This window comes from Lycium ferocissimum, chromosome 5, assembly GCF_029784015.1.
Source record: "Lycium ferocissimum isolate CSIRO_LF1 chromosome 5, AGI_CSIRO_Lferr_CH_V1, whole genome shotgun sequence".
Classification (NCBI taxonomy): Eukaryota; Viridiplantae; Streptophyta; class Magnoliopsida; order Solanales; family Solanaceae; genus Lycium; species Lycium ferocissimum.
Window position 1 is genome coordinate 57,875,156 of NC_081346.1, and position 72,089 is coordinate 57,947,244.

The 72,089-nt window shown below is 36.4% G+C and overlaps 3 protein-coding genes and 1 pseudogene across 5 annotated transcripts in view; all 4 read left to right on the forward strand.

Moving 5' to 3' along the window:
- LOC132057854 (uncharacterized) overlaps positions 1-1,421 on the forward strand; it is a 1,622-nt gene extending 201 nt beyond the window's left edge. The window contains exons 2-3 of the mRNA XM_059450443.1: positions 618-758; positions 856-1,421. Of these exons, the coding sequence (XP_059306426.1) occupies positions 618-758; positions 856-1,421 (707 nt within the window). The remainder of the gene's footprint in view (positions 1-617; positions 759-855) is intronic.
- Positions 1,422-7,556: 6,135 nt separating this feature from the next.
- LOC132056940 (uncharacterized) lies at positions 7,557-27,557 on the forward strand. 2 transcript variants are annotated; one of them, XM_059449352.1, is made up of 24 exons: positions 7,557-7,861; positions 7,944-8,053; positions 10,763-10,835; positions 11,034-11,095; positions 12,924-13,065; positions 15,131-15,349; positions 15,482-15,548; positions 17,041-17,440; positions 18,522-18,669; positions 18,751-18,911; positions 19,399-19,498; positions 20,856-20,930; positions 21,058-21,192; positions 21,947-22,036; positions 22,504-22,680; positions 22,761-22,865; positions 22,940-23,098; positions 23,537-23,581; positions 23,691-23,912; positions 25,647-25,753; positions 25,869-25,925; positions 26,031-26,091; positions 26,177-26,410; positions 26,983-27,557. In XM_059449352.1, the coding sequence occupies exons 1-23, from the start codon at positions 7,721-7,723 to the stop codon at positions 26,336-26,338; spliced, it is 3,018 nt and encodes a 1,005-aa protein (XP_059305335.1). In that variant the 5' UTR covers positions 7,557-7,720; the 3' UTR covers positions 26,339-26,410; positions 26,983-27,557. The 2 variants fall into 2 exon arrangements, with proteins under 2 accessions (XP_059305335.1, XP_059305334.1); XM_059449351.1 differs by having other exon boundaries at positions 7,558-7,861; positions 26,025-26,091.
- A 6,897-nt stretch (positions 27,558-34,454) lies between these two features.
- LOC132056941 (E3 ubiquitin-protein ligase UPL5-like) lies at positions 34,455-42,405 on the forward strand. 2 transcript variants are annotated; one of them, XM_059449353.1, is made up of 4 exons: positions 34,455-34,809; positions 37,903-39,282; positions 40,883-41,472; positions 41,922-42,405. In XM_059449353.1, exons 1-4 carry the CDS (start codon positions 34,599-34,601, stop codon positions 42,183-42,185), a joined length of 2,445 nt encoding a protein of 814 aa, XP_059305336.1. In that variant the 5' UTR covers positions 34,455-34,598; the 3' UTR covers positions 42,186-42,405. The 2 variants fall into 2 exon arrangements, with proteins under 2 accessions (XP_059305336.1, XP_059305337.1); XM_059449354.1 differs by having other exon boundaries at positions 40,883-41,478; positions 41,926-42,163.
- A 10,187-nt stretch (positions 42,406-52,592) lies between these two features.
- LOC132056942 (putative wall-associated receptor kinase-like 16) lies at positions 52,593-58,980 on the forward strand (annotated as a pseudogene).
- Positions 58,981-72,089: the final 13,109 nt, after the last annotated feature.

Consider the following 72,089-nt stretch of genomic DNA (forward strand, 5'->3'; position numbering starts at 1 on the left):
ATTATTAGCTCTAACAATCTGTCACCTAGAGGAACTAATGTCTGCTAAAGTGATAAACTTGGTTCCCATAAAGGAATCAGGATCACCCCTACTAAAGTATATTAATGATCAGGTTCGTGTCATGGAACACTAGGAGCATTAAAATTATGGGAGCTTGGGAAAACTTAGAAGTCTTAAGCTACAGTACCAGCTACAGTTTGTATGCATCCAAGAACCTAAAAGAAAAGGGAATCACATCATTAAGTACATGATGAAACTTGGTTTTCAACACTGTCATCATAATCTTAGCAACAAAATTTGGCTCTTCTGGGATTCTAGTATCAATGTTGATATCATTGACAATGCTTAACAACATATAACTTGTCGTATATTCTTCCCTCAGAGTAGTATCAATTTTCATATTACCAGTATTTATGTTGAGTGCACCATACCTCTTAGGAAGCACCTATGGGAAGAACTCCAAAGTTAGGCTGACAAACTAAAGGGCCCATAGGGGATGAGAGGAGATTTCAATGTAATCACCTGCCCTGAAGAGAAGCATGGTGGTGCACCATACAATATTCATAAGAGTCTAGATTTTCTTGAATGTATGACTGACTGCGGGTTAATTGATGCAGGATTTGTAGGATCTCAATTCACATGGTGTAACAACTGGGGTCACCCCAAAACAATATGGAAGAGGCTTGACAGGTTACTCTTCAATGAAGAATGGCTAGACGATTTCAATGATACAAAAGTCACTCACCTATCTAGAACAGGCTCTGACCATGCACCCTTACTTGCTTCTATTAAAAAAGAAAATATTATCCCAAAGAAGTATTTTAGATTTTTAAATGTTTTGGTGTGGTCACAAAGACTTTATTAAGATTATCAAAGAAGTTTGGTCCATGCCTACTGATGGAAGTGCTATGTGGCAATTACATTGTAAAATGAAAGCTCTGTATTCCAAGTTAAGTGAGTGGTCTAGAGTAGCATTTGGTGACATATTAAAAGATACTAAAGAAGCTGAAAATCAAATCAATATCCTTGAGAAGAAATTAGTTGATGATACCAGTGAGGAAAATAGAAGTGCTCTCCATAAGGCCAAAGCAGAATTCACTAAGCTTTTTAAAAATCAGGAAGCTATTAACAGACAAAGGGCCAAAGCTAAGTGGCTCCAAGATGGGGATAAAAATACTTCTTACTTCCACAAAGTGATTAAAGATAGAAGAAGAAAGTTGAATATCCACAACATTCTTGATAAAGAGGGGCACAAAGTGTCAGGACACAATCAGGTTGCAGAAGTAGCCATTAAGAACTTTAAAGAGCTGTTTAGATATCAAGAATGTGAAGGAAGTTATGATATTCTAGATCAGATTCCCAAATTAGTCACAGAGGAAATGAATACTAATCTACCATTCAAGAGGTTAGAAATGCTGTAAAGGATATGGACCCTGACAGTGCACCGGGTCCTGATGGATTTGATGCAAAGTTTTACCAAGTTTATATAGATATTATCTCATTTGATCTACATAGAGCTATAATTGAATTCTTTGAAGGAGCTATAATTTCAAGGTATGTTATTCATACTTGCTTAGTTATTGTCACGACCCAATTTAACTAAGTCGTGCGAACACCTACCTTTCCCACCTCTATAGGCGAACGCTCAACCTAACAATAGTAAAAACATGAATAAATAAGTAAATAAGCGGAAGAGACAAAATCACGTAAGTCTGACGATAATGATATAGAAATATGAAGAAGTAAGGAAAATACACCCCAGAGTCTGGTCTAACCATACAAGAGCAACTATCTAACATCTACGACTCTGAGATATCAAAAATACATCAAAAAGCTGAATATGTCTTGGAGTATCAAGTAAGACATAAAATAAGGGAAGAATCTCCAAGGAGGCGGACGTCCTCGTGCTCACCCTGTAGACTCTAAATAGTAACTCTCGGAACAACTATCAGCCACGAGAAACAGAGGTCAATCCTACCCGAAATTCTGCATTCATAAAAGAAAACAGCAAGTGCAGGTTAGTACAAACAATAGTACTGGTAGGTATCATAGGCCGACCGAGACTAGTTGACATATATAAAGAAAATAAGGTAAGAGAAAACAAGCAAACCATAAAGTACAAGTCATGCTTCCAAGAAATCGACTCACAATCAAGCCTTGATGTAACAACTAGCCCAAGTGAAACAAATATCCAAGTATACCGAAAACCAAGTCCCATCAAGACAATCAACAGGTAGCCCATATCAAATACAGTCCAAGAATATGACCGACACAGTACCTAAATCATAAGCAACCACAAAGCCTAATCAAGCAATGCAATATGAGATATAAATGCAATGCAATGCCTGTACTCTTGTACTCCGACAGCGGAATACCTCCACGCCTCAGCAGCACAACCCATGGGGGACTCGCGAAGTCCAAGCATCGTCTCTCCGCACACAGCTCAGAGGACCCAATTATCTACAAGTATCACATTATCGGTGTTCCATATCAGCCCCTCCGTACATAGCTCAGAGGTGACTTACCATGTTCCATAATCAGCCTCTCCGCACACAGCTCAGAAGTGACTTACCATGTTCCATAATCATCAATGTTCCTTCTCGTTTCCATCAATAGTGCCAGTCACACAACATAATAAGATGTTATGAAATGACTATGGAACGATGCAAGTACAAACGATGAATAATATCAAGTTCAAGTTGTGCCACACACAGCGCGATATCATCAACAAGTGATCCACACAACAATCATAATGAATTTTCAATTTCCATAGCAATAAGAGCCAACTATCCCAAAATGGCTATACCAATAACGAGGTGTACAATAAGTACTAATATCAAGTAATTTCGTCCTTCCGATTTACTCCCAATTCACAAACAATCCACCAATTTATACATAACGCACCAAACAGGGTCCTATGGAGTCTACATGCCACCAGCCCAATCAAACAAGTCACAAGCAATACCAAACCCTAAGGCAACATCCAACCCAACTTCATACCCAAAGGTTTACATGAAATCTCCGACAATATCTTCTAAATATACGCTTCGCTAGTCGAAGTCTCACCACATGGCTAAACCGTAACCTACCTGGCAGGCCGAGCAGCAATCTTAAGTCAAACTTGCGCCTTTCCTTTACATTGAGCCTCAAGATAATCAAAGTCTACCATATTCAAATGCGGAATTAGAAACAAGAAGAAGGCATTTAATAAACTTAACTCTTATTAAATCCCCAAATTCCAACCCATAAACTAGGGTTCATAACTAATAAAGTAAAAATAATGATCTAAGGCTCTCATCATGGAATTAATGTTCTAGATGTTCAATTCCTATCAATAATCAACTAATTTAGCTAGCAATTACTCAAAATTCGGATTATATAGAAAACTCCCAAATTTGGGTATAAACACTAGCCTTTAATTCACAAATTAAGCCTTAGAAATGGAAGATTCAAGTTACTATAGTCATTACCCATCAATTCCATGCTAACCCATGCTAAATTCATTAACAAAACAAAGTTTTATACTCACAAGTTTATTAGAGGAAGATAACCCAAAACCCACTTAGTTCTCATAACTTTAGGAAGATTCTAGCATGGATTTATGATAACTAAGTGAGATAATGAATCATTAGGTAGAGATGATAGATGAGTTTACCTCTAAGAGTTTGCCCCAAGAAACCTCTAGAAAAGCTCTCAAGATGAACCGCTTTCGAAATAATAAATGAATGAAAAGACTTGGGGTTTTATAGCATTAAATACCCCAGTCACTGCCCGTTCACTGCTTCGGCGGTCCCTCACAAAATGCCCAGACCGCTTCGGCGATCCACCTACTGCTTTGGCGGTACCGATTTAGCGGTGCTGGAGCCCACCTCAACAGGTACACCAGGAAATTCCCCAACTTTCATAGACTCCACCCGAAATCCCGACTAACACTCGAAAATATCTGCTCACATACCATATATGCTACCCCCCATAAATATGCGCTACAAAAGCGGCCGTGGTCTAGAAATTTCCATCGGGGGCCCCGTTGACCGAGTCAACCCCCAAAACCTCTAAACCAACTTTGCAACCTAAGTCCCAAAATGCACCCAAGTGCCTCGGGAACCAGACCAACCATGCACACAAGTTTTAAATGACCATCTGGAACTCTCGAAATTGACGGGTCTCCGAGCAAGGTCCGTTTACCCAAAATTCAACTTTGGGTCAAACCTTTTGTGCTTAAAGCCAATTTCTCAGAAAGTCACCCAAATCAACCCCGAACATCTCAAAAAGCGTGTCAATGATCCCTTCGGATAAAAAGTGAGCTAACAAGCTCGAGAAAAGATCAAAGAGAGCTGAAAAGACTATAATGACCAAACGGGTCTTTACAGTTATGCTCCCCAAATGCCCCCAGCCTCAAACTTTTTCTGATATCAGGCCCATTAGTCTCTGTAATATTTTGAGTAAGATAATTGCTAAGATTCTTAACAATAGAGTTAGTAAAGTTCTTCTTGTCATTATTTCCCCTAATCATAGTGGTTTTATCTAAAGTAGAGCAATTACTGATAACATTCTCTTAGCACAAGAATTAGTGCAAGATATTTCTAAACCAAACAAGCATGACAATGTGGTTCTCAAACTAGACATGACTAAAGCATATGATAGGGTGTCTTGGCTCTATCTATGCAGAATCATGAGAAATTTGGGTTCAATTAAACATGGATTGATATTATTTTCAGGCATATTTCTAATAATTGGTACTCAATTGTTCTTAATGGCACTAGAAATGGCCTTTTTAAATCTAGTAGGGGTCTGAGACAAGGTGATCCCTTGTTTCCTGCCCTGTTTATCATGTGTGCTAAATTACTATCTAGGTTGCTTAATAACTTGGCTAATGATGCTCAATACTCAGGTTATTATAGACCTTTAAGGGGCCCCAGTATCACACATTTTTCTTTTGCAGATGATGTAATACTTTTCACCTCTGGTAAACCTTCTGAAATTAGGAAAATCTTGAAGTTACTGATTGTTTATGAAGATGTTTCAGGTCAGCTAATTAACAAACATAAAAGTTGTGTTGCAGGTTAAGCAAAAGCCAATATTGAATTAAATTACAGAGTCACCCATTTGACATAAATGCAGAGAAAAGAGTGGCCCATCAAATATTTGGGTTGCTCTTTGTTGGTAGGTAAAATGAAAATAGTGTATTTCTATTAAATGGTTCATTCTATTACAAAAAAGATCCATACATGGCATGCCAAGTTTCTTCTAGCCGTGCCTGTCCACCTACTAGCAGCAATGAAACCACCAAAAGGGACTTTTGAACAACTGGAAAGAGCTATTGCTAGATTCCTTTGGAGTGGTAGTGAATCTCAGAGAAAATATCACTGGTGCAAATGGATAAAGATGTGTCTTCCATATAAAGAAGGGGGAGTAGGTTTCAGATTCCTAAGAGATGTGAGCAAAGCTTTATAGCAAAATAATGGTGGAACTTGAGAACAAAGGAGTCACTTTGGAAAGAGTACATGATTTCCGAGTACTGCTCAAGAGCTAATCCTGTTATCAGATCAGTTGTTGGTGCTCAATCTCAAATTTGAAGAGCAATATGCAACATTAGACAACATAAAGAAGATAGCATAATCTGGCAAATAGGACAAGGTAATGTGTTATTCTGGTATGACAACTGGAGTGGAGATGGTGCTTTGTACAAATTGCCTCCACAAGAATATGTTCCTACAAGATGTAAACTTAATGAGGTATATGTGAATGGTGTTTGGATGTGGAATAGAGCAGGTTATAGGGTGTCCTTGACTATAAGAGCTGTTGTACAATTATAAAAAAGGTTGATAAACTTGTTTGGACCTTAAATCCTGAAGGCAAGTTTACAATCTCATAAGATTGGAATCTTCTAAGGAAGAAATCAGATGGAGACTGGCATGACAAAAGAATTTGGCGTAAGAACTGCTCTTTAAATGTCAATTTTCACCTATGGAGATTTATAAAAAATAGACTCTCGTACAACAACATTGGAATGTTCAAGGCGCACGGGCCTTCTATTTGCTGCTGCTGCACGGTGCATAAAATTGAAATTATTGAAAATTTGTTTGGCCAAAGTGATCTAGCTAAAGAGTTATGGACTAGAATATATCAACCTTTGGGGATTAAAGTCCTAAATATTCCCTTTCGACAAATAACGGTTCACTGTTGGAGTCTAAAAACAAAGAACCCTGTAGCAATACTTGTTAAAGGAATACTACCTCAGGTGATTTGTTGGGAGATTTGGAAGGTAAGATGCAATATCAGGTTCAATTTCATCAAGTTCAACAGTGCTATCTCAGGTAAAAACATCTCATTTCATATACTTCAAATCATCAACAACCACTTTCCTCTTCTGAAACTAGAAACTGATTGGTATGTGTTCTTCAATAAGCTTAACCATGACTACTCCAAGCTATCTATCAAAACTGTTAAATGGTATCTTCCCCATTTGGTTTCATCAAACTTAATAGTGATGGAAGTTGAAAAAGAGGTGACTGTGGGGGAGGTAGTGCTATTCGAAATCATAAAGGCAAATTAATCCATGCTTGTAGCATAAACTTGGGTAAAGGAACTAGTAACTGGGATGAGGCTAACTGGGATGAGGCAAAGGCACTATAGCATGGTATTGAATAGTGCTTGAATATGAAGATGAAAAACTTCATCCTAGAAGCCGACTCTTTGTTGCTAGTCCAGTCTATTCAAGGTAAAATAAAACCACCATGGAATATTTCTCAAATAGGGACTTGGATGCAAGTAGCCGACAAACTCCTGCATCAATCACTCTCATAGTGACTTAGTTGCTTACAATGATTTCAATGAACTGCCCAGATCAGAATAAGAATTAAGAACAACAATCAATATCATTTTGATCTACCTTGACTTATTTTAGACTGTTAAGTGCATTAGAGTTTCATGTAATACCAAAGGCATCAAACATCAACTAAAGATAAGTGTTTGATGCCTTCTGGTCTTAGGAAACATGCATGATAGTAGAATCCCCTCCTTCTGTATTGGAAGATTTCTTCCACCCCTTAGTACATGCATCATATAGTGCATTTTAGGATTGTAAATGTCCATGCATCAAAACTGGGTGTGTCCAGTTTTCATTTTGCATAGGGATAAGGTTTAAGTCCTCCCATTCATTTAAATTTTTGCTTATCAATAAAATACCACCCAGGTTCTAATTGTGGAACTGGTTGGTTCCCCTAAAAAGAAAAAAAAAATTGTGTGCTATATGACTTGATGCCCAATTATTAGTACTAGTGTAAAACATGTTAGATTATAGTATTATAGTAATAGCAGTATAAAATTCTTTTGCAGACTTTGTAATTTTTTTCTTCATATTTAAACTATATCACTATTCACTGTTGACACTTCCAACAAAAATATTTAAATTGGATTCGAGCCCCAAAATAGGCCTTGTAATGCGCGATTCGAATATAGTCGGGTTTCAATGCGTATACAGGACATCGGGTGAGTAAAAATAAATAAATAAAAATAAAAAAGAAAAGAAAAAAGATAGAGAAGTTCAGGTGTGGAGGCCATGCCAAATTAAACAAAACACCAACCTCTTGCCATTTTCTTCTCCAAATATTTACTATATTCCTTCTCCTTCATTCACTCCATTTTCATTTCCCTATTAAATCACAAATCTATCCCCATTATTCCCATCCAAAAAATCTTCCATTCAACACATCGAATTATGGCTTTATCAGTGTCAGACCTACCAGCAATGTATTCATTACTCACAAATTCACTTAGCGCTGAACAAACCATTCGTAAACCGGCTGAAACTGCCCTAGCTCAATCTGAAAACCGCCCCGGTTTTTGTTCTTGTCTTATGGTAATTTCTTTTTTCCTTTTTTTATTTTATTTTTAATTTAGGGTTTTTGAAGTACATTTGATGTTTTTGTTGCTATTTGTAGGAAGTGATTACTGCTAAGGATTTAGTGACTCAAGTTGATGTGAGATTAATGGCATCGGTTTACTTTAAAAATAGCATTAATCGGTATTGGAGAAGCAGGCGTGATTCGTCGTGAGTATTATTCGCGTTGATTTTAGTTTGTTTGTTACTCATGGTTCATTGAACTTCAATTGTTGTATAGTTCTGTAAAACTATGACCATAATAGTGTCATCCCACTTGTATCTGGGTGTGACAAATTATGAGAGAAAAATATTATTGAATTGTGTGTCTACGTTATTACATTAAGTCCACACTACATTACAATCCTTTTCCACGTAGGATAATCCTATTCCTATTCTAACACTCCCCTCAAGCTGGTGCATACAAGCCTTATGTACTGAGCTTGTTACAGATGTAACTAATACGAGGACGTGAAAATATCTCAAGCTGAACACTCAACTTCACAAATTTTGTAACAACATCTCCGGAGAGTATCTATTCTCTGACAAAGTGACAGTCAATCTCAATGTTCTGTAAAACTATGACTAAGATAGTGTCAGACTGTCATCCTTATTGTATCTTGGAATTCACAGTTTAGTGGAGAAAGAGGAAGGAGTAATGTACTCCCCATATATACGTAACCACACACTCGCCTCACAAACACATTACATATGTGTTTTATGTGTATCTCTGTGTGTTGTGTGAGTATACAATAAGTTAGTGTACTCCGCATTACAGGAAAATGCTTTGAAATTGCTAACGGATATGACCTGTTTTCGAATTCTGGAAAGTGAAAGGATGGATATGGAAAGAATTGTAGGAATCCTAAGAATTACTATATCGTTCTATCCGAAAATGTTCCTGTCATTCGAAAATCTTGTTATGTATGTATGTATATTCTATTTGTGCATAAGATAGGTTAGAGTGTTTACTTCATCAAAAAAAAAAAAAAAAGAAAAAAAAAAAGATAACTTAGAGTGTTCCCCATATTTTACAGAAAAATCCCTTGAAATTGTTTTTTGGATATGACTAGTTCTCAGATTCTGGAAAGCTAAAGGATGCAGATGGAATGAATGGGAGGAACACTAGGAATTTATTACAATGTTAGCGCAAACTGATAATGTCCTTTGAAAATCTTTATCCTATTTACTGCAGAAATTGCCTGTTGTGTTCCTGACTATCTATTCTAAATGATGCCCTAACTTATGTTTGACTGAATGGTTATTCGTTCAAGTAAATGGACCACAATTTTGGGACATCTGAAAAGAGAATAGCAGATTTTAAATTTGGGATTGATGAGCTTCAGTTATTAGCATATGTTCCTTCTTCATTGTCTAAAGTGAAGTCATCAATCAAAGAAATGGTCAGGTTGCATTATTGAGATTTAACAGTGAAGGAATCATTCTGAATGCACTTTAACTTATACAATTTATTTCCAAGATATTTATCAAAATAAATAACCCATTTACGACTTACAAGGAAATGTTAGTTTGAAACTTGTCAAAAAGTGAAAAACATAGACAGTGTTATTTGGTTTATCAAACTATGTATCTTTCGTCACCATGTGTATATATACAACACAGACAGATGAAAATCCGTGATAAAATAAAATTATGGAAGTATAGTTACAAATGCTAAAGAAGTCAATGTGTGGTAAAAGTGGACGTCACTGTTAAGATGATAATGGACATTTTCAGCAATCGCCTGCAATAAGATAGGTTACTATCCAACTTTTAGTGGCTTGATGCAACATATGTATGTGGATTGAATTTTCAGATTGCTTGTTCTTCCCACGACTGAGTTTTGGGCTAAAATTATCACTGGAGTAGGTTCATTTTGGTCCCTGAAATATAACCCTGAGCATATTTAATCCCTTAACTTTGCTAAAGTGGAGCACTTTTGGTCCCCTAACAGAATAATGTTAAAAAATTGAAGGAGGCGTGGGTGCTGCACTGTTGAGAAAAATAGAGCTCATCTATGATTTTGTTCTTGCTCTTTCACCCTAGTAGTATGCCTTCCTAATGCAAAGGAATGCATGTCCTGTTCATGACGTTTCCTTTCTTCTGCAACTCAAATTTTGACAACATTGCAGAGGAACCAAACCCTTTTAAAACCAACATATATCTAGAAATTGCTCAAACAATTAATTTCTTCCGTGCCCTAGAATAACTTCCAGGTGCATGACTTGGGGCATCCCATGTTTACGTCCACTGCTGCTACATTTTTACACCTGAGAGGGAACAGATCATCAAATATTATGATCAGATGCAGTTAACTTCCGATCGAAATTAGGGATGGCAACGGTGCAGTGCAGGCGGGTTTTGCCTTATGCGGGGCGGGTCTGGCTCTGTGCAAACCCGCTCTGCGCCCACACCCGACCCGCGTTTTTTTTTTTTTAAAAAAAAAAAGTTCCCCTGCTCTTTGGACTGCTTCAAACATATGTGCTCTCTTTTTGCTATTTGCTCTGTTTTCTTAAAGTCTCCAAGCAAAAAGAGATAGCATTGTCAGCTGAAATTTTCTAAGAAAAATTGCCCCTACTGTTAGTTTTTAACATTATTGTGTTAGGGAGACCAAAAGTGCTACACTTTAGCAAAGTTAAGGGATTAAATATGCTCAGGGTTATATTTTCGGGACCAAAATGAACCTACTCCCATAAATAAGGGATAATTTTAGCTCATAACTCTCCCACGACTCTAGCACACTCCAAGCATCATCTTTTTTGTCTTTTGCATGATTGCCTTTTTGTGTTCCATATGTTGTGATTTCTCCTTCCTGCTTGTTTATATATTTGTATACCTGCTATAAATGACTATTTGCTTCTCTCTGGAACATTTTGGCAGGGGTATTAGCAATGAGGAGAAATCACACTTGAGACAAAAGCTGTTGTCACACTTGAGGGAAGAGAATTACCAGGTGATGCAGATTTACTTTTGGTTTTGTAATGAGTCCAGTTAGCTACAGCTCTCTTTGTTCTAAAAATTGTCATCCCTGTTATTGACATTTGTTGCTTCAACTGCTATCTCTACTTAGACATCTGAATAATATTGTCATTAGTGGACATATTAGCAAGTGCTTGCCTGATTTCTCAACTGTGCATATTGTCTGATGCAGATTGCCCTTACATTGTCTGTGATCATCTCAAAGATTGCTCGAATCGACTACCCTAAAGAATGGTATGGTGTTTTCCGTAACTATTCGAATTACAATAAATTATTGAAGAAGAACCATTCTATTTTGTATTTTATGATTATTATTTTGACTTCTTAGATTCTTTTGGAACACACAGAGATTAAAAAGAAACATGAAATCACAAGATGTTGGGGTGAACATTTTAGATGTCATAGAGTTAAACCCTAACTGACAGTTACAAGGCCCTTTTGTCTGGGACATTTTGAAGATTTGAATTATTCCAGTGAAATGATTTCTTTGCTTGCCCAATCTTAACACAAGATCAGCTTTTTAACCGGTAATTCACATATAATTCATCTGATGGACCTCATGGACTTATCACTTGGTCCATACCCTGACCCTCGACCAGAAATGAAATTCACTTGCTTACACTGTCAGGGCTGTCTCAAGTTTCACAGAATGGTGATTCTGTACCATGTATTTCAGCCAGAAATATCATGCTTTTGATTTCACTGGGATAGTTTGTGGTGTAAATGCAAATCCAAATATGAATATAGCTCTAGTTGATAGAGTTGAAAAGTGGCTGGAGTCACATCCAGTAGGCCGTAGAGAAGTTAATGGTTTCGGGCTCTCAACTATGAATGGCTGATTTCTTTTCCTGATCACCAAGATGAATGTTGTTGAGTTAAAAAGCAAAAATAAACCCCTGATATTTTTCTTTTGGAGTTGTTTCTTAATGGAACCAAGTTTCTACCAGCTTTTATATTAATGTGAAGAACATATGAAACAAAGGTCTATTCTGTTCAAGAAAAGAAACTTATAGATTTAATCCATCCTAATTACCAAAATTCTTGGTTTGATGCATTTGGCTGGATCAGAATTGAAGAGCGTGTCAAGGTGAAGAATAATCGTTTAACAGTATTATATGGTTATGGCAACACTTTTTTTTTTTTTTTTTTCCTTTTTCAAAAGTTATCCAACATAAATAGATTTTCTGCTGGGATGAGCTTTACTTATTTACATACATCCAAACATACAATACAGAGAGAGATAGATAGATATAGGGAGAGAGCTTTTAAAAGTATTTCATATTCACTTCTTTTTGAAGGATATAGATCTTTGCTGCCCATAGGGTTCTAATTACTTGTTGCCCCTTGATAACATGCTAAGGAAATGACTGATACTCTTCAACCAAAAAAAAAGGGCAAATGAAGGTATTATGGAGCTAAACTGGGGCGTTGAAGTTAATATCCATTTATATGATCCTTATAAACACTTACTAATTTAAGCTCAATTCATTTTTATTCTTAACAAGTTTGGTTCTTTAGAGGTCCTTATTTCTCTTTTTCCTTTTACTTCCAATTTCAGAACCGTACCTTATTTGGGTGGGGGAGAGATAAGTAGTGTCACCATCATATCTTAACGTTCTGTTATTTGATTTTATATACTATTGTACTGTTTTTGTTATAGCTTATTATCAACTATTAAATATTAACCAGCCAAGTAGTCAGTTGCATTTGAATCAAATCAGGTGGTTCAAAACCCCCCCATGAAAGTATATTAAATAGGATTATTGCATTTTAGAACTATAGTATTCCACCTTGAGCTCTATTTTATGCTTTATTCTCAAGTACTCTCTTGATTCAGTCTTGGTGGTCAAGCAGATTATGCTGTTGCTATAGGTGGTTATACTGTCAGTACTGTTGACCACCATAATACCTAAGATCTCCCCTGGTCCTTAATGGACTTGCTTCTCTATGCTTTAGTTGGTTGTGTTTCAATACTTATAATGAAAATTTATTGTCTAAATACCTTTCTGGTATTTTCCATCTTTATATGTACACTAATCTTTGATTTTGAATCCTCCTACAGGCCAGATCTTTTTTCTTTTTTAGCACAACAGCTTCAATCGGCAGATATTCTTACTTCACATAGAATATTCATGATTCTTTACAGAACCTTGAAGGAGTTGTCTACAAAGAGGCTTACATCAGACCAAAGGACCTTTGCTGAGGTGCTGTCATTTGTCTTCCTCTTCCTGCATACTTTTTATATCTTTGAGGACCGAATGATTTTCTGAAAAGTTTGAAGGTCTGGTACTGCATTTATATCTCCACAACGTTACATAAAGTAATAGACTTATAACTAAGGTATTTAGTCCTCATTTGTGAGGAGAACACTAAGAGATTATGTCCTAGACTTAGCTAGAGATAGGGCACAATGGAAGAAAAAGATCCATATAGGTGATTGCTACTAGATAGTTGAGCAGAGGTTTTAGACTTGTTAGAGAACTTCTAATATTAATATGATGATTATATATATATATATATATATATATATATATATATATATATATATATATATATATATATATATATAGGTTTTGCCAACCTACTACATGAAGGTTGTAGGTTAGCATTGTACCCACTTTCTAATTTCCATATATGCCCTTATCAGTAAATTAGCAACACATGAACTAAATGGGTTTTTTGTCTTTTACTCATCCAACTCTTATCCCCCCACCCCACTTAGCGGAGAAGAAATCCAATTGCTTCACTACAATTTCTTTACAATTTCAACCCGTTTTCTTACCCCCACATTTTCTTAACTTTAGTTTCCATTGTAAACTTATGGCTTTAAATTGGAATCTTCCAGCCATCAACGTTTTCTAATACAAAAAAAAAATCTAAGTTGTGAGTGATGAATTAGAAGATCATTTTGGTGGACAAGCAACATTTATGGCTTCTTTCGTTCATTTTCCCGCAGATTCAAGTTAGAGCATAGAGAAGAATATGAACGACAAAGTCGTTGGACAGTTAACATGAAACTGATTTAAAATTCAATTTTGAGTTCTAATCATTATGGGTCTGATTTGTTTTTCAGTTTCAATATATTTTATGGCTTCTTTCGTTCATTTTCCCGCAGATTGAAGTTAGAGCATAGAGAAGAATATGAACGACAAAGTCGTTGGACAGTTAACATGAAACTGATTTAAAATTCAATTTTGAGTTCTAATCATTATGGGTCTGATTTGTTTTTCAGTTTCAATATATTTTTTCTTTGAATTTGAGATTGTGAAAATTTTAATGGTTAAATTTTGTGAAGAAAAGCAACAATTAGAGATGAAAAAAGCTTTGATTAGATTGAATCTGAGAGTCAGAAAAAAAGAAAGGAGGAAGAGAATTGGATATAGTTTTTTAGTAAAATGACAAAAGAACCCCTTACATTATCACATTGTTTATTTGTTGTTAAGGATATTTAAGAGAATTAAAAAAATGGGTACAATGCTAACCTACTACCTTCATGTAGTAGGTTAGCAAAACCCATATATATATAACCTTATTTTTCACCTTTATTTTATTTAGTTTGATGATGATATGATATGAGCTTAAATGAAGAAGTGAGGATTCATATAGCAAACCCCAACTTGGTTGGGACTGAGGCATAGTAGTAGTTGTTGTTGAAGTCTTGTTTTGTCAAATTTAGGGTTCAACAGCTGAGTTGTAAGTAAGAGTTCAAATATTACACGGCACACTTGCTGCTATCACTTTTATAGAACCTTTCTACTTTGTCTACAAATATAATATAAAGTTAGCTGGAAGACTAATATCCACATGCTTATATAGCTGTAGGCGTTTGTACATTGCATCTCATCATCAGCTAGTGTTAGAATGCCTACTGTTTGTTCATGTGAAGCATAATCTGGCGTGTGATCAGTTCTTATTCTTTGGGACTGGTACGAGCAATTGCATGGGACTGTAACTCTTATTGTGCTGATATCTCTTCTTCTTCATCTTCATATGTCCCATCACTTGCTGTTTTACTTTGCAGACTGCTTATTCGAAATCTCTTATTTTACTTATTGGTTATTAGGTGACAGCATTTTTTTTTTTTTGGAGAATGGTAACAGTAGGTGACGGCAGTTTTGAATATCAAAATTAACTATCGTGTCCGCAGTTTCCCTAATAATTTTCAGTCATCACATTTTGTCTCTTTGAGTCTGCTCTGATCATAAACTTTGATATGAAGGATTGGATTTGCTGAGGCGTCTCACTTGGTATTTCATGATCTCTTTACAGATATGCACACAGTTCTTCGATTACAGTTGGCATCTTTGGCAGACTGATGTGCAGACAATACTCAAAGGTTTCTCAGCTCTTGCTCAAACCTTTGGAGGGAGTGCTGCTGAATTACATCATGATGATCTTTACCTAACATGCGAGAGATGGTTTCTATGTTCAAAGATAATAAGGCAGTTGATAATTTCTGGGTTTCCGAGTGATGCCAAAACCTTACAGGTATCGGTCAAATTTCATTCTTTACCACCCTCTGAAAGAGAAAAAAAAAACAATAAGGAAGAAAAAGGAGGGTTTCTAGCTAATTTCCGTTGGCCAGAGTAGTTTATTGACTTTTTCTTCCCTCATTTTAAGGAGGTGCGGCATGTCAAAGAGGTTGCTCCAGTGCTTTTGAATGCCATCCAATCGCTACTTCCTTACTGTGAGAATGGACTTTGGATCCTTAGCTAAGCTTCATATTTACTTTTGCGCCATGAATTATTTGTGTTTGAATATACTGGATTTTCTTAGTAGAACGTTAATGCTTCATATCAAAGTATTCAGGTCTGGCAGTGTTATCTGTCCGTCATGCCCTTTATTTTGGGTAGTTCTGGAGGTTCAAAATTTTCACATTTAATGGTAATCAATATAATGGATGCCAATGTCTTCTTGTAAGCCCCTTCGCTGACTATCAGAGTATCACATGACAAGTGAAACAGTTACTTGCTTTGTGTCTTGTTATTTTTCTCCAGCGGCACCTGGAGAAAATGCATTGAAATGCTATTTCAGAGTCATTTTAATCTGCTTGCTTATGCCATTGTACTCCTAGGAGTTTTTAACTAAAATGTTGATTGTTGACTTCTACTAGGAAGGAACACCATGAAGTACTCAAAGAGTATTATGGTTGACTCGGATTTTTTTATTGGTTATTTCGAGTGCTTCATTCTTGTCCAAGTATAACAAAAAGGCCCTTTCTCTATTTTCCCTCTATTCTCTTCACAAGTAACTAACTGCGTCATAAGCCATCCTCTTTCTAGTGACCCGATTTGGAAACTCGCAGTGCACAATGTTGTCAGCTTACTGCTACAGACCAGCGGATATGTTACTTGCTTCTTGAAGAAAATCAGATTTTAGAATTGAGATGCAGAGGAAGTTGGTGTTATAGCTGCTGGTGAACTTTCACGAGTTATTTTAAGTGTACATACTTTATACAGAGTAGTCTTTCTGTCATTGGTTTCATTCAAGGACATAAAAGGTATATTTCAATCCACTGCACTGGCTTCAGTCGTGGATTTAAAAAATATTAACCGGGCATGTAACATACGCCCACTCAGCTTTATGGCTAAAAAAGTTGTCTACTAACCTTTACAAAGGCCTGCATGCATCCGCTTAGTGAGTAACTCAATAAAAAGGGCTAGTATTTATTGTGTCTTGATATGCCAAAGTCTGCATCTGACAAGTGATTCATTGAAGCTCTAATGACTTAAGCTGCTTGGGACTCCTTAAAATACTAGTGCAATTTTGGTTAGATTATTCCTAAATTATTCTTATGAATGTTAATTAGCAAGATATTAAGCCTCAACTTTTCTTTCCTCAACAGTATATAGTGGAAACCCAAAATTCCTGTTTTATTGGATACTAGGAAAGGAGATTGACACAAAGAAAGTAGAAATGAAAAGGTAGAGGGAAATTGCACGTATTTTTTATCCTCCCTTTGTTTTGGTTGATAATAAAACAGAGAGGAAGTGAAAGGAAAATGAGATTTGAACTTCTTTTACTGGGGCGGTGGGGTGGGGTGGGGGAGCGGGTGGGTTTGTTCCCTTGTTTCCTATTTAATCTCTATTGTTTTGATGCTGCCTAACAAAAGTAGGGAAAATATTTTGTTATTTTGCTTCTGAACTAGGAGATATCCTGATCACTCCTTAAATTTGCAGATTCATCTTTCCGGGACCATCAGCCTAAATTTTGGGATTTATTAAAAAGGGCTTGTACAAAGTTAATGAAGATTTTAGTCGCCATCCAGCAGCGACATCCTTATTCGTTCGGGGATAAATGTGTCCTTCCACTTGTCATGGAATTCTGTTTAAGCAAGATTGTAGATCCTGAACCACATGTTATGTCCTTTGAGCAATTCATGATTCAATGTATGGTAATGGTGAAAACAGTTTTGGAAGGTAAAGAGTATAAGACAAGCTTGGCAGGACGCGTGGTTGATGAAAATAGGGTTACATTTGAGCAGATGAAGCAAAACATATCTAGTACGGTTGCTGGCCTTCTTACTTCCCTTTTGCCTACTGACCGGGTTGTACTCCTGTGTAATGTATTGATAAGGAGGTAAGGCATCCCAACTCTTTATGGGTCTTCTCTTCTTGTTACTTTTATGTGAAGAAATTGATTTGCTGAATTAATGTTCCCAAGCACCAGGTTAAAAATGTAAAAAGCTTAACAATTTTTAATGATCTTTTGGTCCTCGTCTCTATTCTCATTCGTTGTAGAACAGTCATAACATCCTTAATCAATCTAGTTAGTCCAACTTGAGTGGCTCTTTTTGGTGCCCTAATTCGGTTGTACTTGAGTGGCTCTTTTTGGTGCCCTAATTCGGTTGTAGTATGAAGCAATCTTCTCCTCATTACAGCTTTTGGACTTGTAGGGTTATTTTAGGTGCGAGTAGGGTGTGAAGGAGGTGGGAGGGTGCAATAAAGGGTAGTTGTACTTTTAGTAAATTCTGGTGCTGGAAGATCATTTTCCAACTTTAAATAATTTGGGGAGATCCGTTTAGATTAAAGAAAGTGAGTATTTTCCTTTGCACCCAAGGGTGTGGCCTAGTGATCGTCAAAGTGGGTTGAGAACCATGAGGTCTCATGTTCATAGCCCAATGGAGGCAAAAACACTAGGTGATTTCAGCCCATTTGCTAAGCCTTGGTGGATAGAGTTACCCGGTACCTGAGTAGGTACCTCATGGAATTAACTGAGGTGTGCGCAAGCTGGCCTGGACACCGTGGTTGTAAAAATAGTATTTTCCATACTTGTTTTTCAGTGTTGGGGTAGCGTAAATTAGGACAGTGCAAAATGATAAGTCTTGTTATGTGAGGGTCTATTCTAAGGCCATTAGAATATAGTATCCTCTTGATCACTTGATTTATCTTTCCAAAACTACATTTTGGTACATGACGAAAACCTTTAGTTTCTGTTGACTCCGAACGCTCTCCGTTCTTGTCCAACAAACTGAAAGGAGCATTTGGAAGGGAGTGAAGGTGGAGATTAACCAGGTTTCATCTGAATGTCCTTGAGCTACGAGGAAAAGGGGGTAGTTTGAATATGCATTGACATCTTTTGATGGGAAGTCTTAACCCCTTGTAATTATAATATGTTATTGTGAACTGTCTCCTTATTTTTGCAATTTCTCCAAATGTAGGTACTTTGTTCTGACTGCAAGTGATATGGAGGAATGGTACCAGAACCCAGAGACTTTCTATCACGAGCAGGATTCAGTGCTATGGTCAGAGAAACTAAGGCCATGTGCTGAAGCTCTATATATTGTCTTGTTTGAAAATCATAGTCAAGTATGTTTAACATATTCCCTGTGTTCAATAATATTAACACGTTGCATTAGTCCTGGCATGAACATGCTATTTGATTTTCAGCTGCTAGGACCTGTTGTTGTCTCTATTCTGCAAGAGGCTATGAGTGGTTGCCCTTCTGCAGTTAATGAGATAACTCCGGCATTGCTTCTTAAGGATGCTGCTTATGGTGCTGCCGCTTACATTTACTATGAGCTCTCAAACTATCTGAGTTTCAAGGATTGGTATGTGCTTTTCAAGCTGAAAATATTGCTGGTCAAATAGATCTGACCCCTCAGACATGTTCTAGAATTTTCTATCCTCATACTATCTTACCAACAGCACCTGAAACAGGGTGATAAAACTAGCTGAGTAACCACATTAGCAAAACAGAATAAAAGACATAGCAAATGATAGGTGGCTTTGCCAGTTCGCCTTGATGTGTTATTTACTTGAAGGGAATGGATAAAGTCAACTACACTTTTCTTAACATCATGATTCATTAAGAAATTTTTTCCTCTTAATCTTAAAACGTATTCAGGTGCCATATATTGAATGGTTTGTTCTCTTATTGCTCAAGACAGTGAAACTTATCCTTTAGAGACCGCTCTATTATACGAACTCATCATTATTAAAAACATTTAGTAATATTGTTTGGGTTTGAAAAATTTGAAAGTCAAATTCTATTGGGAATATACACATATGTCTTCATGATCTCTTAACATTATGCAGGTTTAATGGAGCATTGTCATTGGAGTTGAGAAATGATCATCCCAATATGCGGATAATACACAGAAAAGTAGCACTAATCCTTGGACAATGGGTTTCAGAGGTAATGAGACTGCAGTTATATATATATATAAAAAAAAAAAGAATTGCCTGGAAATCGCTTTCAAAGTGTTCGAATCAAGAAGGGGAGATGGAAAGTGAAAGGTTTCGGGCTCCATTTCTGTCAAATTTGGAATGGGTTAAAAAGACTGAGATGCGAGAGTTACTTACCATCCACTTTTACTTCCTAACCAAACAAGGGATATGGAACTTTTCTCTTCCCTTCTTTGGGGTTGAATAACTTTCCTTTCCGCAACTCCTCTTTTAACCCTACTATACAAGGCTATAAGTTTCCTTCTCCTTGTTTAAGAGTGAGAATAGATGAAATGCTTGAGCATCCACACTGCCATTGATATTAAGTTATTTAATCTTTGTGGTCTAAAGTTTCCTTTATGAACTTCTCATAACTCTTGGTTGTCCCCAGTTCCATGCTCTTGAATAGGTCAAACAAATGCTTTTGTTATTGTTTTTACCAATCTAAAACCACATCAACATTAAGAGACGAGAGCAACTAATTTCAATTCTCCTTTATGATCATAGAGATAAAGGAGAAAAGGACACATTTATTCAAGAATGTTTTTTAGTAAAACAAGTTCAGCGTTCCGTTAATGAGAGTTCGTCAGTCACAAGTTGGTCAAAAAGACCCTAACGAGTGTCTGCCCTAGGGGGAATATAATATACTTATAATTGAACAAGTTTATAGCATGTTTATATGCTGTTCCTCTCATTTCTACGAACTTCCACTTAACGTTAGGTTAATTTTCTCTTCAAATTTGCCAGACTAAATTTAATGATCATTTAGTGGAGTCGAGCGAAGTGTTTCTGTTACAATGCAGCTCCTACTTGTCTTAGAAGTTAAGCATAACATTTATGAAGTCAGTTTTGGATTTCCAATATATAAGGTGTATTCTATGGGAATTTAGAAAAAAGAGGAGTATTCTATGAAATGTTCAATTGTGCATGCAATCTTCTTTCTTCAATCAGCAGTTCTTGTAAGAAAATGTTTAATATGGTGAATCCTTGTCGGTTCATGGTAATCCAAAAAGGTACTATATCTGGATCTATAATGGAAATCTTTGACTTTCTGTTTTTCTAAGTTTCTTTGCTCTATTATTAGTTGAGAATAGGTTTTAGACTTGTTAGAGAACTTCTATTATTATCATATATATATATATTATTGTTCATATGCTATTTCCAGTAGCAATTGTAGGTTGTTATTATGCTATAGTTATGTGCCTTCAACCCATAGTTGTATGTAGTTAGCGATCGCGTATACTTTCGTCTAACTGTGTTTTCACACAGATTAAAGATGACACCAGAAGTGATCACATATACTTTTGTCTAACTGTGTTTTCTCACAGATTAAAGATGACACCAGAAGAGCAGTTTATTGTGCTCTAATCAGATTACTTCAGGACAATGACTTGTGTGTAAGGGTATGCCACATTTTATATAAAGCAACTAGCTTCTTAATTAAGCTGTACATCTATCAGTATTTTCTGAATTTTTAGTTCCCGTTATTCACTTTGTGTTATACTGAAGCTACTTTTTATCTTCTTTTAGCTGACAGCATGCCGGTCCTTGTATTTTCATATTGAGGATGCAACTTTTAATGAGAATGAGTTCTTAGATCTTCTTCCTGTTTGTTGGGATCTGTGTTTCAAATTGGTGGACGAAGTACAGGAATTTGACTCGAAGGTAGCTATCAGCTGTTGTTCTTCCTAACTTCGCACGGCCTATTCAATTCTCATTTATTAATTTCTTTTGGTAACCTAGAAATCCGAGGGCCACTAGTTCACGGTTGAACCTTGATGGATAATGGGCTCGTCCCTGTACTCTTAATGGGCTCGTACCTGTACTCTTCTCCACTATTTAATTCTCATTTATTTACTCTTCTATTTTCTTTTTTGTTGTATTTTTAATGTAGCTCTATCCTATTTCTGGTATCCTAGTTCCCTAGGTCTTTGCAATAACTTTCAGTTAAGGGGAAGCAGTGGTTACATGTGCGTGCATAAGTTAATTTTTCAACATATTTTGGGTTTTATTTGTGGTTGTTATTTGTTAATGCTTGAATGGACTGTAATATTGTTGAGGAGACTCGAGAATATTTGAGGGGGGAAGGTTAGAACAAGCGATCCATTTCCAAGTTATCTCTTCCCCGGCTCTTTTTCTTCGCTCCTTGAAAAGAAATGCTTGTGTCTTAGTTGTCAATGGGAAAAAGGAGTAGAAAAAAGAAACAGGATTTTTTTTTTTTTTTGAGTAAGGTCACATTAGAAACACGATTTGTCTCTTTCACTTTTTTTATTATCATGGAAATCTTTTTTTTATTTTTTTTTATTTTTTTTATGTTACTTGTTCAATCTGTCTTTAGTTTCCATTTTATTATGGAATCTTCTATATTTCTCAGTTGTTTTTGAATTCTCTGTTCACAATGTTTCCTTTTGATTTTCAGGTTCAAGTTTTGAATACTATCTCTGTTCTGATAGCACGTGTTACTGAAGTTACGCCATATGCAAACAAGTTGATGCTATTTTTCCAGAAGGTATCTTCATGGTTTTCTTCTTCCACTTCTCCTTGTTGATTTGTTAACTTAAATTTGATGACTTATGTGCAGTTGAAGTTTTATTTTATTACCATTACCGTTCCTGAGTACAATCTCTGTAAGATTCTGCCTTCCTGAAATTTCTTCTAGATGTTAGGAAAAGGCTCAGGACTTTAGTAAAGCCTTTTCACTGGATGGTAGATTCTACGCTGTCATTTCATGGTGTTTCTCACGCATCCTATTTGGAGACCAAACCTCATTACCTCAGTTCTCCTTACTTTCGTTTTCTGTAGTTTCTAAGGAAGGACATATAAATACATCTAGAGGAAAGTTTTTTTTTTTTTTGGATAGACTTGCATGTGGGAGCAGGATCCTTAATGAATTCCATGTGCTTTTGTTTCTCATTAAACCGTATCTGCGTGATTTACTGTTCTCTCTTTTGCTGATTAGAGCTGTTCCTTTATTAGGCATGGGAAGAATCTTCTGGTGAAAGCATCTTGCAGATTCAACTTCTTACTGCCCTGAAGAATTTTGTAGTTGCTCTCGGTTATCAGTCGCCTAAATCATATGGTATGTTATTGCCGATTTTGCAAAGTGGAATTAACGTAACCAGCCCTGATGAACTTCTAGAGGACTGCATGCAGGCATGTTCTATATGTGGCCCATTTAATTGATTAATTTCATATTAGAACGGTGCCCTAATTCCAGCCAGGTTATTATGCAGTTATGGGAAGCAACACTTATTAATGCGCCTTCTATGGTACCAGAGTTGTTGGGGTATTTCCCATGTCTGGTCGAAATCTTGGAAAGAAGTTTTGATCACTTGAAGGTTGATGAAAGATTAACGAAACTAATATTTTCAGTTCTGGGTTGTTTTTTGTGCTGATGTTCCATGACATGCAGGTTGCTACCAATATCATTGAAGACTATGTTATTTTGGGTGGAAGGGAATTTCTCAGTTTGCATGCGTCTAGTGTTGCTAAACTTCTAGATCTGGTGGTTGGGAATGTCAATGACAGGGGACTACTCTCAGTTATTCCAGTCATTGACATTCTAGTTCAGGTAATTGATTTCCTTGCTACTTTTATAAAATTATGTATTTGGAAGGCCAGGAGTTGTAGATTAACCAAATAAATTATATGCTACCTAAGCTGCTTAAGTTTCAGTTTACTACTTTTTCAAGAGGGCTACAAATTGTCAGAAGGGAGAGGAAAATGTAATGGAGAAAGTAAAGGAAAAGAGTAGTTGATATGATTCTTAAAACCTTCAATTCCTTTTTCTCTAAACTTGAGCTTTGATAAGATCAAAATGTATCAAAACTAAGTTCCAATGCAAACTTCTCATGTTATAACTTTGAGCTATGATAAGATGAAAATGTATTGAAACTACGTTCAGTACAAACTTCTGGAAAACTCATACTAGAACATTGGTCGATTTAATATAGACCCAAAAGGGTTCTTCCTGTGAATGATACGTGCTATTGCTTTTGTGATGTGGCAGTGTTTCCCGATGGAAGTGCCTCAGCTAATCAGCTCCACTCTGCAGGTAACTGTAATTCTCTGCTTTGTCTTTTCTGTTTTCTCTAGGCACTACAACATGTATGCCTACCTTTTTTTTATGGGATGATTTCATGTGGTTCCATGAATGTTGCTAGAAATTAATAATCACGTGCCTGACTGGGGGAGATGATCACGATCCTTCCAAGGCAGCTGTCAAAGCATCATCAGCAGCCCTGCTGGCAAGGATTTTGGTGATGAACACTAATTATCTTGCGCAGCTAACTTCTGATGCATCACTGTCTATACACCTTCAGAAATCTGGTTTTCCTGGAGAAGAAAATATACTCCTTTGCCTTGTCGACATATGGCTTGAAAAGGTAAGTTAAATGATTAAATTGAGTTTGATAGATATTGTCGTGGTTGATGGTTTCCTTTAGGACCTCTACAAAACCTGAGCTGATACTTAGGATGGTAAGGTGTGTTCTTGGTTTGTTTGTTCAATCAAAATTTTTCTCCTTGCTGTATCAAGGTGCAAGTATGTGTCCCAGTTGAGCACAAACTTTTTACTATGGAATTATGAAAAATTGACTTTTTGGCTATAGCATTATTCAGTAAGTGATGGCATATCAAAAGAAATCATTCAGTATATGATGAATTATTTGACATATTCATCATGTGTAACTTTTATGGGTATAAATGCACTTCTATAGTATCAGGAGTTGCGACAGTTTCCTGAATATATAGATAGCATATAATGTTATTAGTTTTAGGAAGCAAGTATGCTTGTTTTCTTTTATCAGTAACGCAAAAGATTTTGTTAATGAATCAGAGCCAATCACCAAATTGGCATTTGGCCTATACAAAAGTTGGCCATCCCCTGTACCAAAACTATGAAGAGACCGCCTCTACAAAATAACAACTCCAGATAAGTGCTAATGAAGTCTACCATATTGTGCACTTCATGTACTTCCTGAAGCTTACACCATAAAGCCAACATACACGGACATTATATTTCTTTTTGATAACCAAGAAACCCCCGGAGGTCAAAGGTGCACGGTTGATAACTCAGTGGATAATGGGCCCGCTTCTCTACCCTTTTCCAGTTAAATAACAGACTTTTGTCTGTGGTAGGGATCGAACCCGTGATATGTGCCCAACCCGCAAATCACGGACATCTCAGTTTTAACACCTAACAAAGCTTGCTTACCGTCAAAACTCCTAGAATTTCTTTCTTTCCATAGTAACCTGGGTGGGATTTTCCTTGAAACTTTCTTCAACGATTTGTGTCTTTCTTTACCCTAACATGACAGTAGATCCCTCAACTCCCTTTCTGTTGCCCCTTCTGGGTGAGAGTCTATTTTTCATCATCCAGAATCACCTTCAACTTCTCCAGTTTTTTTTTTTTTTTTTGGATAACCGTGGTGTGCGGCCCAGTTTGTGCGCATCAACTTTAAGTTCATGGAGGAGTAAATCCATTGTTGGCACTTCCTATTCGAAATATTGCCTTCTAAAGTTCAAGCACCAGCGACTGCCATTCCAGCATCAGTAAACTGATAATCCTGCATCCATAGTAAAACTATAGTGGTTTGTGAGCTATTGCACAGAAGCTGGGTTTACCCTGTGCGCACCCGAAGGGTAGCGGCTGCGGGTTCCCATGTCATCAAAAAAAATAAAAAAATAGGAAAACTATATAGGTTAACAAAAGGGAGCAAGTATTCTTGTTTCAGCAAAATGTCCAACGGATGAAATTTCAGCGAGTAAAAGATCTATTCTATGGTAAATAGTTTGTCTATACCTGCCATAACCATGGCTGTTAGTTATTCCGTGAAAGTAAGATACGTGGTTACCTATGTAGCAGACTAGCAGCACATCTTATGATTTTGACCTGTATCTGTAAATTATTTATCCTCCTCCAGTGTGGGTTCATGTTGTTAAGCCCGTATTGCTGGCACTTAGAGGTCTTGCATCTTCTCAATCCTTTTATAAAAGATTTTGGAAAATTTAGCCTGAAATTCTTCTTTGGATTTGGTTATGATAACAACTTTGTGTGGTTTTCCTCACCTGATGTTTTACGTTATTATTGGTTCTTTTGTTTTCTGATATTTTCTCAGGTTGACAATGTTACCTCTTTCCAGAGGAAGACAATTGGTTTGGCCCTCTCTATAATTCTAACCTTGAGGTTGCCTCAAGTACTTGATAAACTTGATCAGATTATGAGGTATTTGATTGAATTTGTAACCGTGAGATTTATTGATGTTTTTTATTTTTAATCATTATCCTAATATGGCATGTACATTTTGTTTATGCTAATCTAATCTCTATGCTTTGGGTAGTGTGTGTACTAGTGTTATACTGGGTGCAAGTGAGGATTTAAGTGAAGAAGAGTCTAGGTATGGTCTGATAATCATCTTTTTTTTTTTTTTCGTACTTCAATGGCTCTTGAGATTTTGACAACTGATGGGACTATCATTGCATTATAAATTGTGAAGCCACAGTAGTGACAGTGTATGCTCTAGCAAGCCTCATGTGCCAAGCAAGGAGTTGAGGAGGAGACAGGTAAGCCCTGGTGCTAGTACTTATAATGAATAGGGCAATGTAGCTTGTTACCAAATTTGTCTCTTAGTGAGATTTTTGTTTTTAGATGAAACTCTCGGACCCAATAAACCAGATTTCATTGGAGGACTCAGTGAGAGACAATCTTCAAACTTGTTCAACTCTTCACGGGGAATCCTTTAATGCAGCCATCGGTAGACTGCACCCTGCAGTACTGAATCAATTAAAACAAGCATTGAAGATGCCATGAGTTAAGTACTGCGTGTCAATTCTTGATGTAATCTTCTAAGTTGGCCAATGATCTCACCAAGGCGTAAGAAAGGTGAGTCATTCTCTGTGTGGATTTATTTAAGTTTCTTCCTTCTCGTTGATCCCCGAATACAGAAAAATTTTCTTTTAATTTTACTAGTATTAGTACCCGTGCGATGCGCAGAGGATATTAGAGAATGTTAGTCTTGTTATGTGATCTAACTTGCATTATATCATATTGCTTGAATTAAATTCCAACTCGCTGTTCGTTACCCAATAAAACCTACCTATTAAAAGAATCTTATGAAATTAGAAAAAGATTCATATAGTCATCGAATAACTTTTCAATACCTCATTTTTCTTTATTACATAATCTACTATACTTAGTATTATTTCATTTGCTATTATGACGTTTTTAGCTTGTCACTTGACTTAACATTTTTCTCAATTTACTCTTCTTTTAACATAACATAAATATATATTTTTCTTACTCATAAAATATTTTTTGAAACTTTTATTCCATTGTTTTTCTGACTCCTATTTGGTCTCTCAATTTAACTCAATAGGTAACTTCTTGTCTTAGTAGACTATGTATGCTCCCCAGCTTTACTGAGGTCAAAACTAATGTATTCTTCTACTGTCCAGGTCTCACTTAGGAGCATGCTGCTGCCCTGTTATAATTGAAGTTCCATTTTTTCGCGCCTATTGTTCGGTTGGATTTTTGTTGTTCTGGATGGGTGAGGACCAATTTGTTCACTTGTTTTGCCCTAGTTGTGCAGGGGTGGTAGTGTTGCAATTAAGGGCATTCTCCACTTAGCCACCCAATTTTTCTCTCCATTCGGCGTGCGGGCTTACAATGTAAATAGCATGATCCTCTCATGTCGTGGTTTTTAAGGCATAAGGATCAGAGCTTGAGGTCTCAAGTGCATGAAATACCAGATAGTGTGCAGTTATGATGGATGTGTCCAGTTTTTTTTCGCAACTTCAATGTTATACGGAGTGTCATATTTCGTGTGTGGAAAAGTGACGCCATTTTACCATTTGCTCAAAGCAGGGTAGAACAATGACGGAACCACTCATTGGAGAATTTGCTTAAAGGCATTAGCCAACTATTCTAGTTGTGCGCTTGTTGCTTTTTTATTTCTTTGATTTGATGTTTGAATATATTATCGATTCCTTCAGCTGCATTATCGATTCACTAGATTGCTCATTACGCTTTCTTCCGGCTGAATAGCTGCATGCAATAATATTGAAAAACGGCTGAGTGCATATTCTGAAGTCAAAGCACGTTTCAAATACAGCCTTATTGTCTTCATGCATGATAATCGAGGCTTAATAGACTCGGCGACGGAGGATGTTGTAGGCTCCCAAGATTCTTAGCTAACAAGCTCTGGGTAAAACAAAAGTGAAGCAAGAATTTTTTAAGATTTTCATTTTTCATGCTGTGGTGACTTTAATCTTTACATTATGCGGAAGAGTACAACAGTACCATTTGAAGTAACTTCACATTTGTACTTCGTAGATATGATATCTCGTTGAAGTGGCAAGTTTATATGGATGCTCTCTGTTGGTGGCTTTCACATTCTCCATGGCAAAAGTGAGCCACTACTCATTTTCGTATCCCCGGGCGTTACTTTAGACGTGGTGTCATCGGTTTGTGAATCCCAGTCGCGCTCTTTTATGTTCCAAAGCCCTGCTTGCAAATCCAACTTCTTAGTACTGAACTCAAGAAATCTACATAAAACCAGAAACTCCAATTGGAACATCAGGTGTAAGAAAAATCATGCTGTAAATGGCATGATAGGAAAGTTTTTGTTATTTCACCGTATATGAATCTTGATATTTAATGTTTTTCACAAATGGGAATAGTTACTCCATCGGTCTCAAATTATTTGTCGTATTTATCTTTTACACGCCCTTTATGAAAACATTAATTAGGGGAAGTTTTAATTAGTTTACCCTTATTTATGTCTTAAGATATAATATCTCTTCATTGAATATTTACTTTTTTTTATGTGTCATCACCCCATGATAGGGGTCTATGTAGTCTTCAAAGACAATTATTACTCAGAGTAAAATGGGAAAAAATAATTAGTTTTGTCATGAATTTTTAAATGAAAATAATTTGAGATAATTATTTTTAGAAATCACGACAGATAATTTGAGACGGAGAGAGTACTTAATACGGAAAAGGTCAAATTTGCGCATGTACTCTAAAAAATAAGCTATAATTGCCCTTGTCATCCAACTTTTAGGCCATATTTACCCCTTACCCATTAAATTTCATGTTCCCACCTAAATTTCTCTAGGTGGCATTTTTTTTTCCAATTAAATCCGATCACCAATTTAAAATGGGAAATCTACATGGTCTGGCAAACACTAGTAGGTAATTATATCTAGTAGCTATAGTTTAGATTAATTACATCCTGTAGCTAAGAGTAATATGTTAAATATAATTAATAGCTACAGATATATTTAAAGTAGAATACTTTATTTTTATTATTTATAAAAAAAATTATCTTGACTGCTTTTGCTCTCCACCGCTAGAGCTCTGACGAACGAGCTCCGGCCATCAACCAACAACAACACACCACTGCTCTCTCCGTTCCTTTCTCCTCGCCACCGTCGACTCCTGCTGTCTTTGTCGATGGCGGCGGGGGCTTTCTCTTTCCCGTTGCCGTCTCTCTCTCTCTCTCTCTCTCTCTCTCTCTCTCTTTTCTGGTGGCGGAGTTGTTTGTGACGATGACGATGACGGTCATCATCGTTGTATCGCCGAAGATGAAGGTGATGATGAAGCCTATAGCGGCGGTTGTTGGTGACGATGAAGGTGACGGCGGTGTTTTCGTAGATCTGGTGGCGTCGGTGTCAGATCTAGACAAAAACAGTCAGATCTGGCAGGATTTAGTGTATTTTGTATTTTTAATACACTATATTGTCCAGATCAGATCGGAAAATACACTGTATTTTTCAGATCTAATCGAAAAATGCATTGTATTTTTCTTAGCTGACCGCAAGATACACTGTGTTGTTGTATACATACAGTGTTTTTCGCCTGTATTTCGAAGGAGATCTTTTTGTATACAAATGAATACAGTGAATTTTGAAATGTATACAAATGAATACAGTGAATTTTATTTCTTGTATTCAGTATTTGAGTGTATTCATTAATTTTTTTAGTTCAAAATTCAGTGTTCGGGGGTGTATTTTGAAGGATATTTTTTTATATACAACCGATTTTAAATATAATGAAGTGAATACAGTGTAAAAGTAGCTACAAATGAATACAGTTGAGTTGAATACATTTGACTTGAATACAACTTAGTTGAATACATCTGAGTTGAATACATCGAAATCTGACTTGAATACAGCGGAATCTGAACTTGAATACAGCGAAATTTGACTTAGCCGAATTTTAAATACAATCCGAATTTTGAATACAATCTACTGTACCTACGAAATATAATTAGCTAAAGTGTAGCTATGCCTTAAAAAAAACCCCAAAATGTAGTCATTTATGTAAGTTGCCCTTTAAAATAATTTAACCACCTGCGTGAACTACGAAAAGCCCAAGATCAAGGAAGGAAGCAATATAACGTAACTGAAATTGGGCAATTCGCAGGAATGCCCTTATTGGTGGTCTTTAATTTTTGCCCTTCGTTAAAACCCCTTGGTTTCGGGTACAAACTCCCGCTCAGTCAATTTTTTTTTTAAAAATCGCAAGATAGAGTTTGGATTCGCAAGGCAAAGATTTATCTGCTTCACTAAACTATACGCGCGATCATAAACAAGGCAAAACTCGCAAGTGTTTAAGGCCGGATTTAACTTTTGGCACGAGCAAGCCTAACTTTGCTACAAAACTCTGCCTCGCAAAATTGTGTTTTTTTTTATTGAGTCGGGGTTCGAACCCCAAACCTCATGGTATTAGGCGAAAGGGCCAAAAATTAAATATATATATATATATATATATATATATATATATATATATATATATATATATATATATATATATATACGATCATATATACGGGTATATACCAAAATATGGGCTCGGCGACGCATTTTGAAGGGCACTCCGCACTTATATATATATATATATATATATATAAAAAATGGCTGAAATTTGGGCATTACAATGCTTCACTATGATATCGGACTACTACGCGCGATCACATAAACAGTGCAAGGCTCAATCGGGCTCTATCGCGACCGTGTTTGAGAAAGACCAGCCAGGGGCAGATTTAAAGCCTAAATTTAGGGCACGTGAATCCATGGTTTCTCCTTAAAATTTGATATTTTATGTGTATATTTTTAAAATCAAAATAATATTTACCGTTGACACCCATCCTACAAGGAGACTAAATGATGTACTTGGTTGAATGTTGAGTTATTTCTCTAGAGGGCTAGAGATCAATTCCTACTTAAGATACTTTTTCCTTTTCTTTTTAGTGGTGCAAATCCTAAATTAACCTTTGAGCAAAAGCCATAAGTTCTTCTGCGCAACCAGGAGGCTTCACCCCAATCGTTATGCACCGTCACATGGGTCGATTTTTGCAACTCTCAATTAAGGCTGTAATTATCATTTCTGTAATAGCCTAAGTAGTTACTATGAAAAATTACGTATAGGTTTTATTCTTTTAGCTTCTTGTTAATGAATATGTATGAAACTCTTATGTGAGTATTGTGAGAATGAATTTTTATGTGGGTGTTAGAACTATCAAGATGACTTTAAAGAAGGTTCTCTCCTTTGAGGGTTAATCCTAGAGTCTAGTTTCTCATAACTGTTAATTGGGTGTTTGCTTGTTTCCAAATGTTCATTGTTTATTTTATTTTAATCTATTCTAAATTCCTATCTCTTGTTTGTTCTTAATTCCACATTGTTTGAAAAATAGCACATGGAATAATATTCACGGTATACAGTAGCAATAAAAGCGGAACACAGAAATATGAGATAATCAACAAGACTAAAAAAAAGTTGCAATGACCCCAAAATTGTCATGTGGAAACCTTATAAATAAGGAAAAAATCATGGGTCTAGAGGAACAATTAGTGTCACTATGGCGATGAATTTTACACTTTGTGGGTTTGAGTAAAATACTCGATTTTGCAACTCTCAATTAAGATCACTACACACTTAAAAGAAATACTTTCTCCATCCCAATATGTGATATACTTTTCTTTTTAATCTGTTAAAAAAAATGATGCATTTCTATATTCAGAAATAATTTAATTTAAAACTTCCCCTTTTAATCTTAATGAAATGATTTATAGTCACACAAATATCTATGACTTGTTTACGATCACAAGTGTCAGAAGTATTTCTTTCTTTTTTAAACGCCGTGTCTAGTCAAACTATATCACATAAATTGAGATGAGAAAGTAATTCTCTTTAATTTTTCTACCTCACTATAATATTGCTCAGCTCACACTCTCTATTTTTGTCATGGATTACTTCTTAGACCCTGTCTGTAATGCCTTTCTTTTTTTTTGTTTTTGTTTGGTGTGTCTCAAATAAGCAGCAAGTTCTCAATTTAGAAGACTTGGGCTCCAAGCACACTACAGGAGCAATTTTTAATGTCCGCATCTTTAACAAACTTTGGCTCGAAGGAAAGAAAAATAAGCCAAGTAAATTTGGCACTTGAAATTTTTACCACGTGGGATGGACCCCACAAACATTTCAATTGCTATTCAGAACTGTAAACAAATCAAGCGGGAGTTGGTATCAATCAAGTTTGATGCATTCGAATCAAAAAAAGATTTGTTTTCTCTTGAGATACGTCTTCATAGTTAAAGTTGTACTTTATAACATAAACTAAAATAATTAAATAAAAGAAGCAGATAGGGAAATATTGGAGACGCCGAGCGCTTAATATCAGAAGGGAAAGGGTTTTTGGTTTCGATCAAGTGAAATAATTTTTTTGTTTTTGTTTTTGGTACACATTAATGTAGCTCTTTGACTACTATGTACTGTATAATTTTGGTTTCGAACTCACCAGCTGAGGGAGATAGGTTGTGCATGTAGGGAGAGATGGAGGGGGGGGGGGGGTTGTGGAGAGGTTGATTTAATGAGAGATGGAGGGGGTTGGGGGGGGGGGGTGTGTGTTTGTGGAGAGGTTGATTTCATCACCTACTGAGGGAGATGATAGGGAAAAAAAAGAGGCTTAACAGGGAGGCAAAATTATGTTCCTCACTCCCCGATTGTCACAATTTATATGACACAATTAATATTTTCATAGTGAAATCTGTTTATTTTAATTAATTTGAATATGTAATCTTTAAATTTTTTGAAACAAATTTATATATTTGAAAATTACATAAAAAGTACTACTTATAAGTTATTATAATTGACAATTCAAAATATTTAAAAGACGTATGCAAAAATTACGGTTAGAAAAGTATTTGTTTGAATCTCGAAATCCGAAAGGCATCATATAAATAGGGACGGAGAGAGAACATTTTTTATCTTGAATTTTAGACGCTTTTTTTCTGCTAAAGTCACTTATTTTGGGACGGATGATTGTCATTTTGGTTTCGAGCTCACCAACTTGGGAGATGAGTTTTGGCGGGGGTTGGGGGTGGGCGTGGGTGGTTGTTAACGGAAAGGAAGGGGAAGAAAAGAAAAAGAATTAAAGCTTAATTAATAGGCAGACAAATTTCACAAAAATCTGTTGCTGACTCCCCAACTGAAGTGGAGACTCAAGGTCTCAACATAGTTCACAATGAAGTGAGTGCTTTAAACACATCGACAGCTCAAACTCAAACGACTCTTCCAATGACGTATCACTTACAACACAACAATACCATCAAACGTAAGTTTAATTGATCATGATCCAATTATCCGTTACTCTTTCCGTCTCAAAATAAGTGTTATCTTAACAAAAAAAATATATTCTAAAATAAGTTTCATCTTAGAATTCAAGAAACAAATTGACAAATATTTATAACTACGCTCTTAGCATTAAAGAAGTAATCCTCTTTAGTATTACTCAATTCTTAAAAAATATCTAATAAATTGATTAGTTTAGTAAACTCCACATTATATTTATTAATTTCTTAATGAGTATGATTTTTAGTAAGGTGACACTTATTTTGAGACGAAGAGAATATAACGCATGTTCTATAAAGGAAATGTATACGGTAAAAATCGAAGTAATTTGTATTTGGTAAGAACCGGAGTAAATATTATAGCTATTTGATACGAGATCGAAGAAGAATGAGGTCGTTGGCCATCGAAGGGAACGAGGACCAAGGGGTTGTGAGTTCAACTGATTGTCAAAATCGGGGATATGTTGATAAACATAGAAAACCCGAGCCTAAAACAGTGGTGTATCCCCTTCATTTTAGGGAGAGATTTTCATTATTCATCACACTTGTAATCAGAAAAGGGAGCAGTGGAATTTTCTTATTGTTTGGCTCGGGTTAAAGAGGCAATCTCCAAAACCGGACCAGTTCTCAGAGTTTAAAGTTTCGGTTTCTTAAGTTTTATTTACTTGCTATCATTCATCAATATATTATCATTTGCTTGCTATTGTTATACGTAATGAATTAATCTAACCACATATCCTATCAATCACTTATAAATTTAATTATTATCCATTTTTAAGAATAAACAGAAAAAAAAAATCTTTTACCAAAAATACCTACATTTTGGTTTCGAACTGACCAACTGAGCGAGATGGGTTGTAGTTTGTTGGGGTTGGGGGTGGAGGGAAGGGGTTAGGGGTTACAGGAAAAAGCATAAAAGGCAGACAAATTTCACAAATTTTTGCCTCTCTCCCCAAGTAGAGACACCTCAGCATAGTTCAAAATGAAGTGAGTGCTATAAACGCATTAGTTGGAGCTCAAACTCAAACCACTCTTCCTTTCTCCGTGCTTATTACTTCCTTCATTTCATAATAAGTGATATTTTAGGTATTTTAATTTTAAAAAAAATAAGTGATGATTTAGAATTTTAAGAAGATTTTGGACAAATTCTTCAAAATTATCTTTATTTAAATAATTAAGATTTACTAATTATCTTTTCTTTTTTTAGAAAGTAATAAAATTTATTTAGGAGTAAGTTAATAAAATACTCCTATTTTTTAGAATGAGCAATTTTTTTAAAAATATGCATGAACTTAAAAAAACACTTATTATAAAATGGTGGGAGTAATAGGGAGACAAATTTCACAAAATGTATATAGGTGAGAGACACCTCAACATGTTCAACAAAATGAAGTCACTGCTTTAAACTCAAAACACTCTTCCTTTCTCCACTAATTCAAATGACGTATCACTTACATGACCACAACAACAGTAGCAGCATCAAACGCAAGTACGATGATGACAACGTCGTACCTCCGTCTCCGACATCAACTCGGATTCAGTTCTTCATCCGTTTGTTTTGCGGTGGCAAAACTCTAGTCCTTCAAGGGAATTCCAGCGACACAGTAGCATCAGTTCACCTTAAAATCCAGTCGATCACAGGAATAACAGGTAGTATTAACTCAAACCCCTCTCACACTAGAACATTTTCATGTTAACTCTTATCTTACTTCCTATTTTATCCCTTTTTCTTCAATCACTCATGTATTTTAAATGGGATATTTTCAACACAATATATAGTTTTTTAAAATATTTACTTGGTATGATCATTTAATTATAACATTTTTTCACCAAAATCACTTAATTATATTTTTTAATATAGAGGCACATAATTATTATTATATTTTTTGACTAAAATCATTTAACTATATTTTTTAGGGCAAAAGTTACAAAATTTTGTACTTACTAAGGACTCGTTTGGCCATAAGAATTATTCACTTTTTTTTGAATTTTTTTTTTTTTTTTCAAAAATTAATGTTTGATTATGAAAATTTCAAATATAATTTAAAGTTGAAGTTATATTTAAAATTTAAAAAATAAAATAAAAATTATTTTTCGCAATTAAAATCTTGTTAAAAAAATACTTTTTATAAAAATTATAACCAAATACAACTCCAACTTTAAAATTTTAAAAAAATAAAAAAGTTTTTAATTTGTATGACCAAACGCCTATTGACACAAAAATAACACCTATGGAAAATAATCCAACTTCCATGGGTAATATTTTTTTAATTATTTTTCTTATTATCAAAAATACCCCTAAATTATTAAAAATGAATCTTCTCTGGATTTTGATCTCAAAAATACCCTTACGTTAAATAAATGGACCACATGTATCCCTCCACTTTAACAAACTTTCCCCTTCAAATTAAAACCTTTAAATTTTTTTTTTTTTTTTGCTGACATGTAGTTTCCTTCTTTTTCTTTTGCCGAGAAAATTGTTGAGTTTTACTGGTGAGTGAAGGTAGAGAAGCAAGAAAGAATTTGAGTAAATGGGAGAGCGTATAGTAAAGAAGAAGCCATTAGGTTAATCTGATGAAATTGAACTAATTAATTTGTGTGAGGTACTATCACTAGATTTTGAAGTTGGGTCTTCTTCTTGTTCATTAAGTGAAATTGAGTTTGGTTTCTTCATGAATTATGTGGAAGTATCTAAGTAAGAAGGATGATAATGAAAGAATCTAACAATCCCCAAAAAGGCAATTTTGAGTTGGAAAATCCATGTCAGCAAAAAAAATGTTTTATTTGAGGTGGAAGTCTTTTAAAGTGTAGGGGTATATGTGGTCGCTAGGGGTGTCAAATGGGCGGGTTGGGTTGAAATTGATCCAATTAAAATGGGCTGAGGTGATAAATAGGTTATCTCAAAAGTTTTGAAATGAAATTTAAAAATGGGTTGGGTCATGACCTGCTCAACTTGACCCAATTTTTTTGAAGGGTCTTTTTTCTAGAAAAATATTTTCTAGAAATACATTTTTTGCTTTGAGGAAAACATTTTCCGTAGTAAATATTTTCGAGCAAAACATTTTTTGTGAAAAATATTTTCCTTCATATCAAACACGCTACAAACTTATAAAATACAAGATACAAGAAAAGTGTATACATAAAAAAAAATAGAGTAAATTCAAGCAATAAACTCAAATTTAAGTAAATCTTAAAAACGGGCTAGAATTGGGCTAGTATTGGGCTAAGTTGGAGATCACTTTAAAATATGTTGGGTTGGGCTAAAATCAGCTCAATGTGAAATTATCTTGAGCCCAACCCATAAAATTTTGGGCGGGTTGGGCGGGAAATCACTTTTTGGGCCAAATTTGACACCCCTATGTGGTCCCTTTATTTAATCGTAAGGGTATTTTTGAGATTAAAATCTAGCGGAGGTCCATTTTCAATAGGTTTGGGGTATTTTTGACCCTTTTCCATAGATACAATCTCAATTAAAAAAAATCTATCCGACCCAAAAGCTATATGTAGAAATTAAAATACTAAAGAAACAGAATCAAGCTTCCACCAAATATACATCCTTCTCTCTAGGGTTCTCAAGCAAAAGTTTTGTGGAAATAAAATGTTAGGATTAACTTTTTCAGTTTGATAATTTATTTTTTTCTTCGTAATCATAATGTAATTCAAAAAAAAAATAAAAAAATTCTATAATTCATTTTCATTGGCGCAAATAAAATGTTGTGGCTTGTGATACTAACAGTTGGACGCTAGAATTTCCATGGGTACACAAAAACAAAATGTGTCGGAAGAGGACATGACCGTAGATAAACTTGTCCTTGATTATTTAATTATATGCTCAACTACTAAAATTTTTTAAGGCCTGTTCTTGGTAAAAACTTACCTTGGTAAATATGATATTGTTTGATGTAACTATTAGTTAACTTTTGTTAATTTACATGAAACAACTCCTTTTTCAATCTTATGGCATATTGGCCCTTTTTTTAATATATATTGAAAAGTGTTACATTTTGTTGAGTAGTAAGAAATTGAATTTTATGGAGTAATAGTTATTACTATTTGCATCGGAAGTAATAATTTTGTGATAATTTTTTTCAAATTTATTCACCCTTTTAGTAGTTTAATATCTGCACATAAGTTTTGGGTCGGGTTAGTTCTTTTTAATTAGGTTTGTATCTATTAGGTTAAAAATAAAAAATAATAAAAAAGTATTATCCATCAGAAGTTAGATTTCCGGTAGGTGTAATTTTTGTGTTAATAAAGCTCAAAGCTATGTGACTTTTGTGTTAGAAAACATAGTTAAGTGACTTTAATGAAAAAAAAGTGATAGTTATATGACCATATGTGAAATTTACCCGATATTTACGCCATATAGCCCAATATATAATATTATACAACATTATACGTGGGGGAAAGCATTATACATAATGTATCAACCTTGCATAAAAGTATATAAAAGGTGTTTATACACAAATATGGGCTAAATCGAGTGTTTATACATATGGTGGCGTAAATATTTTCAAAAATAGACATAGAGCATATTTTTTTGCTTTAAATTGCTATTATGATTTGCTGTACATATTTTAAAATTGTAGATTAGAGAGAATATAGGATTTGTATCAATCCTTTTACAGCAATCCTTACAGAATGTATATATAAATAAACTCTTCCGCTTGGCAGAAAAGTTAACCGAGAGTCTGCAAATTTGACTCTTCTTTCATTTTTCATACCTTTACTTCTTTACACCAGGAATGGAGGAGCAGCGGTTAATCTACTGCGGGAAACAGCTTCAGCTATCGCAAACATTATCGGAATGTGATATCCAAAACGACGCCACCTTGCAACTCATAGGGCGAATGCAAAGCACGCGCCACCCTCACACGTGGAAGCTGCTGAATTACTTGAATTCCCTTATTATTGACCTCTGCAGCTGCACTAATAATTACACGGCTATTAATTCTAATGCCGGCCATATAATGAAGATGCTTACCAAGTTTCTTACAATGACTCCAAAGGAAAATAAATCTGATGAATATCTCCTAATGTTTATTTACTCCTCTGTTCCTGCATCGCTGGTAAAGCTTTATATGTCTCCTAATGCATTTAGCAAACAAGCTGCGTATAAATTCATTCGTCAAATTATAGTTTGGTGTAAGACACTTTTCCCGGACCCTGTAATAGTATATAGTCAGTGTGCTCCTCTATTGTTAGAGTTTTGTAAGCTTCTGAGACGGACAGCTGGTGTTGATGATGCTTTGTATATATTTTGTCGGAGTAGTTTAGCGAATATGATAGAGTGGTGTGGCCCTGATGATGTTAAGTATATGTTGAGATTGCAAGATGCTTTTCCTTTTGTTCGTGAGTTGGCAACAAGGTTATCACATGCTTTAGGATTGAGTGTTCGATCAGCTGAGTTTATGGGGTTATTAGGTAGTGATGTGTGTGAGTTTATTAAGTTTATGCATCCGGTAAAGAGTGCAATACGACGTCAAGAAGCATTTGGAAGGGAAGGATTTGAAATGCTGATTGAAGGTGTGCATTGTGTTTTTTGTAAATTGTTGGAAAAATTGGAGCTGTGTCTAAAGAAACTGGAAAGCCAGCTGTGTTTGAAAAAAATAGGGAGATGTGAGCCTATTGTACTCTGTTGGTCTAAGTATCTTGTAATTCTAAAGGAGTTAAAAAGCATTTCGAAACTGTATAAGGGTTTGGAGGAAGTCTTTTGGGAGAAGATGAGACAAAGAAGAGTTGCATTGTGCTTTTTGATAGTTAGACTTTCAAAAAGTTCTAGAGATTATCAGTGGATTCTTAAGCACAGGGAGGTAGCTCAGTTTAAGATGAGGCGGCGTTTTGCCTTGAAGATGCTTCGAGAAGGGAGCAACAAGAACGAGGAGCTATATGAGATGCTCATTTGCAGGTCCCATTTGTTGGAAGAATCATTTGAGTACATTGGACGTGCGGATCCTACATCGTTGCAAGGCAATTTATTTCTGCAATTCAAGAATGAAGAAGCTACCGGGCCTGGTGTGCTGAGGGAGTGGTTTTCCTTGGTATGTCAAGCTATTTTCAACCCTCAAAATGCTCTCTTTGTTTCTTGCCCAAATGATGGTAGAAGGTTTTTCCCAAATCCAGGTAAGCTTTTGTTGCCTTTATGCACACGTTCATGTGACATTTTGTTCTCATTTATCTTTTTTATTAGTGTTTGGATCTAAAGTTTTTAGTATGAAAGATGTTTCTTATGTTTTTCTTTTCCAAAAAAAAGAGAGAGTATGAAATAGAAGTTGAATCTTTGTGGATTTGAGAATACTTGTTTGTAATTCCAAAGTGTATTGGTTATTATCCTTTGATGAGAGTAGCTCATTTCTTGCAACATCTCTACTTTTTGAAATCAATTTTTGCATCCTTTCCTGTCCTTCTGGAGAACTGTAGATTTGACTTACTTATGACCGTGGGATTGCACCTGTCTCTATATTAAAATTTTTGGATCCTGTACTGTCCGTCGAGAGACTTGATCTACTTATGACCCTGAGGAGCGAGGTCTTGCCTGTCTCCCTCTCTGAACTTGTATCTAGGTGGAATTAATTTATGAGAAATTGTGTGTTACAATTAGTTAATAAGCAGGGGTAAGTGAGTCATTGTACTGGGTTAATGACGGGGGTTTGGTTATTTCGCAGGAGTTAGTTGTCTGTCTGTTTTGTCTTCAGTTATTTAGTTGGGGGGTTGAGTTGTTAGTCGCGAACTAGGAAGATGGGAGCTTACTTAAATGCAAATTGCAATACACTAGTATACATCTTCTTGGAAGCAATAACAGAAATTCATCATCTTTCTCTCTCTATTTCATTGGTGCGCTTAGTTCAGAGATCTTTCCTTGTTTTAGATCCTTTGGAAGCTGCGAAGTTGTTGCTAATTTGAGCCCTCATATATTTCTTTGCCCATTTAATCTTATGTTGTGTAGAATATTATCTTCTTCCAGAAATTTCCGGCCTTCAGATATTTTAAGCAATGTCTTTTTGTAGAACTTGCATGGCTTTTGCTTAATAGATTTCTGGATTTCTTTTATTGGTAATCTTTTCTTTTCTGGATTTTGTTGGAAGTTGGGAATAAGTTTCAGCCGGTAGTAATTATGGTATGCTCACGAATAGATGCTGATATATATATATATATATATATATATATATATATATATATTTATAATGCCAGCCTGCTTGAGGAGATTCAGCCATTCTAACATGCTGAGAGTTTAAAGTTAATTTTGTCTCGAATTAAGTTCTCACGTCTTTTGTTAATTCTACTGAATTGAAGAATCAGATTAGTATATTTTCTAAGTTGCTTTATTATTGATGTCCTTTGGTTCTCTGCTTCTCTGATCACACCAGCTCGGCTACTGCCAGGCAATCAGATAAAGTTTATGAAATAATAATAGGAGAGTTCAAGTCTTATTTATGGCCATAATGATTCTACCTATAAATCTTTCGCAATGAAGCTGCATTTGGAGTACTTGGATTGTACGGCATATGAGTATTTCCTAGTCGTATTATCATTTTTTTTCCTCATTACAATATGTATGAGACAACTGGGAATATGCTTCATCATAGTTCTCTGGATTAGGATGAATCTTACAGGCATTTATGATGGTTGGCTGTTTGGTACAATCTTTTGATGTTTCATGAAAAGTAATATCATTCTCTCTGGTACAATGCAAATAACCCTCACCTACATTTTGTGCTTGCAGCATCTGAAGTGGACCCGTTGCACCTTGAGTATTTTATCTTCTCTGGCAGGATGATTGCGTTGGCCTTAATGCATAAAGTACAAATCAGCATTGCATTTGATCGTGTGTTCTATTTGCTATTGGCTGGAAAGAATATTTCGTTTGAAGACATTAAGGATGCAGATCCGTACTTGTACAGTGGCTGCAAGACGATACTGGAGATGGATACGAAAATGATGGATCAAGATATCCTAGGCCTAACATTTGTTTGTGAAGTTGAAGAATTGGGATCCAGGAAAGTGGTTGAGCTTTGCCCCAATGGGAAAGATACCATTGTGAACAGTGAGAATAGGGATGAGTATGTTAATCTTCTTGTTCAACACCGCTTTGTCACATCAATTGCTCAGCAGGTAGCCCATTTTGCTCAAGGTTTTGCTCACATAATTACTGACCGACAGCTCCGAGAATCCTTTTTCCGGATCTTAGATCATGAAGATCTTGACTGGATGCTTTATGGGAGTAAAACTGATGTTTCTGTAGAAGACTGGAGAGCACATACAGATTTCAATGGCTACAACAAAAGTGATCCTCAAATATCCTGGTTCTGGGAGGTACACGTTTCTTGTCTGCTACTATCAGCCTGTTTGGCCAAGCTTCTGGAAAGCCAAAAGTGCTTATTTTAGAAAGTTGAGGTGTTTGGCGAAGCTTTTAGGGAAAAAATAAGTGCTTTTGAGTAGTAGCAGAAACTGTTTTGGAGAAGTTAAAAGAAGTAGCTTTTTCCTAGAAACACTTTTGGAACATTGGCCAAGCACAAAGTACTGCCCTAATATTGGCAGAAGTGTTTTTCGAATTGATTAACCAAATACAAATTGCTATTCTTCAAGTACTTTTTTGAAAAACACCATTGACAAAAAACACTCCATAATAAGCAGATTTTGGAAGCTTTGCCCTTTTTATCCCTCTTTCTTCATTGTTTTCAAGAGTGGTATATATCCGAACTCTAATTCTTTTCAGAGTTATCTGGGCAGCATTTTCAGAGTTTTCTTTTCTATTGCTGCAGATAGTTGGGAATATGTCCGTTGAGCAGAGAAATGTTCTTCTCTTCTTCTGGACTTCAATTAAGTCTCTGCCTGTCGAGGGTTTTGGTGGTTTAGCTTCTAAACTTTACATCTACAAAACCTCGGAGTCTCATGATTGCTTGCCTTCCTCGCACACATGCTTCTACCGCCTGTGTTTTCCTCCTTATCCGTCCATGGATGTCATGCAAGACCGTCTTCACATAATCACCCAAGATCATATTGGTTGCAGCTTTGGTACCTCGTGACGTGCAAATTTTCAGGTTGAACTTGTACATATGATATGTAATATATTATTCTCCTAAATAGATGTAAGAAATGCCTACCTTCTGAAACTTGACTTCTCTAAGAAGTTTTTTTTTTTTTTTGGTTCTAGTAACTTGTAAGTGTATACATGTTTAACTCTGCGTACCCCACCTAGTGGAATTATATTAGGTATGTTGTTATATCATACGTATATATTCCATATCTGCTTTTACCGCGCCTTGTTAGTTTCATTCCTTTATTCCTTTTCCCTTTTTAATTTTCTTTTTGGGGGCTGAAGGTAGTTTTTTTTGTTTTTTAATCTTAATTGTGGATGTTTATATAACACTCCTAAATGAGCAACTCAGATAACCCCTATTATTACTTATGATGTTTGTGGGCCTATAAATAGAGTAATGAACAAAGAAACAATGTACGTTAGTTTGACTGGAAAAGTCATTTCTTATTTCTTTTTTCAACTTCTTTATTTACTTGCTTTTTCTATAATTGCTTTTAGTTAGTGTAGCTTTTTTTTTTTTTTTTTTTTTTTCGTTTTTGTGCTTCTTCGCGGATGTTCAGCTGGAGGGTCTTATTTGTAAAGCATTTTTGCAACCACCATTTTTATGCATATATTCATGCAGCCACGCTCCATACTTATCCGACTTTTGTTGGGCAATATGTTGAACCTTTCCCCTTTTGAACCTGCACTCAATCAAAGACTATCATCAACAGTCAATCTCACTTAGTACTCTAAGAAGATAAATTTCTAAAGGTCGGAATTAGATTGTTCCAACAAATCAAAATATCTTTAATTAGTATATCACATTATTATTTTACTCCAAGAAAAACTTTAGTTGACTATTTTTTCGGTGAATCAGTCCAGCAATGAGGTCGCTAGCAACTTATTTTATAAATTAATGTTTAAAAGGTTCAAAGCTGTATAAATATTGGTTAGCTTTTAAAATATTGCTGAATTTAAATATATATATATATATATATATATATATATATATATATATATATATATATATATATATATATATATATATATATATATATATATATATTTAAGCGATAGGATAAAGAATATGGTTTAGCTTCTATTTGTCTCATCCTCATAAGTGGAAATTGTCAAGAAATATTGAAAAAAAGTAGTTATACTAATTAAATACTGCTAGTTGCCATTAGCGAACAAAATAATGCTGGAACTTTCGTTAAACAATTCCATATCCTACATAAGAGTAAAATCACAACTCTTGCAATTACAACGCAACAACATACCCACGGTAATCCCACAAAGGGGTTTGGAGAGGATAGGATGTACCTTAACCTTATCTCTATCTTTGGGGCAGAGAGATGTTAGCGATAGACTTTCGGCTCAAACTCTTGCAATTAAATATATGTAAAAATAAAATAAAAAAAGTGTTAGAAATTACTCCCTTCGTCCCAATTTATGTGGCACTTTTCGCTTTTCGAGAGTCAATTTAACTAAACTTTGAAGCTAAATTAGATTAGATTAACTTAATATTTTAAGATTAAAATTTATATATTTGAAAAGTACATGAAAGGTAGGGAAAATATATAAAAACCCCCCCAACGTATACTCGGATTAATGATGTCGCACCTAACCTTTGCGGGCGACCTATTACCCTCCTGACCTTATTTTTTCGTATTTTTATACCTTTTTTTTGATGTGGCACCAAAAAAATTGATGTGATTGCACATTGGAGAGTGTTGCACACTCTCCGCCACGTGGTGCCTTACGTCGGTCTTGCCACATCTTTGCCACTTTCCTTTCTTTTTTTCATTTGATTTTTCTTTTATTAATTATATTTACACTAATTAACCTCTAATTAACCATTAATTTTGTCTTCTTCATCACTAAACCCTTCTTCTTCTTCTTCTTCATTTCAAGAAATCCATCAGCCCATTTTCTTCCTCCATTAACACACACACACATTCAACCCATTTTCTTCCTCCAATCCATCAGCCCATTTTCTTCCTCCATTAACACACACACACATTCAACCCATTTTCTTCCTCCATTAATACACACACATTCAACCTATTTTCTTCCTCCATTAACAACACACATTCAACCCATTTTCTTCCTCCATTAACAACACACATTCAAACAATTTTCTTCCTCCATTAACACACACACATTCAACCCATTTTCTTCCTCCATTAACAACACACATTAAACCCATTTTCTTCCTCCATTAACACACACATTCAATTTCATCATAAACCCCCATGTTCTTCTTCTTCATTTCTTCTTCGAGATTGTACAATTTCTTCATTTTCACTGATTGCCCCCCCCCCCAAAAAAAAAAAAAAAACCCTGCCCCATCCATTTGACGAAATTGCCATTGACACCCATTTGAAGGACAAACTGTGCAATTTCTTCCTTTCTGGGCTATGTTCAATCATGGACTGGAATTTAACAACATGAAAATTGTTGTTTGTTAAATTTCATGGAAATTGTCCAACCCGCTCCTTTTACCGTTTGTTAAATTTCATGGAAATTCATGGGGAATGGAATTTAACAACAATGTAGAAATTGCACGAACTCCATGATTTCACGAGCGGGCTATGTTCAATCATGGCGGCGTCGGTGTGGTGGCGGCGGCGCGTGGGGGGGTGGTTGAGGAAAAAGAAGAAGAAAAGAAAAAAGGAGAAAGAAGAAGAGAGAAAAATAAATTGCAATTAGTAAGCTTTAACAATTGAAATGTGGAAGAAAGGGAGGGTGGGGGTGGGTGAGAGGATAAAATATAAATAAATTTTTAAAAATTAATTTTTATTAAAATATAAAATCTATTTTTACTGCTTTCACTCGCTATTAATTTTTATTGGTGCCACGTCAGCCAGAAAAAGTACAAAAATACAGAAAAAATAAGGCCAGGGGGGTAATAGGTCGCCCGCAAAGTTTTGGTGCGTCATAATTAATCCGAGTAAACGTTGGGGGGATTTTTATGTATTTTCCCTGAAAGGTATATACTATAAATTTGCACTTTTCTCCTATCAATATTTGGTGTAAAAAAATACATTTTAAAATATTGATCAAAATTTATACAATTTGAATCTCGAGAAACAAATTTGCCACATAAATTGAGACAGAGGGAGTAATTTTTTTGGTCCACCAAACACATATAGGTACGAATAACTATCCACCAAGATTTTAACAAATTAAAAGAAAAACCATCATTACCAAAAAATCTCTATTTTCCAATGAAAAATGTTCAGTGGCTATTTCCCATTGAATGTTGGTGGGAAAAATCTAAATAATAGTGTTTTCACATCGAAAACTTAAGAAGTTTTCTAGCGTTTCAATGGAAATCTGTTTCCTACCACGTGTTTCCCAGTGAGCTGATTCGGTGAGAATGAGGTAGGAAAATCATGTTTTATAGCACAAATTTCCCACTAATTATCGGCGGGAAAAACCTTTATTTCTAGTAGTGTGTCTAGTAGTTATAATTATTTTTTCTGCTACCACACCCTTGGGTGCTTAATCATCATAGATTAATATGATTATATTTTCTGATTATATTTTCTTTGTTTTGTATGGGTGCCAGTTGTTGCCAAATACCAATACAAAAGACCTCAAATATTCCAACACATCAATGAAAAACTTGAAACGATTGAAATAGTAATATTACGTAATATGTAACTAGTTGTGTAATGTATTTGATTAGTTAGAGGTAGTTAGTAATCCACAAGTGTGTGTGAGTGGAATGTACATGTGGTGTTTGTATTCAAGTGTGTGGAAACTTATACATAAAATCTTTAATTTGCAACTGTTCTTGTCCATTGCATAAGAAATTTTGTTCAAGTATTAAGAAGAGCCTTTAAAGTGCTTGATAGAACTTCCAAGAGCGCTATATATATACGTGGAAGATCTGATAATCCTTTCTCTGTTTCTCCTTCCTTTTAATATAAGGGTGATTTGAGGAAATTATTTTTCAAGTTTTCCATGTTTGATTAGTTTGTTATAAAATAAAGACTATAAAATAAATACACGGGAGAAATATATAGAGAGATATAAGATTGTGTATTGCTTATCTTCTATGTTACAAAACATATGGCCTCATATTTATAGAAGTAAAAATCCTTGATGGCCAAGTAATTAGAGGACACATAGTGGCCAAGAGTTTTGGTGACCGAGCCTAATATTGATATAGAGCCCGTTTGGATTGGCTTATAAGTTGGCTTATGATTTTTAGGAATGTAAGAAATTTAATGTTATTTTTTGTAATTTAAAATAAGCTCAAAAAAATAATCGACCCATTTAACTTAGTTTATCTAAAGTACCTTATTTTTAAATTCTTATAAGCCAAAAAAAATAAGTTGGACTACCCCAACTTTCCAACTTAATTAACAAGACCTTTTTCTATAAGCCAATCCAAACGGCTCATAGTTCCGGATGATTTTTAGGAATGTGAAAAATGCGGTCAAAATGAGTCGTAATTCATTCGTCATCTTAATTAACAATTTTCCCGAGTTAGACGGAGCGGGATATGTATCTTCTTTTCCAATCACATTTGTGAAAGTAAATAACTTGTAATTTCTTGTAATTGTTAACTTTTATAAAAAATAATAATTAAGCGTTAGTTTTTGCAATTGCCTTGGGATTTTTAAATTCTTAATTTTTTAAGGGCATCCTTACTCCGTCTTGGACTTGGGAAATTTGAAAATTAAAATATGCGTTTTATGAGGTGAAAATTAGGTGTCAATAGGCAGCACAACCCATGGAAGGCCCGCGAAGTCCATGTACCTCACGATTCCGGCAACAACCTCGGCAACTGCTATCTCACGATTCTGGCAACAACCTCGGCAATAGCTACGCACATCCTCGATTCCGGGATAAACATCGGACCTCGGTCCTCACGTCACTCTCATCCAACTAAGCCCAGCTCGTTACAGTATTTCCTCAAGTATTATCAATGTATCAGCAATATATCATAAAGGATGAGAATGCGTGCAATGTATTCAATGTCAACCTTAACCTTGAATTCACAAATTAAGCCTTGGAAATGGAAGACTCAAGTTACAATAGCTAATACCCATCAATATCAGCCCAACCCATGCTAAATTCACCAAATAAACAAGGTTTTATCATCATAAGATCATTAGAGAAGAAAACCCACAAAACCCCCTTGTTTTTACCATTTAAGAGAAATCTAGGCATGGATTATTGATTAGGAAAAGCTAATGAATGATTTAGAGACAAGATTGATACCTTAGAGAAAAATTCAGTGGTAACCCTCCAAAATCGCCTCCTTAAGCCTCAAGAACGAAATATGGGAAAATGACTTAGTGTCTAAGGGTTTAACACATTAAAAGGCCTCTCGAAAAGGTAAGAATTACCGCTTTTATCATGGTGTCGGGACCGCTATGACGGTAACTCAGACCATCACAGCTGTCCCTCAACAATTCACATTGCCGCTACAAAGTGGGTGCCCCCTTCGCCACAACAAGGGCGCCGTTTATACGGTTAGTATGGTGCCTTGCCATAGCGGGCACCGTACAAGTTACATACTCAAATTTCATAACTTGCACCCGAAATCCGATTATCGCTCGGTAAGTTTTTATATACGCCATATACGCTACCCCCATAAAAATGCACTACGAATGCGCTCGTGGTCTCAGAATCTCCATCGGGGGGCCCGTTGACCGAGTCAACCCCCGAAGTCCAAACTAGTAATCCAAACCAAGTCCCAAAATGCACCCGAGTGCATTGGGAAGATGAAAACCGAATATGCACACAGAAGTTCTCGGATGACCATGGACCTCTCGAAATTTTGGATTCCCGAAAAAGGTCTGTTTACCCAAAAGTCAACTTTAAGTCAACCATTTTTTGTTTTTAAGCCAGATTTCCAAAAACTTACCCAAATCAACTCCGATAACCTTGGGAAGAAGTTGGCCGATCTTGGAAAAGGGTCAAATATGAGCTACTAAAGCTCGGAAAAGGATCAAAAGGGTCGAAAACGCAGTAAAGGCCAAACGGGTCGTTACAAATTGGAAGAAGACTGATGCGGTTGGGGGGGGGGGGGGAGAGAAAAGTTTTAATATATTTATTTATGGACAAGTTATTAATTATCTAAACCACCATGATTAGGGCTATATTTTAGTCAATTGAATTTTAGCCATTAATTTTAACCTATGCCATGTGTCTCTAATCTAAGCTAGAACTTGGGGAAAATGGAGAGGAGCCGGATCCATACGTAACTATCTGATTACTCGGTTCAATATATATATACCAAATAAGGAAAAAGAAAATAAATATAAGACATCACACACACTTACATAATATTAGTAATAAAAATATAAGGTTTGAATTAAAGCTATCGAGTCAGTCAAAACCCGTAGCTAACGTTCTAGCTCTGATTGATCGAAGAGGACTTGCCGTATGCGTACAAATTAAAAAAGACTTGCCTTTGCATGTTAAAAAAAAAAAAAGACTCTAAGCAATGTCACATATGGAAAAACGAGGAAATCCAGCTTTATCTACCTTAACAAGAGCTCAATAAAAAGGTGGTACTTAATTTTCTCTCTCTTTCATATTTTCTTTGAATTGTTTCCCCTAATGGAATCTCCTCTGTGATGAGATGAAGATTACAGAGAAGAGAAAAACCCTAATGATGGAATCTCCCCCACCCTCCGAGAAAGGGCAGTGAATGGAAAGATCCCATATCCAAAATCCAAAAACCCCCCAACTACTCTGAACATCAGAGAAGAGTTAATTATCTCTTAATCCTTATCTTGTGTTCCTGTTATTTACAATTTCGTCTTGTGTAATTCAATTAAGTCCCCAAAAAGTTGTTAGTCTAGAATCTGATTGGACAAGTGTCCTTAGTCGTTAGAGTCATTTTGTTTCCTTTTGCTGGATTGTATAAGGCAAGGGCGTCAGATAAGTGCCTCGGTACAAATAGCTTCGAACGGCCCGGTAAACCTGGCCAACATCGACCCGGCCCAAACCCACTAAAAGGTGTAAGGGCATGGCCAAGTGGGCTTTATTAAAATTTCATGGGCCGGACAAGGTGGACAGCCACTAACCCCCACCAAGAGTCCCCCGCAAAAATGGCCCGCTCGTGGTCACCGGCTCCATCGGGGGGCCCACTTCAAATTAAAAAAAAAAAAAGATAAGTACTACATTTATTACTAATAATAAGTATTTTAAAAACATTATATCCCAATAAATTAGGAGTCTCTTTTTACGGAGCACTTTAGTTTTCTTTAAAATTGTATTTTAAAGCTAGACAATCTTGTTTTCTCAACAAATATACTTTTGATACATTTCAAGTATATATGTGTGTATTAGATTGTGGTAGTACTTATCTCAACAAATATACCTTCGATAAATCATTCGCTTCAATTTCATGCCTTTTCACAAGTTCTACGCAACACACCTGCATTCTCCTCCACTCCCACCCCCCCTAATAGGATAATACCCGACGCTTACTTGTAGAGATATATGTCACCACAATGTTGACATTTAACATGTTCCTCATTTACCGGCTCAAAATGCATCCACACCGCACTTGAAGCTGATCTTCGAACTCGAGGAGAAGAGTGGAGGTGACGTAATGTACACTAGTTGAATAACAAATTTAGAAAGAGATAGAATTGTGGAAAAATTGTGTGAAAATGAAGAAGAATGGAGGGGTATTTATAGTTTGAAAATATGACCAAAGTGAAGTTATTCATAAATTTAGGGGTTCAAATAAAATTAGCAACGACTAGTTTTTTAAATTTACAACGGCTAGCTTTTTGAATTTGACGACGACTAAACTTCTTTTTAATTTAGCAATTTTATCATTAGATGTAAATGTTAATTTTATTATTATTAGTAAATGTAAATGTCTATTTTTGTATTAGAACTTAAAAAAAAAAAAAAAAAAAAAAAACAAGCCCGCCCACTAACTATAACCCGCCACCCGCCCGGTTAGCCCGAGGCGTAGATCCTATCCGGGGTGGGCCGGGGCCGGACACCCTTTTCCCTCTCAAGCATCCGGCCCCCCCGACCCCCCTAATCCTTATCTTGTGCCCGCCCCGACCGGCCCCTTGTGGCCCACCTTAAAATGGCCCGGCCCGGCCCACCCCGGCCCACTTGACACCCTTAGTATAAGGCCACCTGCTTTGTACTCGAAATCTATCTTGAATGAAATACTATCAAATTTCTCCTAAAAAAACAAAAACAAATCTACATTAACAAGAAGTGGAAACTATATGTTCTTCTCAAAACAGTTTTGAGAAGAAAATTGTATTAGAGCCTGTTTGGATTGGTTTATTTTAAGTGCTTTTAAGTCAAAATAGCTTTTAAGTACTTTTGTACTATTTGGGTAACATAAACAAGTACGCACTTGTTTTCAAGCTAAAATAACAAAAAATAAGTTAAAAGTCACAAGTTAGAATTTTTAACTTATGACTTTTGGCTTATAAGTCAAAAGCCATAAGCCCATCCAAATGGGCTCTTAATCAAGATTAAAAGAAAGGAAAGCCTACACAAGAGGAGTATAAAACTGCAATTTTAACATTTTTTTACGCGGATTGCCCTTCCTTTGGGTGGTCTTTAATTTTTGCCCTTAGCCTAATATCCTAAGGTTCTGGGTTCGAACCCCAGCTCAATAAAAAAAAAAAAAAAAAGGAATTTCGCAAGATAAAGATTTGAATTCGCAAGGTAAAATTTTGCCTTCGAACTCCGCCTTAAGGCGGAGTTTTGAAGGCAAAATTAAGGCATAAGGCAAAGTATGCCTGATGGGGCAAAGTTTACAGGCAAACTATCTTATTACTTTTCATGCTGTTTTAGAGAGATGAATAACTCAACATATGTGATGTTTTGAAGAAAAAAAATCTCAGTTTCTTGCTATAGATAGAGCCTTAATTCTGTGCTTGTTACACCAGGATCAGTCTGGCTTTGCTTTCTGTTGTACTGGAGACCTTTATTTGCTGGTTATCTTTATGCTCTTTATTCAAATGACTGAGTGTTCTGCCAGTGCGTTCCGTCATGTGCATTTCATGCACTGACTCCTCTTCTTGTTTCTCTACCACAAGTTCAATTGACTCCCCCTTTGTACGTAGAGTAAATTATTTTAGGCAAAAATCTACCTTAAGGCATAGTTTCCAGGCAAACTCTGCCCCATCGGGCATAGTTTGCTTGCAAAACTCCGCCTACCTTAATTGTTATTTGAACAAGTAAAAGTTCTGTCTTGGTCCGAGTGGGGATAGCATTTCTCTTTTGCATGTCCATGGAGTATTCTCTTTCGTTTTCTTAATTGAAGAAATAATTGGAAAATAAAACAACAAGTACAAAAATGAGTAATAACCCCCAGTAGAGACTGGTTTCGTAGGAGCAAGTCAGAAAGATTGAGAAATAGAACCATCTGATTTAATACGTAATACATATTCGAAAGGTAAAATTGGTTAATTGTTGAAAGGCTCAAAAGTCGAATCCGAATCTAGAAGGCAGAGTTTGCAGGCAAATTAAGCTTGATGGGGCAGAGTTTGTACGCAACCTTTGCCTAGCGATTTTTTTTTTTTTTAATTTTCGCCTGAGTAAAGATTCAAACCTGGAGCCCTGAGATTTTAGGCGAAAGGCAAAAATTAAATACTTTCATTTTGATAGGCAAAAATTAAAGACCATCCCAAAATAAGGGCATTACTGCAAATTGCCCAACTTGCATTCCCAGCCAATATGTGCTGTCATAAATGTCAGAGAATGAAGAAAGTTGACTAAATTAAATCCATGGAATTGATTTGAAAATTGATACAAAATCAAATAAAACAATTCCTAAAATTTGTTTTAATATATTCATCTCATTCCACTTTAAGTGTCTTAGTTTGATTTGAATGTGGTCCTAAATTAAAGAAGTGTATAATATATTAAAATATCCTTTGAATCTTGTGGTTATAAATTGTCATGTACAATATTTGATTAATTGTCAACTTACTAAATATAGAAAGAAACATTTTTTTTTGGAAATAAATCAAAAAAAGAAAAGAAACACTTAAATCAGAACTTATAAGAACTTCTTTTATCGTGTCCGGCTAACATGGGCATACCTAAGAAATAACCTACAACTTTTCACCATTATAGATGTCGGGTGATTAGAAATACTCACCTAGTAATATTTTTCTCTACTAAAATTTGAACTCTAATCTTGAAAATTGCATCTACTTTATTCACCATTGCACCACTGAATTGTATCCATGTTAATGATTCCTCGTCGACTTTGATTTTGTCAAAGTCTTCGCTGTGGGCACATTATTTGGGGACGAAGCTACGATTGTCAACGTCGTTGTAGTTGATTACTGACTACTGAGCACTAGGAATTTTCTACTAGTATCTCACTATCTAAGGTCGGATTCATCTCAGTTCTCTCTCTCTCTCTCTCTCTCTATATATATATATATATATAACCCTTTGCTCAATACGTGCTTTTCATTTCCATTACTATTATCTTTCAAAAAACCATGCAGCTTAGGCAAGTTGCTCTTTTTTCTTTCCCACTTGTGCTAATCTTGACATTAGCCACCGCCCAAATTATCCCTACTAACACCACTACTCCTCCTCCCATCACCACCACTCCTCCTCCAACGACAAACACCACATCTCCGCCAACCAACACCACCACCACCATTACCAAAGCAGCTAACATTACAAAACCAGGATGTCCGAAAAAGTGTGGGAACCTTACAGTACCATATCCTTTCGGGATTGGCTTAGGATCTGGTTGTGCATTAAACCCGAATTTCGAGATCAATTGTGACACTAACACAACTGGTACTCCGAAACCCTTCATATGGAACATTCCGGTTTATGACATCTCGGACGCTGAAATGCGCGTATCAAGTACGTTAAAACGGAGGTGTTATTCATCAACAGGAATGTTGCTTCGAGATGATCCTGCTTGGATGAGTTTAGGAACCTCAAGTCCTTACAGTTTCTCTATTCTCAACAGGTACTCTAAATTCAAAGCGACTTATTGTCTGTTTGATCAAGATTTTGAAATTTATATATTTTGAAAAGCGTTTTTCAAACTTGGAAACTAGTCGTTTGTGTCTGGCTAATCAATTTGAAAAGAACTTTTGTCAACATTGAACAATAATTTGTGCTTGGTCAAGGTTTCAAAAGTGACTCTGGGGAAAAATTATTTTGTTTTTAGCTTCCGAAAACAACTTTTTTCACTACTCAAAAACACCTATTTTATTCAATTCTCTAAAATAAATACTTTTGACTTTCCAAAAACTTGATCAAACAGGCTATTTATACGATTCAACTAAACCTATGGATGGCTTTCTTCTTGAATTACATAGCTTATACAAAATGCTTATATATTATAAATAATTGCACAGGGTAAATGAGGGAACAAACTTGAGCGATTAAAATATGTCAAATCAATAAATGAGAAATGACTCCACTCACTCAAAGTTTGCTCGCGTCAATGTATGTTTGGGTCCGGATTACACTTGACTTGTCGCGTTACATTATTTTGACCCTATAATTAAGGAAAAATTATGTGTTATAGCTATTTTTAGTACATAATTAGTGATATTAACTACCTTTTGTTTTAATTACTAATAATAAATAAATACTTTTTGAATTTAACTAATATAGCTATAGAGTAACTTTTAGTTACTGGTGCACAAATACAACTAAAATTTAGCACCCCCAATCCCATATTCATTTTTTTTAATGGTAACAATATTAATCACTTAATATACATTATCATTTTCTCTCCTTTTTCATAAATTTTTGACTTTCTCTATTCTCACTCACTACCAATTTCAGATTTTTCATTTCTCAAATCCCTAAACAAATTTCTCTCTCCTTCTATCAACCACCACCACGACGGGTGGGGCCGCCCCTCTCTCATTTTTTTATTTTTTTATTTTCATGATTTCAAGCTTTGTGGATAAATTAAACATAAGAAGGCAATAACCTTTCCATTTTCTTTTTTATGTGAATGATGTTCCAACTAGAATGATCATTCATTATGGTTGTGGGCTTATCTCCCATTGTGGGCAAGTTATAGCTGTAAATGCCAAGACTTTTGGGCTGTGGACCAGTGCCCATAAATTTGGACCGAGTTGCATTTGATCTGTGGCTAGGGTTTTTTTGGTGGTCTAGGGTTTTTTAGGATTTTGAGAAGATGAAAAATATATGTATTTGTGTATGTTCTATGATATAGCTACCAATTGTTGTGGTTGGTGGTGTATTTATGTAAGTTTTTTTTTTTTTATATTTTTGTGTATTTTGTTCAAATTAATTCCATCAGTTCATCCCGTTTCAAATACATGAGTGACGAAAATACATTGTAAGTTTTCTATATATTTGTGTATTTTGTTCAAATTAATCCATCAAATACATGTGTGATGCGAATTGTTACTCACACAAATACATGAGATTTAATATAAAAATACCTGGGGTTTGATTGGTAACTTCAAATACATTGGTTATGCTATCAAATACATGTGTAAATCAAAACGAAATCAATATTGAAAACTTCAAATACATTACCGCTATAAAATACATGGGTGATGCAAATTGTTACTCACACAAATACATGAGATTTAATATAAAATACATAGGGTTTGATTGGAAACTTCGAATACATTGGTTATGCTATCAAATACATGGGTAAATCAAGAACGAAATCAATATTGAAAACTTCAAATATATTGTCGTCGAATGCTTTCAAATTTTCAACTTTTGATTTTTTATGTTCTAATGTGAAGATTGGATGGAGGAATAGAAAATGGTTATGGAAAGGTAATCTAAAATCTGATTTGTGGAAGGGTATGGTAAAAAATACCAATTAATAGCTAATTAATTGATCCCACCGTTATGGCCTTAAATCAAGGGATATGTTTTATTTTTTACTGTGTTACTATGTATTTATGAGCATCAAATACATCGGAAAAAATACCTTAATTTGGGAAAACATAGCTACAAATGGTAATTTTTAAAAGGTAGCTATAATGATAGGAAACTACCAAAAGGTAGTCATTTTGTTAATTTTACCATAAATTAGTAGGTTATTTCGAGTTCAGCCAAAAAACTGGCCATAATTCAATTCGCTTAAAGTTAGATTGCTCGGGAGGGTCACTGAAAATGAGTTGATTTTGCCTTCTCTTTACACCTAAACTTACTGACTCTAAATTGTGAATTTACCTATGTAGATTCACCGTCGTTGGTTGTGACGAAGCTGCAATAATAGTTGGACACGACTTCGCTAATGGCTGCCCCAGTGTCTGTATTAGTTCAGATCAAGTAGTTGAAGGAAGATGTATGGGTGCTGGTTGCTGCCAAATAACAATACCAAAAGGCTTGAAATATTTCAACACAACAATGCAAAGCTCCAAACAAAATCACAGCTTAGTTTGGTCTTTTAATCCATGTGGTTATTCATTTCTTGGTGAGGCAAGTCGATTCCAATTCAATGGCATACAAGATCTCAGTGATGTTAATTTTGTAAAGAAGATTTTGGATAATGTTCCTATTGTGCTAGATTGGGCTATTGGAAATATAAGTTGTGTGGAAGCGCAGAAACGTAACGATTATGCTTGCTTGCGTAATAGCCAGTGTATCGATTCCGACACTGGCCTTGGTGGTTATAGGTGCAGCTGTAACCCGGGATATGAAGGCAATCCATACATCGGCCCAGCTTGCCAAGGTAACTTGATTTCTCTATTTCCTGACATGTTTGATTATCCATTTTATTTATACCAATATAGTCTCTTTTTCCCCCTTTTATGCTAACTATTAGTGGTAAGGGAATCCAAATAAAAAAAGGGAAAGATATTATAAAATCAAGGGATTCAATATATTGTATATATATATATAAAAAAAAATATTAATTTACTATATATTATTCTTTTTTTTTGGCGGGGGTTGGGGGGGGGGGTGTCTTGACACTCGATCCTTTAAAAATGTAAGTACAAATTTGTTATGGTCTTCATTAAGTTATAAATTTTAGATTTAGTATATCAAAATGGATATTATTAATAAAGTTGTAGATTAATTAGTAGGACTATAGTATGATATATTACCATGGTGCAGTAATATTAGTATTGTTTTACCAAGAAAAAATAATTAGTATTGAGGATTTTTGTCTGGTCAAATACTAAAACAGGACTTTTAAATTGAAACTTTTTCTCTTTCTTCCTCCATGACTGCATAGGGAAGAGGCACATATATATATTTATCTTAGCATAGTGAGGTACGTGTGAATGTGTAGCCTTCCTCCCTTTTCTTCAAACAAATTCTATTAGTTCGGAATCAAGAAGTACCTTTTAACATATAAATATTGTAAGTTGCAATTTTTTTCAAGTTAATATAATGAAAAATTATACTTTAAAATATTGATCAAAATTCACATAATTTGAATCTGAAGAAGTAAAAAATATTACTTTACAAAGTGGAACAGAGGGAGTATTGTTATTTTACTCCAAAAAAAAAAAAATCAGTTAAATTTTTAGGTGAATCAGTCTAGCAATGAGGTCACTAGTAACTTATTTATATAAGTAATGTTTAAAGATTCATAGCTGCAAAAAATACTATTGGTTAGCTTTTAAAATATTTAATTGCTTATGACGAAGAATATGGTTTAAAATCTCATCATTGTAAGCAAAAAACGTCGACAACTATTGGAAAAGGAGTAACGCTAATTAAATACTTCTAGTTGCCATTACTGAATTACAAAATAATGCTGGAGCTTACAATGTCACATCCTACAAGTAAATATGTAAACAAAAAAGATAAAAGACACGAAGTGTCAGGAATTAATTTATTTGAACCAAACAAATATTTATGTACACCAAAACTTTAGCTGATGAAAAGAAATTACCTAATATCATAATTTTCATCACATTTTGTTTGATCGTTTGATCATACTTTTGGGTGTAAGCGTTGTGGATTAATATGTCAATGTGTTCCTTGTTTTATATGCTAGATATTGATGAATGTGCGGATCCAAATACCAATTCGTGTGAACACAATTGCATAAATACACCGGGGAGTTACAATTGTTCCTGTCCAGAAGGATACACCGGTGATGGAAAAAAGAATGGCCGTGGTTGTATTGCACCAAACTCGAACTTGGAGTTCCCATGGATCAAGCTTTCTGTAGGTAAGTTTCTCAGAAATTGAACTTACATGTAATCACATATAGATAGACCACCTGCTCACTTTTTATTGAAAAGGTCATGGATTATACACAGTAGTGAAAAATGAATACTTTTTCTTGAAGTGAAAAATAAAATTGAATGCATGTCCCTTCTCTTAGATTTCTAATTCTAATAAAATTTTGGTTTAAACACAGGTATGGGAGTTGGTTTTATGTCCCTAATAGTTGGGATGACTTGGCTTTATTTCAGCATCAAGAAAAGAAAACTAATTAAACTTCGGGAGAAATTCTTCCAACAAAATGGTGGTTTGCTCTTGAAACAACGAATCTCTTCTAACGAGGGTGGTGTGGAAGCAACCAAAATTTTTACAGCGGAGGAGTTGAAGAAGGCTTCGAACAACTATGCCAGTGATAGAATTCTTGGTCGTGGTGGAAATGGAATTGTCTATAAAGGTATTCTACCTGATAACCGCATAGTTGCAATTAAGAAATCTAAGTTTGTGGACGAGGATCAGATCGAACAGTTCATCAATGAGGTACTTATTCTTACTCAAGTCAACCACGAAACGTGGTGAGGCTCTTTGGGTGTTGTTTGGAAGCTGAAGTGCCTTTACTGGTCTATGAATACATTTCTCATGAAACTCTTTACGAGCATATCCACAATCGAAATGGAGCACCTTGGTTATCTTTGCAAAATCGACTACGAGTTGCTAGTGAGACAGCAAGTGCACTTGCTTACCTTCATTCATCAGCGCAAATGCCTATTATACACAGGGATGTCAAGTCTGCCAATTTATTATTGGACGATGTTTACACTGCGAAAGTGGCGGATTTTGGAGCTTCAAGATTAATCCCTCTTGGTCAAACACATATTGCTACATTGGTTCAAGGGACATTAGGGTACTTGGATCCTGAATATTTTCGCACAAGTCAATTGACTGAGAAAAGTGACGTGTATAGTTTTGGAGTAGTTCTTGCAGAACTTTTAACAGGGATGAAACCTATTTCGAGGGACAGAAATGATGAGGATGACAAGATCAATTTGGCAGAATATTTTGTCCTGTCCATGAGAAAGAGTCAATTGTTTCAAATTCTTGATCGTCGAGTGGTAAGAGAAGGAAGTCTTGAGCAACTCCAAAAGGTGGCCGAGCTAGTGAAAAGTTGTCTTAAATTGCATGGAGAAGATAGACCTACAATGAAAGAAGTAGCGTCGGAACTTGAAAGTTTGAGAAAGTTTACCAAAAATAACCCTTGGGCTAATGGACACGGAAATGAAGATGAATCATCAGATCTTTATTCAATTCCAATTGAATCTAATACAGGTATCAACAATTTCTCTGGACAATATAGTTCCGACTCCAACACAAATAGCAGCAACTTTTCTTCAATGATATATAATACAAATATCCCACGGTGATCTAAAGAAGGCCAAATAGTTCTTCAATGTTGAATTTTTTGATGCAATATTTTGCTTTTGATTTGTACTTTTCTCTTTGGATATCGGTTTGCACAGAAAATTATTCCTTCAAGAGCCTATTGCCTTTAGGGTCAAACTTCGGGTGAAGCTTATAAATGTATAGTTTCTAGTCTTAATATGAGAAAATTTGTTGTTTATACTATTGTTGTGGATTCTGTATTTATTTATTTATTTAAATGGTTTTTATTCAATTTAGATCAGAATGTTGGTAAAACAAATTTTGATATACTAAACAGCAACTGAATTGAAATGGAGAAAGTAATATTTACACAGAGGAAAAGTAATATTTACACAGAGGAAATCCTTCAGTGTCTTCAATCTTGAAAGATGAAGGATGAAATTTATTTATTCTATACAATATTATTTGGTATTATCAAAACCACACACAATTGAGGGAAACACAACTTTGATTACAAGCTCTAATGGTGGATTCGACAATCTTGTCCGCTAGAGTAAATATGAGAAGAGGAATAAGAGAGAGGAGCCACAGAGAACTTTGCATTGAATGAATTGAATTTGCTCAAATGAAAATATCTACGGTACAAGCTAACTAATTAACTAACAGTGCACTAACTATCCTGCTTAACATATAAACTACCGCCTAACTAACTCAACTATATATACAATGTAAATATCAATACCCCCCGACCTCGAGTTGGATGTGAGGCTTTCAGAGCCAACGTGTCAGATACTTGAATGCTTTATTATGAGGGCCGTGATGAGTATATCAGCTAGGTGGTCAGTGGTGATAACATGGTAAAGAGAGATCAGTCCATCCTGGAATTTGTTGCGCACAAAGTCAATCCACTTCAATGTGCTTTGTTCTTTCATGAAAGACAAAATTCTTGGCAATGTGCAAAGCAGACTGACTGTCACAGTAAATAACAATTGGTTTAAAAAATGGAATAGTTATAGTTGAAGAATTCTATCCAGCCAGGCCAACTCTCCGACAACCTTACTCAATGATCTATATTCTGCTTCTGCTGAGGAGAGGAAAATGGTTTCTTGTTTCTTGGATTTTCAGCTCACAGGATTGTTTCCTAGTGGCACTAGGTATCCAATTACTGATCTTCTAGAGTCTGGGCGAGCAACCCAGTAATAAGCCTTTATTGACCAATTTGAATTTGTCGACTTGAAAATTTTCCAAAAGTGGGATCTATTTTCAGATAACGCAGCAAGTGAAAAGCTACCTGTAAATGGGGCTCTCTAGGATATTGGATAAACTTACTCAATTGCTGAGCACTGTAAGTTATGTCCAGTCTTATGTTGGCGAGGAAGTTTAATTTGCCTATAATTAGCTTTTTATAGTAAGCAGGATCAGATAGAGCAGCGCCTTTGTTTGCCTTCAATTTGACATTAGGATCAAGGGGTGAAGACAAACTGTTGTACTTGAAGTGGTCCTATTCTTTTAGTAAATCCAAAACAAACTTCCGTTGGGAGACAATGGCTCCATCCTCTTTGTAAAGGACTTCCAATCCCAGGAACCAGTGAAGTCTACTAAGGTACTTGATGTTGAATGCATCATGGAGTAACCTTTTGGATTGTTCTATCTCTGTTGAATCTGTTCTTGTGATTATCACATCATCTACATGCACAGCTATAAAGATTGATAAGCAGCCTGTCTTTTTGTATAACAAAGAGTGGTCATGTCAATTAAACAGTTTTAACTTTTCTAGCTACCGTTTAATCAACTATACTTTATTTATTACTTCTCGCGGAGAGCATAAGCAGTAAAACAAAAATGTCTTTGTTTACCCTCAAATAGTGGATAACAATTAAATTTGTAAGTGGTGGATAGGATATGTGGTTAGATTTAATTATAATATAGGATACTAATGAATAAGTAATGATATATATTAGCAAATAATAGCAAGGGAAACTAGAGAAGAAGAGTTGACAAATGCTGCGAATTGGTCCGATCTGGAAGGAGCCGCTTATAACCGAGCCAAAATACTTGAAGAAATATTTATGGTACTTTGCTGATTACAATGTGTTGGATAGCAAAAAGCTAACCTAAATAAGGAAGGGATAGCCCTCTATTTATAGGTAACAATAAATGGGCCCTAGTACAATGTAGAAAAAGCCTTTCTAGAAAAACCCTAAAATGAATAAGGCTAATCCGTACGGTCTGACATCCGTACTGTTGTCAGCACAAGTGGCGGAACGGTTGGATGACGCGTGGCTTGCTCCATACCTGATTATCCGGACCTATATTTTGAGTGTGCTATTTAGGCTCGGATTTACTGTGCCCGGTAAAATACCCTCGGTGTTGAAGCAGAGTTGAACGCCTTAGTGACCCCTCGGCTTTATCCTTTACTCCGGTTCCCATCGGACACAAGTTTATCCGGTTTTTACCGTATACAGTCTTCTTTAATAATTTTCATCAGCTCATTGCTATCAGTTTTGCATTCGACAATGCAACGACTGTATATAATTTTTGAGTTTGATCTGTGGAATAACGGGTGAAAACAAATATTTTCTGTTTTTTCTATTTATATGGATCATTTGAAGATGGAGATACAATCAAAATTTGTTAGGAGGAAAACGTGGAATCTTCTCCTATATTTCTGGATCAGTTTATTGCGTGTGAGTCTGAAAAGGGTATTTCGTAATATTACATTTGCAGGATAGCGGGTGAAAGCTAATTAAGTACAAAAGTATGGAATCCGATGAAATTTGGTTTTCAACCTTGTGTAGTTATAACAAATTTCCAAAAAACAATTGAGACATCAAGAGCTCAAGCTCGTTTAGGTAGTTTAGAACTAGGGGTGTTCACGGTTCGGTTTGATTCGGTTTTTGGTTAAAACTAAACCAAACCAATTAAGTCAGTTTTTTTTTTTTTAATATTCAAACCAAACCAAACCATTATAGTATAAATTCTATCGGTCTCAGTTTTTTCGGGTTTAATCATTTTGGTTTGGTTTTTGCGGTTTTTTTTGGATTTTAAGAATGTATTAATACAAAGAACCTTTGAATTAAATGGTAACTAAATACGGCTTTGACGTAATCCATTCAAATCTAAGAATCTTCTTAATTATTTCATTAACTTTATTTAGGTATAGGCCTATGGTTATGGGTATAGGAATTACAAAAACATAATATCTACTTTTCATGATTCTAGTTACCTCCCTACATATAGCCTTTTGATATTACGCAGCCCTCCGGAAGTTTAGTTATCTAGACTTATCGTGTTTATGAAGCATTGAGAAGAAAGCACAGAAGTTAAAACGGAAAATGATAAACAGAAAGTCAAAGTCATCTACTAAATCTTTTTAAATTTCAATTGCCATTTTCTTCCCTTTAATTTGTTACGGATAAAATGCTAGTTTATTAGTATTAATTCAGACGGCATGTAAAGAGGGAACTGTAAAACTGGATAGGGGCCCTAGTACAATGTAGAAAAAGCCTTTCTAGAAAAACCCTCAAATGGATAAGGCTGGTCCGTAGCATACCGACATCCGTACTATTGTCGCCGCAAGTGGCGGAACGGTTGGATGACGCATGGCCTGCTCCATAACTGATTATCCGGACCTATATTTGAGTGTGCTATTTAGGCTTGGATTTACCGTGTCTGGTAAAATACCCTCGGTATTGAAGAAGAGTTGAACGCGTTAGTAACCCCTTGGCTTTATCCTTTACTCCGGTTCCCATTGGACACAAGTTTATCCGGTTTTTACCGTATACAGATAGTCCCCACACTTTCCGGACCAAAGTTGCACCGAAGTGACGGGAAGTGGAAAAAAAAAGGAATAAAATTCTTCCGGTGACTTCCCTAGTAAGTTTATTCAATCCTCGAAAATAAGCGGGAACTGAAACGCATCTTCATGTCATGTCCTTCTGACTTCGGCCACGTTTCGCCTTTCGGTTGGCCAGCTTGGGTAACCGCTTCAGGGTCACATCGCTTCAAGTCACGTCTCATTAAATTTCGGACACGTGTCCTTTCTCGGTTGGTCGGCTTCGGTAACCGTCGCAGAGATTCGCCTATATAAAGCGAGTCACGGTCATTTCTCCATTTTTCACTTTTCACTTTCACCATTCATTTAGTTCTTACTCTTGCTTTATTTGCTTCGTAAAGAATGGCTGAGGTTCCACCATAAGCCTTTTAACCCCTTTTTTTTTTTTTTTTTAGAAAAACGAGCCAACCTTAACTCATTGGTTTTGGGCTTTATTTTGTTCGGTTTCATTTCGACCGAAGGCTTATAGATGGCTTGCCCGCGGGGCCTTTTTATGCTTTGTGAGTTCAAACGTCTCCGAATCACCTTGGGCATTTAAGTCGAGGTCTTTAATTATTTGACCTTCTTCCGACTGTTTGAGTTTAGTGAATTAGGTTCGGCTAACTATAACCTTTGTGCCTTTGTCAATTTTATGACGACAGTCCCCGGTCGAGGGTTAAAAGAGGATTGGGCTCAGTTAATTATAACCTTTGTGCCTTTGTCGATTTTATGACAACAGTCCCCAGTTGAGGGTTATAAAAAGAACGTATTTAAGACATACTTTTTAGAAGTATTTCTCTTCATATCTCAAATGTTTATCTCATACAAAACTAAGGATTTCATCTGATCCCTTCGGCTCTTGCTGTGGCAACACTACCTGGGCATGATTCATTCGATCGTTTAGCCCTTACATTGAAACCTAATACAGAAGGTTCAGGTAACTACAAAAAAAAAAATTGTTTCGATCTTGACTCCGTTTCTTATTTTGCTTCGATGAGCTCTTCTTCGGTCTTGGTGGGGGTATAGTAGTCCTCTAGTGTTTGTCCAAGAAGTATGAACGGGGAAACACTATTCAGTCCCAAGTACTTAGCTGGTCTTCGAGCTTATAGGCCTTTAGCCTCGTCTTCTTAGGGTAACACGTTGTACTTGTTGCCTCGTTAAAAACCTTACCAGAGAACCCACTTCAGGACAAAACAGGGCTAAGAAAAAGAGTGCAACACCTATTTTCAGACCTAATTCTAACACCTTCGTAATTTATTCGGGTACGACACTGTAAAAAAGATAGGTGAGAATTTTAGAATAATTAAAAGGGTTAGCGGGTCATACCTTAGCAATAGTATTTCTTCAGGTGTGCCACGTTCCAATTGTTGTGCAGCTGTTGGCCATCCCCAGTTTCCAATTGATACGATCCTTTGCCAGTTATTCCGGTTACCTTATACGGTCCTTCCCAGTTCAGCCCCAACTTTCCATCATCGGGGTTCTTAGTATGCAGGTTAATTTTCCGAAGCACTAAGTCCCCAACTTGGAAATGTCGAAGGTTTGTCCTTCGATTGTAGTATCTTCCCATTCACTGCTTTTGAGCTGCTAAACGGACCAGCGCATTCTCACGTAGTTCGTCCGTTAAGTCGAGCTTTACGGCCATAGCCTCTTCGTTTGACTCGTTCGTGGCGTACTGGAACCTTAGACTTAGCTCACCAACTTCTACGAGGATTAAAGCCTCGGCCCCATTTGTATATAGGGTCCAGATACCCAAAGCCTTTTTCGAAGTTAACAAAAGCTCTTTCTCTCCCTCGAAAATCATGGCGGGGGTAAAGTCTGCTACAAAATCGGCTAAGATTTGAGATTTAATAGCCGTTCTAGGCTTATACTCGATGTCATAACCACTAATCTCTATGGCCCATTTGGTCAACCTACCTGATAGTTCTGGTTTATGCATGACATTTTTTAACGGGTAAGTGGTTACTACACATAAGTGGTGGCATTGAAAGTAAGGTTTTAGCTTTCTTGAAGCACTTACTAGTGCCAAAGCTAATTTTTCGAGGTGCGGGTAACGGGTCTCCGCATCCCCTAATGTCCTACTTACATAATAGATTGGAAATTGCGTACCTCCTTCTTCTTTGACCAAGACGCCGCTTACCGCAACCTCGGATACCACTAGATATAGGAACAGATGCTCATCTGCCTTCGGTGATGCAGCAAGGGTGAACTCGACAAGTACCGTTTCAATTCTTGCAAGGCCTTTTGACATTCCGGTGTCCAAACGAAGTCATTCTTTTTCCTCAGTAGAGAGAAGAAACGGTGACTTTATGGGATGACCTCGAGATGAATCGACTCAGAGCCGCTATCCTTCCGGCCAGCCTTTGCACTGCCTTCACATTGTTCACCACTTCAATATCCTCAATAGCTTTGACTTTGTCCGGGTTAATTTTAATCCCCCGGTTTGATACCATAAAGCCCAAAAATTTGTTAGATCGAACCCCAAAGGTACACTTCTCCGGGTTCAGCTTCATGTTGTATTTGCGATGTACATCGAAGGTACCCTGCAAATGTTTTAAATGGTCCTCTGTTTCCAGGGACTTGAATAACATGTCATCAATGTAAACCTCCATTGTTTTACCTATCTGTTCTTTGAACATTCGGTTAACTAGGCGTTGGTAAGTTACTCCAGCATTTTTTAATCCGAATGGTTTGACATTGTAACAATAAGTCTCATATCGGGTAATAAAAGAAGTTTTCTCTTGATCCTCCGGATGCATCTGGATCTGGTTGTACCCGGAGTAGGCATCGAGGAAACTTAACATCTCATGCCCGGCCGTCGCATCAATCATTTGATCGATATGAGGCATAGGGAACGAATTCTTCGGCATGTTTTGTTTAGATCTTTATAATCAACGCATATTCTAAATTTTTTACCTTTCTTCGGCACCACGACGACATTAGCTAGCCAGTCCGGGTATTTTACCTCATGGATAGAACCTATTTTCAAAAGCTTTGTTACCTCATCTTTGACGAAGGCATGTTTTAACTTAGCCATCGGTCTTCTTTTCTGCTTGACCGGAGTGAATTTTCTATCGAGGCTGAGCTTATGCGTTGTCACCTCTGGTGGCACACCTATCATGTCTATATGGGACCATGCAAAATAATCGGCATTAGCTTGAAGAAATTAATTAACTTGTTCCTGAGCTCTGAGGTTAACCCTGTGCCTGTGTATACCTTTCTATCCGGTAAATGCACAAACAAGATGATCCTTTTCTCTTCCATGCCTCGATTTGGTTGCATCCGAATCATCCGGTAATGTAAATGATCTGGGCACACTGAAATCATATTCTTCGCAATTCGGGCTCATCTCCTTCTGTTCTTCATTCGAACCCGTATTCTTTAATTGCTATTTGGTGTCCTTGCCTTTGATTGGCTTATCAACCTTTTGAACCGGTTTCTTCAAATAGAAGGGGGCTTCCTCGACCGCGAACATTTCCCTTGATGTGGGTTGTTCACCACGGTCAGTTTTCATCCCTTCCGGAGTTGGGAACTTCAACATCTGATGTAATGTTAATGGCACCGCCTTCATGCTATGAATCCACGGTCTGCCGAGTAAAGCATTATACTTCATCTCCCCCTCGATGACATAAAACACGGTCTGCTGAATGGTCCCGTCGATGTTGACCGGCAAAGAAATTTCTCCCTTTGTAGTTTCGCTTGCCATATTGAATCTGCTGAGTACCCGGGCTACCGGGATGATTTGATCCAACAACTTCAATTGTTCTACCACTCTCCATCGGATAATGTTGGCTGAACTACCCGGGTCAATCAAAATACGTTTAACTTGAGATTTAAAAATAAGAATAGAGATTACCAACGTATCATTGTGCGGTTGAATGATGCCTTCTGCATCCTCATTGTCGAAGGAAATAGTCCCTTCGGGCATGTAATCCCTGGTCCATTTTACTCGTGTAATTGAAATGTTACACCCCGGAAAATTTCACGCTACCAAGGTCGTAGATAGCTTAGTATGGGCCTGAGGAAGAGTAAAGTTATGTGAGGATTAAGGAGAAAGGTTATATTATAAGAGTGTAATAATGGTATACACATGACATTTGGAGACCATATGGGGTGAATTGGTTCATATGTCACTTGATGAAAAGCCCTCGTTGCTGTACGCTAAGTGGGGCCCACATGTCAGAGTTTGATTAAGGACATATGAAGAGACATATGAGTAGTACATGGAAAGTTGAGCAAGTCCTAAGAAGGACCCATAAGCCAAATATGGGCATAAGCCCTCCAAAAGGACGATTTAAGGAAACATTTTCGGATGATCTGATTTGGAGGGGCCAAAACGATATTATAAGTTTGGAATTTGGAAAAATTCCAAGAATGAAAGTTGTAGATAATTGAATTAGATTTCCAACCATATGTCATGGGCCCTCACACGATATGGGATCAAGAGTTATGACCTTTTTACTGAACGAAGGCACAGACAGAAAAATTAAGGCTGCGCGAACGCGCCCAAAGGGGGCACGAACGAGCAGAAGGAATTCTACGTCGGTCTAGGTAGAACCTGGACCGCTATTTAAAGGGGGAGACCCCCTCATTTTTGACCAAACACACCCAAAACCTCCTTAAATATTACAGAAATTTCCCAAACCTTCCAACCATCAACTTTTTAGCCCAAAACCAGGTATAATTCCCAAATCCCGGTCTAGACGGCGTATAGTTACAACTAAAAAATTGTATAGCAGTGCGTTATGGCTTAAGATCAAGGTTCAGAAGTGAAGATACAGAAATATTATCGAGAGAAAGGTATAAATCTCCTGCTATTAACATTAATCTTGGTTTATTTACCGAGAAGGAGCTGTAAAATTGTTATAAAATGATTCTGTGGAGGAAATATGGGCTGTTATATGGAATATTTTGGAGTTGGAAATATTATGGATAATGTTGGTATTGTTGTTTTTGTTATTGGTTGTTGAATTGAGAATTCAGGCTAGGCATATAAACAGGGGAGATGCTGCCCGATTTTCGGCAGAATATAGAATAGTTTGATTTGAAACTTGGTACAAGTGTGCGATGAAGAGGCTAACATTAGTGTAAATCCTCTTAAATGTAGACTTGCGAGCTTGGACGAATAAGCGTAGCTAATAAGAGGTGGAACAGGTATGTTAAGGCTAAACCCTTTCTTTCTAAAGGCATGATTCTTTTGTTATAAACCTTGTGCCATATCCATAATATCCTTGCTTCCACAAATGCTAGAAGTCGATGAATCCCATGATCCTTACGATATTATTGAGCTTATTCATGATCTTGAGACTATTCTTTGAGATTGATCTCACCTCATAGTACTTGGTCTTTCGAGGTAAGATATAGCGATGGCGATTCTATTTTCAATGCTATTTAAGTTCATGATTCTCGAGACTCCCATGACATCGTTGACTTCACCTTAAGATAGTTGATCTTCTAAGGAAGTATATAGTGATAATGATAATGGTAATGATGATGTTGATTTCAGTTATGTATTTTTATGTATATGTATGTATGTATGCATTGCATCCCACCGATCGGTCGGGGATAACATCGAGTCCCGCAAGGCCGAGTACGGATAACATCGAGTCCCGCAGGGTGGCCGAGTACGGATAACATCGAGTCCCCCAAGGGCCGAGTACGGATAACATCGAGTCCCCCGAGGGCCGAGTACGATAACACCGAGTCCCGAAAGGGCCGGGGTACGGATAACACCGAGTCCCGAAAGGGAGGTGCGTATATGAGATGAATGTATAGTAAGTGTATGTGAATACATAGGTATGTATGTTGTGTATGTTGTGTATGAAATGTTTTTCCTGTAGACGAGTAGTTTACATGACAGAGATCTTGAGAAGAGTACGAGGTATAATTACTTACTTTATCTTATGTTATCTTCACTCGATATCATACTACTATTCATGCCTTACATATTCGGTACATTGTTCATACCGACGTCCCGCCGTGGACGCTCGCATTCATGCCGCGCAGTGCGGTAGACGAGACGAGGATCTTCCGCCGTAGCCGCTTTCAGGTACCAGTTTTGATTGGTGGGCTCCATCTCTTCCTGGAGCATCGCCGAGTCTGAGTTGTATATGTTTTTTTTTTTCTGACAAGAGGGTATGTCGGGGGCCCTGTCCCGACTTGTGTACTTCAGTCATGTTCATAGAGGCTTTGCGGCAGACGCATTTTTGTGTACGCGCCCCTCGCTATGTCTTGTTAGTGGATATGTGGACGCCGCAGGCCCATTACGTATATACGTGTGCATGATTTTATATTCATTATTGGCATTCTTGGCCTTATTTTGCCATTTGAGACATAGAGGATGCGAGTTATCAGTTGGTTCGCTCGGTTTCCGTAAGGTGTCGGGTGCCAATCATGCCTCACCAAGGTTGGGGTGTGACATGAAACCTTTGTTCTTTTCATCATCGGCCCTTGAGGCATATCTGTTCCTCCGATTATCATATTGATCACATGTTTTGGCTCCACAGGCTCGGCCTTTTTGTGATTTTCCCTTCCTTTATAGTGGCTTTTGGCTCGCTCACTCAGGAATTCTCAAAGGTGACAATTTTTCAACAACTGAGCCACCTCTTCTCTTAATTGGCGATAGTCCTCGGTTCTATGACCGTGAGTCTCATGATACTCACATATCATGCTCGGATCCCTTTGAGCTGGATCGGATCTCAATGGTCTTAGCCATCTGGCTTATGTGATATGCCCGATAGCCGAGACAAGGTCTGATGTATTGATGATGAAGTTGTACTCTGATAACCTCGGTATGTCTCCATTACTGGCTGAACTACCGGCTTCGCTTCTAAATAACAAACCTTGGCTGTTTGACCCACGATCAGCTCGCTTATCACCTCTACTCGAGAAATGGCTGGGGCCGCTTCTCCCTTTTTCTGACCTAAAGCTGGATTTCTCCAGTTGAGAATATGGTCGATACCTTTCCCTTGATGGCCTTGTCTCTGGTTCTTGCTACCATTTATTGGACCCGGGGGGGAGTTCAAGTTGATCATCTTCTACCCAAATCTTGGACTCGTACCTGTTTTGGACATCTGCCCAAGTTACTGCCTCGTACTCCAAGAAGTTCTCCTTTAATTTGAACGAGGCAGTTGAGCTTCGGGGATTGAGCCCCTTAGTGAAAGCTTGTGCCGCCCATTCTTCCGGGATCGGGGTAAGTTCTATTCGTTCCTTTGGAACTGGTTCACAAATTCACGTAGTAGCTCATTATCTCTTTGGGAGATTCTGAAGATATCCGCCTTACTGGCCTATACCTTCTTGGCCCCGACATGAGCTTTGATAAAAGCATCTGTGAGCATCTTGAAAGAAGTGATGGTATGCTCGGCAAGTGGTCGTACCAAGTCAATGCCCCTTTGGACAATGTTTCACCAAACTTTTTCAGCAATACCGACTCTATCTCATCTTCCTCGACATCGTTGCCTTTTATGGCGCAAGCTTAAGAGGTCACGTGCTCCTGTGGGTCCGTCGTCCTATCATACTTTGGAATGTCCGGCATTTTGAACCTCTTTGGGATTAACTCTGGGGACGCACTCGGAGGGAAAGGTCTTTGAATGTATCTCTTTAAATCCTACCCCTTCAAGATCGGTGGTGCTCCCGGGATCTGATCCACCCGAGAGTTATACGTTTCTACCCTTTTCTCCGTTGAATCAACCAGTTTTTCCAAAGTCTTGAGCATTTTCAAAACCTCGGTAGATGAACCGGCCTCGGATCCGTCTCTTTCGATTATTCGTGCCTCATCTCACCTTGGTTCAGCAGCCCGTTTTGGTTTTGCCGAAGCTGCATTGCTGTCTTTGCTCTGGAGCTGAGCTATGGCAATCGCCTGGTCCTGCAACATTTCAAATATCAAACGTAAGTTAATCTCATCCGAGATATCCGATGTTTTTGGCCTCGCGCCCTAGGCAAGGTAATTGACTTATGGCTATTCAAAGGGTCCGTGGCCGGAAGGGCGGCATTCTTTGGTTGACGGTATTCTGTCGGTTAAGGCCTTCTCTTGAGTTGACCGCATTTGGGTCGGCTAGATCAGCAGGTGGGTTTCGTAACCAGTTGTTGTTCTCGTTTTCAGCTACTATATCGTTGTTGTTCACATGACCGGAGTGACCGATGTTTGCCATTTCGAATGTATTTTCGCGAATCCGCAAATTTTCAAACAACAAGTGAAAAAGGAAGTAGCAAACTAAACCACCACTATTATCCTATACCCCACGGTGGGGGCCAAACTGTTTACCCTCAAATAGTGGATAACAATTAAATTTGTAAGTGGTGGATAGGATATGTGGTTAGATTTAATTATAATATAGGATAGTAATGAATAAGTAATGATATATATTAGCAAATAATAGCAAGGGAAACTAGAGAAGAAGAGTTGACAAATGCTGCGAATTGGTCCGATCTGGAAGGAGCCGCTTATAACCGAGCCAAAATACTTGAAGAAATATTTATGGTACTTTGCTTGATTACAATGTGTTGGATAGCAAAAAGCTAACCTAAAAAGGGAAGGGATAGCCCTCTATTTATAGGTAACAATAAATAGGCCCTAGTCCAATGTAGAAAAAGCCTTTCTAGAAAAACCCTAAAATGGATAAGGCTAATCGTACGGTCGACATCCGTCTTCGTTGTCGGCACAAGTGGCGGAACGGTTGGATGACGCGTGGCTTGCTCCATACCCGATTATCCGACCTATATTTTGAGTGTGCTATTTAGGCTCGGATTTATCGTGCTCCGGTAAAATACCCTCGGTGTTGAAGACGAGAGTTGAACGCCTTAGTGACCCCTCGGCTTTATCCTTTACTCCGGTTCCCACCGGACACAAGTTTATCCGATTTTTACCATATACAGTCTTCTTTAATAATTTTCATCAGCTCATTGCTATCAGTTTTGCTTTCGACAATGCAACGACTGTATATATTTTTTGAGTTTGATCTGTGGAAGAACGGGTGAAAACAAATATATATATTTTTTTTCTATTTATATGGATCATTTGAAGATGGAGATACAATCAAAATTTGTTAGGAGGCAAACGTGGAATCTTCTCCTATATTTCCGGATCAGTTTATTGCGTGTGAGTACGAAAAGGGTATTTCGTAATATTACATTTGCAGATAGCGGGTGAAAGCTAATTAAGTACAAAAGTATGGAATCCGATGAAATTTGGTTTTCAACCTTGTGTAGTTATAACAAATTTCCAAAAAACAATTGAGACATCAAGAGCTCAAGCTCGTTTAGGTAGTTTAGAACTAGGGGTGTTCATGGTTCGGTTTGATTCGGTTTTTGGTTAAAACTAAACCAAACCAATTAAGTCAGTTTTTTTTTTTTTAATATTCAAACCAAACCAAACCATTATAGTATAAATTCTATCGGTCTCGCTTTTTCGGGTTTAATCATTTTGGTTTGGTTTTGCGTTTTTTTCGGATTTTAAGAATGTATTAATACAAAGAACCTTTGAATTAAATGGTAACTAAATACGGCTTTGACGTGATCCATTCAAATCTAAGAATCTTCTTAATTATTTCATTAACTTTATTTAGGTATAGGCCTATGGCTATGGGTATAGGAATT

Coding starts and splice junctions, on each gene's coding strand:
- LOC132056940 (XM_059449351.1), top strand. CDS start 7,721: ATGGCTTTATCAGTGTCAGACCTACCAGCAATGTATTCATTACTCACA. Junction 22,037..22,503: donor TGATGCTATTTTTCCAGAAG/GTATCTTCATGG, acceptor TTCCTTTATTAG/GCATGGGAAGAATCTTCTGG. Junction 25,926..26,024: donor TTAAGTGAAGAAGAGTCTAG/GTATGGTCTGAT, acceptor TAAATTGTGAAG/CCACAGTAGTGACAGTGTAT.
- LOC132056941 (XM_059449353.1), top strand. CDS start 34,599: ATGACGTATCACTTACATGACCACAACAACAGTAGCAGCATCAAACGC. Junction 39,283..40,882: donor AAGGTTTTTCCCAAATCCAG/GTAAGCTTTTGT, acceptor TTGTGCTTGCAG/CATCTGAAGTGGACCCGTTG. Junction 41,473..41,921: donor AAATATCCTGGTTCTGGGAG/GTACACGTTTCT, acceptor CTATTGCTGCAG/ATAGTTGGGAATATGTCCGT.